Source organism: Dryobates pubescens, chromosome 28, assembly GCF_014839835.1.
Source record: "Dryobates pubescens isolate bDryPub1 chromosome 28, bDryPub1.pri, whole genome shotgun sequence".
NCBI lineage: Eukaryota > Metazoa > Chordata > Aves > Piciformes > Picidae > Dryobates > Dryobates pubescens.
This window is the reverse complement of record NC_071639.1, coordinates 13,956,272-14,024,330: the sequence shown is the minus strand read 5'-3', so window position 1 is coordinate 14,024,330 and position 68,059 is coordinate 13,956,272. Positions and strand designations below refer to the sequence as shown.

The window sequence follows — 68,059 nt, the reverse complement described above, 5'->3', positions numbered from 1 at the left end:
CAGCAGCATTTTGGTCAGCATCATCTGAAACACAAACCAACTACTGAACACACAGAGCAAAGCCAAACCCTCCTGAGTAAATGCTGCACTCCAGTGGCACCCCTGGGGCTGCACATCTGTGGGTGGCTCTCATTATTTCCAGCCACTTCCTCATTGCCCCCTGACAGGAAGCTGCGGTGGCAGATCCCAGGTGGGTGCATGGAGCCACTCAAGGATCCCAGGGATCTGCCAAGGGATCTCCAAGTACAGACTGGTAATGATCCCTGCAGAGCCTCAGTCACTGCATTCTTGCACTGTTCTGCTCCACATGAGTTACATAACCCAGACCTTTGTCTGCAGGAGACAGGGACCTGCACCTCTAACCCTGCTCCACTGCTGTACTTCTGCTGCCAGGAGCGGGCAGAGACAAAGGGCTTCAGCTTGCTGTGCTCCAGCAACAGGAGCAGGCAGAAATGCTCAGTGAGAGCTGCATTAGTAATACCATTTGATACTCCTTTTCTTCTTCTGTCATTTCTGGTTCACTCTGCTCCTCTTGAGGAGCTGGGGATGGACTCCTGCTGATTTTCCCAAGGCTTACAGCTTCTGTGTTTTCAGCATCTTCATCCTCCTCATCACTGTCCTGCAAGAACAGCATCAAACACCTCAGGAGACACTCAGGTGTGCATCTCCTGACAGTCACCTTGATTTACTTCACACTAAAATCTGTGTTGCAGTTATCACCAAGCTGCCTTCCTTTCCTCCCCTCCAGGTCCCTCTCCACCCACAGCAGATACGCACAGCTGTCAGACCAGTGCCAGGCAGCTACTCACAACTGCACCCAGATGAGGCAACACAAGGCCTCCTAAATGGGCTCAGTTAGCAAATGCAGCTGTCTGGATTTGTTCAGCTGCTGATTCAGAATTCAGACTTTCAAAGAGCCCTTCCCAGAACACAGGAAGAAGAGTCCAATTTCCTCGTTCGCTCTTGGCTGCTGCAGATCACATCAGACACTTTTACCTCTCAGACATGAACCACTTCAAAACAGCAGGGAAATATCACCACAGCAGCAGCTCCCTTTGACTTGGAGCAGCAGGCACAGAAAGACAACCAGGAATGCAGAGCCTCCTTTGGAAGGGAGCAAGCAGCTGCTGCCCTTCAGGAGCCACAAGCCTGAGGAGGGAGCAAGTCCTCCGACTTACAAATTTGCTTTTCTGAGGCAGCCGTGGGCCATCCCCTTCCTCAGCCTCCTCACTCTCCTTCTTCTCCTTCTTGGACAGCTGGGAACGCTGCTGCTCCATCCTCTCCTTTTCCAGCTTCTTCTGCTTCTCCCTCTCCATCTTTTCCAGCCCCTCACGGATCCAGGCAGGCAGAGTCCTGCGCTTCACAGCATCTACAGCAGCAAGGTTTGCACTCTGGTAAGATGAACAGAAACCCAACCAACCACCTTCCCCCTTCCCACCACGCCCCTCCAAGGAAAAAGGAAGGACAAAGCCACCCAAGAAGAGAGAATGAAACCCTCCCCCCCAAGCCAACCAAGCCACACACCTGCCTGTGGCCTGAACACCACTTGCAAAAGCTTTCCCTTTCCCTTCTATTTTACTTCACTTTCAATTAGAACCTTGCAACTGTTTTCAGAGATTCACAGAATGGGTTGGGTTGGAAGGGACCTTCAGGATCATGCAGTTCCAAACTCCCTGCCACGGGCAGGGACACCTCCCACCAGCCCAGGTTGCTCCAGGCCTCATCCAGCCTGGGCTGGAACGCCTCCGGGGAGGGGGCATCCACAACCCCTTCCAGTGCCTCCCCACCCTCACTGTACAGAATTCCTTTCTACTGTCTAGTACCCAGCTGCTGTCACAAGGCAGCTGCTGTGTGTGCTCATCAAGGGGTGGCTGCCATGTACCAATCTGTGGCGGCTCCTGCTTCACGGGCATCGCGATGGGGGAGCGCTGGCGGTCTCTGAACGAGGGCCTTTCCCTTCGATTCTGAGGAGGTGCAGGAGGTGCTGGTGGCCCTGGTGGCCCTGGTGGTCCTGGCTGCCAATAAGGTGGATGAAATCCACCTTGAGGTGGACCAAAAGCAGCCCCATGCTGAAAGAGTAATGCAGTTTGTTTTCCTTCAGAGGGAACAGTACAGAGCACGTGCACGAGCTGGCCTGCGGACTCCATGCAAGCAGAACCCAGCGCTCCCAGGCTACTCTCCCAAGCTCTCTGGGGCCCCCAAGAAACAAGGCTTCCTTCCATGTCTGCTAAGTGCACTGAGACTTAAGCAGGGGTACTAACAAAGCTGAAAGGCTTTGACCAGCCTCCTTCCACGCTGTGCTAACCATCAAGCCCTTCAACCATCATCCACCTCCAGCAGTTCCTTGTGAGCTGATCACCAGAGCATGCAGGGAAATGAAGGGGACACAAGATGAAGGTCTGCAACTCCACCTAGCTCAGCAGCCTTTCCTTGCAACTACAACTTGAGGGCAAAATGGAAGAGCTGAAGATTGTATTACAAAAGCATTCTGCACTGTGCACCTCCCAGCAATCATTTGTGGGGGGTCATGAGCAGGGCTCACTAAAATGTCTGCAGGGTCAGTACAGAGCCTGGATTCTGAGCAAGCTGTAGGCAACCCAAAGTCACAGCTCCTGAGGCATACAGGAGAGGGCCCTGGGGTCAGCATTTGCTGCCCACAAATGCCTAATGGAATTGTTCAGGGAGAGAGTGTTTGGGAAGAACCAGCAGCAAACATTTTGTGTTGTATTCTACTGACCAGTGGTGGAAGAGCTCTCCCACCCCAGGCTCAGGCCAAGCAGCCCTCTGTTATCCAGGGCCCAACAAACCTTCTGCAGCACTTCAGAGAAATGAATGTCAGGAGCTGGTCCCACCAGAGCAAACAAGGGACTGGTGTGTTTGAAAACATTGGTTCACTTCCTAACAACAGTGCTGAGTAACAGAGAGCAGCAGGGCAGAGGATGGAGACATCTCACAGGTTCATTCATGGAATGGGTTGGGTTGGAAGGGACCTCAAAGCTCATCCAGTTCCAAGCCCCCGCCCTGGGCAGGGACACCTCCCACCAGCCCAGGCTGCTCAAGGCCTCATCCAGCCTGGCCCTGAACACCTCCAGGTAGGGGACATCCACAGCCTCCCTGGGCAACCTGTGCCAGTGTCTCACCACTCTCACTGCCAAGAGTTCCTTACTCATCTCCCATCTGAATCTGCCCTCTTCCAGCTCCAAGCCACTGTCCCTTGCTCTTGACTGCCTCTCCTCCTATCTCTGCCCTGGGCTGTGTTTCTGAGCAGGAGGAGGGGAGTCAACAGGTAGTTTGCCATTGTATCAAGAGCTCTGAAAGAACACTGAGAACAGGGGAAAGATCCCAACCTTCCTTGTGTTTGAAGATCTGTGCAATGCCCCCTGCTATGACCAGTGCTGAAAGCAGCCCCAGGTTCAGCATGCTGTGTCACCCCACACCAGAATGAAGCAGAGCTGGGCTGTGGGCTGCTCGGCAATACCGTTGTTTATTGAGTCACAGCAGAGAGAGATGGAAAGGATCCAGGGATCATCCAGTCTATCTCCCTGCAAGCACAGGGCTGTTCCCTAGGGTCCAGTGCCCACTGCTGTTAAGAAGGGATTTCTGAACTTTGGTGGCTTTCCTCCTCCTCTTCCTTCCCAAACCCCAGGCTACAGGAGGGTACTTTAGCTACCGGCACGCGGGCAGCCGGCTCAGCGCCGCAGGCAGCAGCCACTTCTCACCGCTAGCATGGCCAAACCCCCACCCCTTCGGCCTCAGAGCTGAGCCCTCTGCACGTCTCTTCTGTAAAGCAGCTGGTGACAATGCACTTTAGCAGCCAACAGACTCTGGAGATGTTTGCAGGACTGGAGAATGAGATGACTGCAGAGGAACACCTCCACGGAAGGGACTCTGCCCGTCTACAAGGGGAAAGCAACAAATATGTTTCACCTGGTAGTCAAACTGGTTCACTGGCCCCATTGCAAAGTTATCTGGAGGTCCCCCAAAGTTGTGATTGTTCTGGTTAAATATATGCCTGTTGTCAGGAGCAAACTCCCCACTGTCCTGACTGTTGCTGTCTTCCGACGGAGGAACGCCTTCCATCTGCCCCGGGGTGGGAGCCATCCACTGCTGCTCGGGAGGCGGGTGGGGGGGTTGGTGAGGCACTCCCCATTCTGTTCAGGAGTCAGAAGACAATTCAGCACCAAGTTAGTACCATGCCTGCAGGTCTCCAGCCACTCACTGCTCTTCTCTGTCCCAAAGCTCCTCAAAGCAACACAAAGCTATGGGGAAGCGTGGAAGGGTTTGGCTCAGGATCATCCAGTTCCAAACTCCCTACCATGAGCAAGCACACCTCCCACCAGCCCAGGCTGCTCAAGGCCTCATCCAACCTGGCCCCCTGCAGGGAGGGGGCATCCACAACCTCCCTGGGCAGCCTGCTCCAGTGTCAGCTTCCCACTTTGTCCACAACACCCAGGGCCAGAGGCAGCCTTGCACAGGTGTGCACTGCCAAGCAGGCCCCTGCAGACGAGGGGGCTGCGTGATCAGACCTCTGTGGCTGAGGAACACCTGAGCGGCCAGCAGCAGCTGGGACAGGTCAGCAGCTGATGCTGCTGGTGGGGGCCCTGCTGCTGCAGACCTGGGGGGCAGGGCACATTCACCTCCAACAATCCCTGCCAGAAGTGCCACTTCATCACGTGAGGAAGACAAGGAAGGAACGAAGGGGAGGGAACAAACCTGGCTGCCACATTCTGTTGAAGTTGGGATCCCCCTGAAAATTATTATGGTTGTTTGGCCCAGACTCTATTCCTGACATATCCTGTCCATTTGGCATCATTCCTGGTTGTTCCACTACACTCTGCTGCCCTGAGGCTTCTCGCTGAGCAATCCATGCCTGAGCCAAGGCAGCCCAGTCAATCTGGCCTACAAGAAACAGAGGAGATTCCAGATGTGAGCAGCCCAGCTCTGCCAGGCTGCAGCTGCTGCTCAGCTACATGTCCCACTGCCCCCCAGAGGGGGCACCTGTGCCTTCAGCAAGCACCACCAGCACCTTTGCAGCTGACTCTGTGCAGGGGAACAAGCAAGTGCCAGGCCAGAGCCTTGCTGAAGTGGAGCTGCTCTCAGCTGCCCCTCAGCACTGGCTGGGTGCAGCAAGCTACTGCTTTCACAAGGGGACTCATCTGCCTGACAAAGCTATCTACCCTCACATTCTGAATTCATGAGGTGTAAGAAGCTGGCCAGAGAGCTGCACTGAGCAGTGCCCCCTCTGCAGCAGCCCTGCTTTCTGGATGCTCTCCTGTGGCACAGCTCTCTGCCACTCTTTACCTCTACCCCCATTCCTACCAGTTCAGTACACAAGCTGCCCCTGAGCTGAAGGCACCAGTGTGCCTGCTGCTCACTGGCAAGTCAGGAAGCCTCTCTGGAGAAGTGACAGGAATTGAAGGGACAGAAAGCAGTGCACAGCCAGGTTGCCTATCAGTGCCTGAGCATTGAACACGTGCCTCCATCCTCCTCAGCCACTCCTGTGTTTCTCTTCACACTTTCAGCTCATGTCCCCTGCCTTTCAACACCTGCTGTGCTCTGTTGTTTAAAATGTTGGGGTGGTTTTCAGTGGGGGAAGGAAAATCCAGAGATCACAGACTCCTAGAATGGCTCAGGTTGGAAGGGACCTCTGAAACCATCTGCTCCAACCTCCTGCCACAGGCAGGGTGCCTCTCAACTTGGCTGCTCAGGGCCTCATCCAGCCTGGCCTTGAGCACCCCCAGGCAGGAGGCAGCCACAGCCTCCCTGGGCAGCCTGTGCCAGAGGCTCAGCAGCCTCACGCTGAAGAACTTCTTCCTCAGCTCCACTCTAACCCTGCTCAGCTTCAAACCATTCTCCCTTGCCCTGTCTCCAGACCCCCTCAGGAGAAGCCTCTCTGCAGCCTTCCTGCAGGATCCCTTCAGGTCCTGGCAGGCAGCTCTGAGGTCCCCCTGGAGCCTTCTCCTCTGCAGGCTGCACAGCCCCAGCTCCCTCAGCCTGTGCTCCCAGCAGAGCTGCTCCAGCCCTGGGAGCATCACTGCTGCAACCTAAGCCAAGGACCACACTCCTCTTCAGGGAGTGTTCCTGCCCACACAGCTGAACAAGGGCACTGACCAAAAAGCAGGTTTGCTCAGCTCAACCATCCAGCTTGGCTGAAGGACAGCCAGGGACAGAGAGCCTCTCGCTGCTGGCCTGTGCCACTCCAACCTGGTGATCCAGGGCAGCCCAGCTGCTTGCCTCTGCTCTGCACAGTAAGCACTAGCTGCCTCAAACCTCAAGCTTTCCTGGCTTTGCTAGCTGTTCAGAAGAGCATCACAAAGGCATTCTCTTGAGAGCAGCTACAGGAAGGCAACCATCAGCCATGCTGTGTGACAACGACTCAGGACTTCAAATGACAACAGATTAGGAAACAGCAAAGAAAGAGGAAACCACAAAGCTTTCTGTGTACTTACTTGGGTCTTGCTGGTGCTGAAATGACTGCATCCACTGCTGTTGGTTCAAAGGCCATTGCTGCCAAGGTTGTCCACCTTGATCCCACATCTTTTAAGTCTTTATATAGTCTATATTTCAACTAAAAATAACAGTTGTATGTTTAAATAGATGCCCATGAAACAGCACACAACTGAAACTTACATAAGTGCAGCTACAGTTAAGCCTTGCCAAGCAAGCTGAAGCAATGCTGGCTTAATACTGTTAAGCTGGTGGAAATGGTTCATCCTTTAGAGTCACATCTGAGTATTACTGCAAGATGTCAGAGGCCTCTCTAGGTTTGCAAAGAAATGGAGCCCAGAAGGATGTTCAGGGAGAGGTATGAGCAGTTTGTAAGGCAAGGACCCAAGAAATGCAGTTGGAAGTAAAGCAAAACACAAAAGGCATTACTCCAGTGAGAGCCTTGCCTGGCTCCTGGGGCAGATGTGTGTCTGGGGAGCTAAGTGTCATGCAAGGTGGTTAGGGGAGAGAGAGGCAAGGGGCCAGATGGTGAAACACACTGTTAAGGCTTGCACTGGAGAGCTGCACAGCTACCAGAGGGTGTCCAGATGCATTTGCTGCACTGTAAAGGTTCACCAGCACTTTAGTCTGAGAAAGCAGCCCCCCAGCCATCACTGCACAACTGCACCTCTGAAACAGGGAGCCTCACCACCAGTGCCAGGGGGGCTGGGGGCCCTGTACCCTGCAGCCTGGCACCCAAGAGGAAATGTGATGCCATGGCAGCTCCCCAGCCTGCTCCCAGGGAGCCCCAGGACCAGCTTTTCCAAGGCCTTGAGGAGGCACCAGAGTGGGTAAGGCTGCACTGAGTGGGACTCCCTCTGTCCTGCCCAGGCTGTTGCCAACTCTTGCCCAGGCTCTCTGTCTGTGCTCACACCATCCACCACCCCATGCTGCACAAACATCACCCATGGGGGCACACTCACGACTCCAAGGCATGCCCTGAGGTCACAGGAGCAGCACACAAGCTCCACTTGTGGCTCACAGCCAAGTCAGACACAGAGCAGATGAGCACAGCCTGTTTGCTTCAGAGGAGCCCAGCTCCAAGCAGCCACTTGGGTGGCCAGCAGCAACCACAGCATAGTCTGGGCTGGAAGGCACCTCCAAAGCTCATCCAGCCCAGCCCCCTGCACTCAGCAGGGGCATGCTCCCCTAGAGCAGCCTGCTCACAGCCTCATCCAGCCTCACCTTGAGGCATGGGGCCTCAGCTCCCTCCCTGGGCAACCTGCTGCAGTGTCCCAGCAGCCTCCTGGTGCAGAACTTGCTCCTCACATCCAATCTCAACCTGCTCTGCTCTCATTTCAAACCACTGGCCCTGGTCCTGTCCCTGCAGGCCTTTGCAACCAGTCCCTCTGCAGCCTTCTTGCAGCCCCTTTGTGGCTCAAGTCACCAGTGTGCAGAGCAGGCTGAGAAGCACAAAGGTTCAGCACGGGCCCCCTCTGCTTGCAAAGGACAATGCAGAGAGATGCTGGTGGGCTAAGGCTCTGTCCCTTAGCTCTTCCACCCTCCAGCTGGACCTTGCCTTTCTGCCTCCTCTCTCCAGCCAGCACAAACAAAAGAACATTCAGTGGTGCTTCCAGAGCTGCTCCCTGCTGCCAGAGCACAGCACAGGAACCTGGATCCATTCAGGAGTCTGTTTACAGTGAAGAGACAGAAGCTAATTCAGGGCTCTCTGCTCTACAGAGGAGCACCACGCCGGGGGGGGCAGCCTGGCAGCCCCCAGCTCAGAGCAGGCACATGAGAAGCTCCTGTGATGGCTCAGCTCTGCTGGGGCTGCACAGCAGCACCACAGAACCAGGGTCCCCAGCTGGTCACCTTTTGGCAGGAGCTCAGCACAACACAAACAGCAAAGGTACACCAGCTCCTGCTGCTCACAGAACGCTTTCCTCTCACACTGCTGCAGGCAGTGATCCACACCACAGCTCCAGAAGGGTCTGAGGAGCACCACAGGCTCTGTGGGCAGCTTCCCTGGCCTCTGAGGGCTGAGGCTCTGCAGACAGGCCCGAGGGGAAATGGAGATGCTCCTTGAAATCAAGAGCCTGCTCCCCTGTGCAGGCAGCTTGCCCTAAGGCAAGACCTTCTGCTTTCCCTCAAGGCAGCTGATGCTGCAGGCACTGAGGGATTATGGCACAGCTCCATGATGAGGTTTGTGGAAGCCTTCAGCTGCAGACAGGGCAAACCCAACCACACATCCACACCCTGGAGCACAGCAGCTGGCAGAAGACAGAACTGAGCCCAGTGCCACCAACAGCTCAAGCTGAACAGCACTGCCTGAGAGCTGCTCCTCCTTCCCCCCACTAAGCTACTGCTTCACCTGGGCCAGCACAGCACACACAGAGGTGAGGCTGGAAGGACTGGTGGGTAAGCACTCCAGGGGCAGTTCAGGGCTCTCCCCAGGAATTACAGAGTCCAAAGTCAGTGAAGGACACCAAGTGCAGAAACTGCAGGGGATCTTATCTGTGTGCCCCACACCAACTGAGCACTCCTGAGCCCATGCCACTGGAACACAGAATGCTTCCCTCTTACACTCTGGCCCCTGCATCAGCCTCACTGCCCTCCTCTGGCCCTGCTCCAGCCCCTCAGGGTCCTTCTGGAGTGAGGAGCCCAAAAGTGAGCCCAGCACTCCAGGTGTGGCCTCCCCAGTGCTGAGGACAGGGACACAATCCCTGCCCTGCTCCTGCTGCCCACAGCACTGCTGCTCCAGGCCAGGCTGCTGGTGGCCTCCTGGGCCACCTGGGCACACACTGGCTCATGGCCAGGCCCTGTTCTGCTGGCCAGTTTGCAGCCACTTTTCCCCAGGCCTGGAGCATTCATGGGGCATGTCCCCAGGCCAGCACCTGGCCTTCACCCACCAATCCCCTCCTCCCTGGGCATGAGCATCACAGGCAAACAGAGTTACCCCTCCAGGCAGGGGGATCAGCTGGGGATCAAAGGGAGCACACCCACCAAGCATTCTCTGCTGCCAAAGGCAGGCTTGGGACATCATGGACCTCAGACCTGGAAAGAAGGGAGATGGCCACTCCTGTGCCCCTGGCACACCCTGCACCTAACTCACACCCAAGCACAGGCAGGACTCCTTTCTACCACCACAGGTTATGTGGCAAGGGGAACTCTGCTGGATTTGTAGAGTCTTCAGCCTTGCAAGCCCCAGAGTGGAGAAGCCACTTCCAGAGCAGGGTTTGTGTGTCCCATGTGACAAGGCAGGGAGTCAGGTAAGGCCACAATGGCAGGGGTGACACAGGCTTGCTGCTGCCCCAGGCAAACTGAACACCAGCAGCTGGTTTCCTGGGTTGTCACTGGGTTGTCAGGGCTGCTGGTGACTTGTCCTGGGTCCAAGCTGAGGCTCCCAGCTCCCTGGGTGCCCCACAGCATCTGCCACCTCTGCAAGAGGCACCACCTGGCAGTGGCTGCAGAGTTCCAGAGCAAGGACTCCTCCCCAAGACACAGCTGCTCAGCTGGGCAGCACTCTGCCCTGTCAGCCTGCCCTGACCACTGCCTGCTGGCAGACATGCCTCATGCTTTGGAGGCTGCCATTCCTCATCCTTAAAAGGTGGCTGACCCTGTGCCTCCTGACAAGCCCTCTGCAGCACCCCCCTGCTCTCTGCATCCCACATCCTTCCCTAGGCACTGTTCACAGACAAGCTGCTACAGGTCTGACTGCCAGAGGTGAAATGGGCACCAACCACTGTGGCTGAGCACTGTCCTGTGCTTCAGAAACCTGAGGAATCCCAGCTGAGGCAGCACACCATGGAACCATCCACAGGCCTGAGCTGGAAGGGGCCCTCAATAGCATCCCTGTCACAGGCTGGGCCACCTTGCAGCAGATCAGGTTGCTCAAGGCCCCATCCAGCCTGGCCTGCAACGCTTCTATTGATGGGCCATCCACAACTCCCCTGGGCAGCCCATCCCAGCAGCAGCTCACCACCTTCATCACAAAAACATTTCCTATGTCCACTTAAACCTCCCCTCCTCCAGTTCTAACCCACCACCCCTTGCCCTGTCACAGCAGGCCCTACCAGCAAGCCTGTCCCCACCCTGCTCACCAGCCCCTTTGTGCACTGGAAGGCCACCAGAAGGTCTCTCTGAAGCATCCTCCGGGCTGCACACTCCCACCTCTCTCAGCCTGTCCTCACAGGAGAGGTCCTCCAACCCTCTGACCGTGCCTGTGGCCCCACCCTTGGCCACACAGCCTGGCACCCGGCTTCAGCTCGGCCCCGAGCCCCGGGGGCCCCTGCCGGCGCCCCGAGGAGCCGTGTGTGCAGAGAGGGCTGCAGCCCCGTGCCCTGCCCAGGGACAGGCTTCGGAAGGCGCTGGCTCTGCCAAGCTGCCGCAGCAGGCTCGGGTCTCTCAGCACCGCTGCTGCATGTGACCAGATCGTTCATCTCGGGTCTCTGGAGCCCTCCAGCGGAACGAGCGAAGGCACTCGTGGGAACAGCCCCGAAACCCATTAAGCAGCACAAATGTTCCACGCAGACCTTCTCCTCCGCGGGAGGCAGGCTGCTGGCACCGCCAGCTGCCCAGCCCCGGGGCAGGCGCTGCTCCCTCGCTCGGTAACCGCCTAACCGAGGCCAGGCGCGGCCCCGCGCGCCGAACGAGCACCGGGCAGGGCTCCTGCGGCCTCCCCCCGCGGGGCTGCTTACGTGCGCTCCTCCCGGGCCTCTCGCGGCCGACCCGCGGCTCCCACGGCGGCTTCACCCCCGGGAGAGGCGGCGCCGGGGCGGCCCCGGCACATGCGCACTGCCAGGTAACGGGACCCGGCCCCGCCGGCCACCGGGGACCCCGCGGAGGGGCGGCGGCGCATGCGCGCTGGGCGGGACGGGGTCCCGAGGGCTCCCCGGCGCCGGCCGCCCCTCGGCCCCCCGCGCCCCCGCCGCGCATGCGCAACGGCCCGCCCGGCCGGCGGGGGAGGGCCGCGAGCTCGAATCGTCCCTTCTGGTCCAGGCCGGCGGTTCCCGCGGGCGGCAGCGCGGCGCGGCCGGCTTCTCGGGCCAGGCGAGGAGCTGCCGCCCTCAGCAGCCCGGCGCCCTCCAACGCCTCTCGGCTCGGCTGGGGGAGGAGCGAAGGGGAAGATCGGGTCAGCTCGACACCCGCCGGCCCCCCGGGAGCGCTGGCGAGCGCAGCTTGCCCCGCTACTTACACGCTCCCCCGCCTCCCGCCGCAGGCGTTGCCGCTACCAGCGCTCCGCGGCCGCTTTCTCCCCTCTTTCGCTCCTCGTCTTCACGAACAAGACAATATGGCGCCCACTGGCGCTCCCCCGGAAGTAGAACTCGTCACAGCGCTGACCCTTGCCAGGAACACGCGACCGCCTCTCGCCGCCATCTTTGGTAAGGGCGAGCGGGCGCTTCCTCCTTCCCTCCCCCGACGGGAAGCGGCCGGGCGCACGCAGTGCCGCGCTGCCGCCATCTTGATTGTGGGCAGCCACAGGGTGGCTGCTGCTGCTGGCCGCCTCCATGGCAGCCGCGGCGGGGCCGGAGTCGGGGCCGCGCCTCTGCCAGCCGCCGGGAGGGAGAACGGCCCGGGCTTGGCGCGCAGCCCCGTGTCGCCGGCGAGGCCCCACCGGCAGGCTGAGGCACACGTCACTCTGTCAGGCCTGAGGCCTCCTGCGCCCGGGGCGCGGGGCCGGAGCGCTGCGGGGCCGGAGCGCTGCGGGGCAGGCGGCGTTCACCTTCCTGCCTGCGGGCGTTAGCGTGAGGAGACCACCCCAGCTCCGCAGGGAGTGCTAGGCAGGGAGCAGGGAGCAGGGAGCGGGGCTCTGCTCTGGAGACTCTGCCTGAAGAAGGCTGTGAAGCGGCGCGGAGAGGCGGCTGCCTGGGCAGTGCTGCATGGCAATGGAGCAACCGGAGGAGCCGCACAGCTGCAGGCTGCGGGGCTGCTCGGTAAGGCAGCGCCCGGTGCCTGTCTGCAGCAGTGCTGGAGCAGGACAGCTCCTTTAAGCACTTTGTATTCAGAGTATCCAAATGAACTTTCAAGCTCTCATGAGCGTTACCACGAAGCTATCTCTGTGTTTAAATGCATGCAGAGAACCCCAAACCATCCTCTTGTAGCTGGGGTTGATTCTGTAGGCAAGGATTGGGTGGTTGCATTGCTGCTTGTGATCAGAGGCTTCATGAGCTAGCACATCCCTCGCTGCCCAGCCTGCCTTCAGTCCAGGGCTAAGACATCCATCACCTCTTGGAGGAGCAGCAGCAGTACCCCCGTGGGCCAACAGAACGAGTTCCACTTTCATCAGTCCCCAGGAGACTGAAGCCTTGGCGAGCTCCTGCTCTGCTGCATGCCCTGATTTCCCTGCAAGCTTTGTGGGTGCCACTTGTGCTGCACCTTGCTGTGGTCAGGACCTCTCCTTTTCTGTGGCACACCTGGTCAGTGTCTGCTTTAAGGTGGATGAAATACACACTCCAGCTCTGCTCTCCTACCAGGACTGTGCCACAGAAGTGAACTGTAGTTGGTGCTTGCTGTGGCTTGCCCAGTAGTACTTTTGACCAGCTAGACAAAATGAGGAGCAGGCTGTGTCTAGGTGGATGAAGGGTATGGGGAGATAAGGAGGTTAACACATTTGAACCAGCTCTAGTCTAAACATGATTGTTTCCTCTTTCTTATTGTAGACTAAGGATTTGTTTGGTTGCAATGCAGATGGATTCTCTGTTTTACTCCTTTTGGGTAGAATGAGACAATCTTAGTCTGTGGAGTGGAAAAAAAATCCTTGCCTTGGCCTAATTTTGACCTAAAGAGAGGAGTTTCCCTTTGGAACATAGAAACTCCTGTGCCACCAGGGGCTCACTGTGCTGAGAGTGTCAAATAGCCCCCAGGGGTCTGAACAAATTGACTGCAGCTGCATCTCTTGTGCAGAAGAGTGAATGCAGGTGGGATGAAGCTTTGAAGCAGAACTAGAGACTAGGAAAGTGGTGCAGGTAGGTATGGGAACAGCTGATAGCAACAGGGACAGCACCAACCTCCCTCTCCCTGAGTGGAAAGAGACAGGCAGGAAGAAGTGGTCTGTCCCCTACCCAAAAGCAAATTGGACAGGATGGGATTGTGACAGGAGTGATCTGTATTTAAGGAACTGCTCACTCAATAAATTAGTCACCACACAGCTTGAAATGAGTCAGCAGATTCTGATCTTCAGCTCTATCTGTGGTGTTCTCTGGGAGGGAGAGGAGAAATTACCCAAAGAAGCAGCAGCTCCAAAGAGGGCCCAGAAACAGCTTCTGCCACGGGGCCAGCTGCAGTCCTCCAGTGAGGCCAGAGAGCCAAAGCCATCATTTACTGCCCAGCTCACACACAGTGCAAAAATAATGTCTAGTTTATTACTCCTGCGAGAAAAGTCTTCAGGAACAGAGACAAATTCATGGAACAGCACTCCCCCACCACACACGAGCTTGGATCTGTACCCTGGCAGCAGGGGGGAGCTAAAAATGTCCTAAATACAGGAGAAGGATTTGCAGCTGGCTTTCCCAGCAGCTCCACTGACACTGCACGTTGCTGGAGGCGTGGTGTGCACAGCACCTGCCCAGGGCAGGCTCTGCACACCAGGGGCTACGTCTAGGAGACCAGGAGCAGACTGCTGCCGAGGCTGGGGAGGCAGCTCAGGACTCTGGCTCTGCAGAGCTGCGATTTCCCAACCTGTTCCCAGCCCCAGCACTTCACCCACAGGCAGCTGGTGGTACTCCAGTCTGGTGGCATTCTGCATCCCACTGACCACACCTGGGAGCAGCAGGACTTGGCAGGTTCTTGTTTGCAGAGACCTCAGCAGCTAACACCCAGGGCTGGGAAGGGTCTGGCCTGGGTCACAGCAATGCTTTCTGGGGTTCTGGACAGCAGCAAATCCAGGCACTTAACACTATCAGTATTTTAACTCAGCAGAGCCATGGGTCTAAGCTTCTCTTCATGAAGATCAGACCCCAGCTTCACACAGACCTCGGGAGGCTAGGGCAGCATCTGGCATTCTAACAGCAGTGGGGTTTAACAAAGCCAGGACTGGGACATGTTTGGCAAAGTGCATACTGCAAGAGAACCATTCAGGAACTTCTAATAGCTTGACTGAACTTCAGAGTCCACACAGGAGAAATTCTTGACAAGATGAAGGCACAATATTTACAGGTACTCTTAGCACTGCAGCTTTAGATGAGATCAGCTAGCCACTAGCATCTGCTCAGGTGCACTGCTGGGAACTAGAGCAACAACCTTTCATAGAAAAGGAGATATGCCTGGGCAGCCAGAACTCTGGCCTCTGGCACCATCTGAACGTGGGCATCGCTAACATACACCCACTGCCCTCCTGAGGCTCCCATGGCTTCTTTGAAACCTGCAAGGCAAAAGCAGAAGGAAGTTGGTTGCTGCCTGAAGTGTCACCATCCGAGCACACACAGTGGGGATCCCCACACCAAGAGCAGCTGCTCACCCACAAGAACAGCTCCTCACTCAGGTGCACTCCAGGGTGTCTAGACTGACACTTCCAGGCCAAAAGGTACTGCAAGAGAAGCTGCTGGGAGACACCACTGACAAATGTGTGCTGCCATCACTCCCGAAGGCCAAAGACTGCAAGCACAGCTGGCTGAGTTCTAGCAGTGAGTTATGCCAGCACACAGACAGTCCTGACAGGGAACAAAAATCCTCTTTCAGAAGCTGATCAGTGCAAGATTAAACCCACAAAAAGATCTGCTCTGCTCTAACAATCACTGCAAGGGCAGCAGGAGACTGAGGGAGGCTTCCCTCTCCCTTTCCAAGAGAATACCAGAAGTTGTCCTTCTGGGAACTGAGCTTCAAATGCAGAGGGACACCGCAGAGGGCAGTGCTGGGCTCCCACTGCCCCCACCAAAGCACACTCCCTTTCTTTCCCTTACTCTGACAGCTCAGCATTCTGGCCTCCACACATCACTAACAGAGTCCAGCCCAGCACCTTCCTTCACTCTGCTTACCCAAAGCACAGGGAGGAGAACAGGCTGCTGAGCTCCAAGCAGCACCAGAAACCCTCCAGCAAACCTCCTGTCCCCCACAAAGAAGTTTCCTGCTGTTCCCACGGGAGCAGGGTATTCCAGGTGGAAGCATGGAAAGATGTCCCTGCCTAAGGTATGTGCAGTGCTCCCACAGACACAAAATGCCACTGAAGTGGTCCTGAATTTGGCTCGTAGGACACCTTAAAATGCCCAAAGGTGACATTTGACCAGGCACAGGGATTCACCTGGAGAGACAATTTGGAGCAGGAAAGAGAGGAGAGGTTTCCATCAATTCTGCCTAACTGCACCAGAACCCCACTGCTCACTCAGCTCTGGGTGGGGTTAGTAGAGAAGCAGGGCATGTGCTGGGTGTAACAGGGCACAAAAGAGAATTCATTTATGTGGCCCTAAAAGCAGCAGAGTATCCTGAGCTGACACAATCAGTTGCTCTAAATCCCCTCAGGGGGAAGCAGCTGGAGCCAGTGGCTGCTTTTAGTTCTGCTGGCAGGGCAAGGGAGCTGTGTTTGGACATACCCAGAACGTTCCTAGTGGCATTCATCTGCTCCAGTAGCTTCTTGGAGGGGGTCCTGACTTTGACATAGGCTGTGTAGTGACCACCCCTCATGGACCCACTGTGCTCCACGATTCCATAGAGGCTGTACAGCACTCTGGCTCCATCTGCAACGTTCTGCACACACACAACAGACACTCATCAGTTCCCAGCCCATGGACACAGCTCTGCAACTTGTGTCTTCTTAGACTCAGAGAATCCTTTCCAGTGAAACCCCTTTCAGCTCATCCAACCCAGCCATCACCTAACTACCAGGGCTGGGGCTAAACCCTGTCTCTCAGCATCACATCTCTGCATCTTCTGAGTGCCTCCAGGGATGGGCATTCAACCACCTCCCCCCTGGGCAGCCTGTGCCAGCCCCTTCAGGTTGGAGTGAGGTGGGGGTTGGTCTCTTCTCCCAAGTAACAAGTGACAGGAGGAGAAGAAATGGCCTCAAGTTGCTCCAGGGGAGGTTAGGGTTGGACATTGGAAGAAACTTCTTCCCTGAAAGGGTTCTCACAGCCTGGCACAGGCTGCACAGGAAGTGGCTGAATCCCCATCCCTGGAGGTGTTCCCAAGAGGCAGAGCTGTGGTGCTGAGGGCCATGGCTTAGCCCCAGCCCTGGCAGAGGCAGAGACTGGTTGGGCTGGGTGCTCTGAAAGGGCTTTGCCAAGCCAAACAATTCTGGGATTCTGTGGTCCAGTTTAAGTTCTGCTCAGGACAGCTGTTGAAACACAACAGAAAGCAAGCTGTGGAGTGGGTACCTTGCAGGATGCAGCACAGAAGGGTGCCAGGTCTAAGATGAGAGGGAAATCCACGTGCCTGTTCACCTTCCGCAGGCTCAGCCCAGCCTGGAAAAGCCAAACACCGAGCTGTAAATGAACACTCCCAGGAAGCCTGTCCAAGCTGAGCTCTGCTGTTCTGCTCCTGAGATCAGCACAGCAAGGTGAGACTGTGACTGCTGCAAGCACTGTGTCACATTTTCCACCCATGCCTGAGGGCCACAGGAGAGGTTCCCCTGGCTCCTCTCAGGAGCCAAACGCACCCCGAAGCTGCCAAAGGCCCCCGAGTGTGGTCCCAGAACCACAAGCACGCTTCCAGCAGTTGTTCCACCAGCTGTCCATGGAGAGCAGCAAATCCCAGGATGCACAGTGACCCTTCAAGGACTGCCTGCTCAGCAGAGCAAGGGAGAAGGCTTTGGGCCTTTTACCTGGTGGAATCTTTTCAGGTGGAGAATCAGGACAGCAGGAACGGAGGAGATCAGCAGCTGCTTCCGGGCGTTTGTGTAGACCCCTTCCAGCTTCCTTTCTGCAGGAGTGAGCAGAACCCTTGGTCAGGTGCAGTAAGCTGCCCCCACCACACAGCACACACTGGGGGGAGTTTCTAACCTGACAGAAGAGAGAGGTGCTGCAGTGACCTGGTAAGAATCCCATCTGATTTGGCGAGCCTAGCAGGCCAGGGGAGCTCTGTGCAGCAACAGGAGAGTCTTTTCTCACTCCCTGCACTCCAGCACTGCCCTGAGTATGTGAGCTGCCTGAGCTGCACAGGGAAGCATTTCTTTCAAAGCTAGGATGGCAGTGAACAGGGAAGGCTGACATGGCATGATGCACCCCTTCCTTTGCTAGCCATCTTTGAAGCATTGCTCTGGGATACAATCAAGGAAAGCTGCCAGCCCCCTTCGGAGCTCCAGCTCCCACTACGTCCTAATGAAACGCAGCCCTGCTGCCTCTGCAGGGCAAGGCTTGCAGTCCCTACAAGCAAGTCCTGCTTGGGGAGACGTTTTCCGTGCAGCCACAAGAGGGAGGCCCAGACTGGAGCCCAGGCAGACACCAGCCCTTTACCTGTGGAGTTGGTCTTCCTCTGGTACTTCTGTTTCCTGTCCGTGCAGCTCTCACACAGCAGTTTGTTGTTGCCCATTAGGAGCTCTACGGAGGTGAACTGGTAAAGGCAGGACTGCACAGAACATTCCTTGGAGCTGGTTATGTAGCTTTGGGACAGTGTCTGGAAAGCGTTCTGGGGGCTCTGGGGCAGGGAGGATTTGTCCACTGCGAGGAGGGCGGTGTGGGGCAGCCCCAGCGCGGGGTCCCCACGGCTCGCTTTCTTCTCTTCGCTCACGGCACCGCAGAAGCCGAGCTTGGCCATGGCACTGGCAATCACCTCCTCGCCGCTGGCCGCCGCTTTGCCGTGCGCCATTGTCATGCTGATGCGGCTGATCTGCAGAGCAGAGGAGCTGCAGGCTGGGCTGGAGGCCGCTTGCTTCAGAGCGGTTTCGCTCTCCGAGGCTTCGCTGTCGGCGTCGAAGCTGCTCTCGGAGCGGCTGGCTTCCTTCTCGCTGCCCTCAGTCTGGCTGCCCACGGCGCACTCGGCGCTCGAGTCCTTGGAGCGCGGCGCGCCGGGGCCGCCCTCCGGCTCCAGCCTCTTGCCCTTCTCCTGCATGATGCCAGGCCCTCTCTCCCCCTCCTTGGCAGCGGCTCTCCGGGCCAGCCGTCTCTCCTGGTTCAGCTGGTTCTGGAAGCGAGGGCGGCAGTGACAGAGGGAGGGGCGGGAGCCAGAGCTGCCACCTACACAGCCGGGGGGACCTGACAGGTTCAGAGCTAATCATCCCTCGCACAATGGTAGGGGTTGGAAGGCACCTCTGGAGACCACTGGGTCCAACCCCCTGCCAGAGCAGGATGACCCAGGGCAGCTCACACAGGAACACATCCAGAAGGGTCTGGAAAGTCTCCAGAGGAGACTCCACAAGCTCTCTGTGCAGCTCCAGGGCTCCAGCACCCTCACCACAAAGAAGTTTCTCCTTATGCTCAGGTGGAACTGCTGCCCCTTGTCCTGTCACTGCCTGGCCCCTTCCCCTTGACACCCTCCCTTCAGATACTTGTAGGCCTTGATCAGATCCCTTCTCAGCCTTTCCTCACCAGATGTTCCAGGCCCATCCAACATCTGCATGCTGAATGTCAAGAGCCTTTTGTGTGCTTGACTTCAAGCCCTGCACCTTGCCTTCCCTCTGCCTGCCTCCAGAGAGCCCTGCCCTTTCCTGCTCTCCCACCTCAGACACCTTTAAGCCAGCTGATTTCCTTGAGATCTTTTTAAAGCCATTTAGGATTAGAAACCTACACCCCAGCAGCTAAGAGCATTATCCTGGGGTCAGATCAATACTTGGCCCAGCTAACTGTGGGCACTGTGTGACAGCTGCAGTGGCATCCACTTAATCAAGCTTGAGCCTCTAAAAGCTTCTCAAGTTGAGGCTCATCCCCTGGCCTCTCATCAGAGCCCTTAGCTGGTGAGCAGCTCAAGAAGAGAATTCCCCTCCCTGGTTCCAGATGACTCACTGGTCACACTTCACATCACCTCCACATTTTAAAGCAAGCCTGTGTCAGCCACATGTCTAAAGCCCCCCAGGGAGAGAACTGCCACCCCTGCTGCCCCAGGAGGGTCAGCACTGAGAGGACTGGCTGGTGGGAGTCTTTCTTACCTTATCCTTTGTTCCAGCCTGCTTCTTGCCCATTTTGGGCTGGTTGTTGAGTGCAGTGAGAGAAGCACAGCTATACTGAGCAACATCTGCCTCCTGCGCACTTTTACCTTTGCCTGTCCTTCCCAAAGGCACAGGCTTTGCAACCTAAGGAATCAGAGAGAAAAATCAGGGCAGGGCAGGTGCCTGTGTGAGCTCCTCTGCAGCCTAGCTGGGGTTTCACTTTGGAAAACAAGACCCTACCTAACCCCAAGCAGCTGCCCCTCAGCTGGGGTTTAAGGTTCCTTTGTGCTTTGTTCATCATAAACACACTGCCAACATCTTTGAAGGGTCAGCTGAGAGCCACAAGAAGTAGGAATGGTGCAAAGTTCTGGCACAGAATCAGGTTACCTCCTCTAGAGCTCTACAAGCATGCTGGTGGCAGTGCTGTCTCCAGGCTTAAGGACAGAGATGACCAGGCTCAGAGAATTGTTTTGGTTGGGAAAGCCCTTCAAGATCATCCAATCCAACTCTTCTCTAGCTCTGCCAAGGCTGGGGCTAAGCCATGGCCCTCAGCACCACAGCTCTGCCTCTCTGAAGCACCTCCAGGGGTGGGGATTCAGTGCACAACTGCTAACAGCCAACAGGTCCCACAGGGGAGCCAGGGAGCAGAGGCCCAGCTCCACCAACTGCCCCTAAAGCTTCCACTGCCACAGGCATCTGCACTCCATGCAGCAATGAAGATGAAGCCCTAATGAACACAGCTGGTGTCTGCAGAAGGGCTGAGGTTATGCAGGGTTAAATATGACACTGCATATTCTCCCTTAAATACACACAGACACAGGCAGGGTGGGGGAAGGGCAGCTCCCAGCCTACCCCCAGCTCTCCAGTGAAAGGCCCAAGTCCCACAAAGCCAAAGGTTATTCCTTCAGCTCCCCTGCAGCTCATCACAGAATGGTGGAGGTTGGAAGGGACCTCTGGAGATCATCCAGTCCCAGGGCAGGGGCACCCAGAGAAGGCCACACAGGAACACATCCAGGTGGGTCTGGAACACTTCCAGAGATGGAGAATCCAACAGGTGCAGCCTCCACCCCTGGAGACATTCCACACCCTGGGCAGCCTGTTCCAGTGCTCCACCACCCCTGAGCTGAAGGAATTGCTCTTGTGATGTTCAGTTCTGTGCCTGCTCCCCCCTGTCCTGTTGCTGGGCACCACTGAGATAGGACTGGTGCCCTCCTCCTCTGAAATGCCACCACCACCAGCACAGCACCTGCCCAAAGCCTCTCCACTTGTACACTGTCTCATCCCACAGGTGCATCTCAGCCCAAGGCACTCAGCTTCTCCAGATGCCAGAATCTAACCTTCTTGCCCTTCCACTGAGAGTTCAGAGCCATCCTTGTCAGAGGACACACCAAACCCACCACTGAGTGCAGCCCACCTCAGCTCTCCACACCCTCTGAGTGCCAGTGGCCACTGGTGCCAGGCTGGACTCCTCTCCAGCTGTTTGCTCTTCCCACACTGTGTCTACAGCTGAAGCAAACCACAGCAGTGCAGCATTCAGGGGCAGGGACACATTGCCAGGCCTGAAACCCAAGCTGTGCCCATCCACATCAACACCTCCACCAAGCTCTGGGAGAACAATCCTCTGGAAGCAAGAGTGAGTGGCCACAGGTTCTGTTTCTTACCCTCTCCTCTATTATAGGCAGTGAAAGATCAATGAAAGGTTCTTTTACTGTTGAAATCTTGAAGAAAAAGAGAAAATGCAGATTAAATGGGAAGAACATTACCCAGGTGTAGCACACAACTCCCTCTTTAACACCAGTTACCAGGAACTAGACAAGAAGCTAATTAGGTACAAGCAGGCTGTATCACACCACAATGAAGAACTTCCAGCTACTGTGGGGCTTGGGCCTCTTCCTACTGGATTTTAAGTTAGCTCTGGTTCTCTTCCTAACACTGCACAGAAGTTCAGCAATGAGACACAAAGGCCAAGGCACAGACTGCACCTCCAGGCACTGTGGGGCTCCATTTCTCTGAGCTCCAGACAGGTTTTCAAGGGCCTTCTAGATGGTTCAGCTCTGCAGAAAGCTCACTGAGCCTGGACACTTCTGCAGGAGGTGTCTGACCTCCTGCCCTGCTCAGCAGCAGGGGCTGGGGACTGCCAGGGAGGTGGCAGGCCCTGACCTGCTGCTCTCAGAAAAGACTGTCAGGCTTGCTGGCTGGAGCCAAAAGCTGTCTGAGAGGCTGGCACCCAGAGCAGACAGCAGCCACTGCTAAATGGATCCAGCTGCTGGGGGGAAGAGGACTGGGAAGAACCAAACAGCTTTCCTCTCTGTACCCACCCTGGCCTCTGCCTTCCCAAAGCCAAATAAGATCTCAGGTGAAGCTGGAAATATCTGGCAAACCACAGAATGGCTTGGGCTGGAAGGGACACCTGTGTCCCACCTTGTACCTGCTGGTCCTGTCACTGGGCCCCACTGAACAGAGCCTGGCACCTTCATGCTGACACCTACCCCTGATACTGACAGGCACTGATCAGATCCCCTCTCAGCCTTCTGCAGACTGAACAGCCCCAGGGCTCTCAGTTTTTCTGCTCAGGAGAGATGTTCCAGTCCCTTCATCATCCTCACAGCTCTCTGTTGGCCTCTCTCCAGTAGATCCCTGCCCCTCTCCTCCCTTCTGCTGTGCCTGTGACCCTCTCTCCTGCCTGGGACACTGACAGGGACTGTAGGCTTCTTTTTACCTGTCATGTGAGGGACTCAGCAAGATCTAGGGTCCAGTAAAGCAAGAACTGGGATAAAAACTACTGTAAGTGAGTGCCTGAGGAGAGCTGTCCACACAGGGCTGCCTCTAAAGGGTCAGCCTGCACCAGCAAACACCAGCCCAAAGCCTCTCTGCCCATGCAGGCAAAGCACAGCCCGTGTGAAACTCCTTCTGAGGGCTACAGCCAGCAAATTCCTGAGTCCTGTGCAGGCAGAGACACAAAAACCCAGCAAGAATCAGTGAGACACACAGAATACAGACAACCTCTCTTCTGGGTGGGGTGAGAGTTCTTCATTGCTAGCAGCACCACAGTGAGGTGTCATCTGCACATCACAGACAGGGGTCGTTACCTGGTCCTGCAGGACTGGCCTTACTTAGTCAGACTCATTTACTTATCTCTATAACATGAAATATAATGTTTTAAGGCAAACACAGAATGTCACATTCAGTTAGACAAGTCATGCAAATCACAGCTTCTGTTTCATTCCTTCCTCTTCCAGAGTTAAAGGTTCTAAGGGAAGCATTGATGATGAGATGTCAGTCAGATTAATCATGGAAGGACTCTGCTGCTCATTAGCTTATTGTGTTAATTACATACTCCCAGATCAAAAGGCCACTTCAGCATTTCCCCACTCCTACTCATCCAAAGGATGTCAGTCCCAATTGTCAGGTATGGACTCATGGAATGGGCTGGGCTGGAAGTGGCCTCCAAAGCTCATCCAGTCCAACCCCCTGCACTCAGCAGGGACATCTCCACTGGATCAGGTTGCTCAGAGCCTTGGCCAGCCTCACCTTGAATAGTTCCAGGGATGGGGCCTCAGCTACCTCCCTGGGCAACCTGCTCCAGTGTTCCACCACCCCCATGGCCAAGAAAATACACCCCAGCAAATACACATTCCAGAAGAGCAGGCAGGAGGATTCATGGTTGCAGGCAGGTGTTTCCCAGCATCCAAGCCAATTGGTGTCACAGGGATGAGGGCAGAATTTGGCACCTCCAGCCTTAATCTGATGTCAAATCAAGCTCAGTGCTTGAATCCTTTTGGAATTGACAGGTTGGGGAGGAGAATGCTTTAAGGAAGGGATAAATCACTTGAGAGGAGAAACTTGCAATCAAGTTTTGGTGGTTGGTTTGGTTTTTAACAAACAAAGGAGCAAGTATAAAATTGAGAGCCCAATTTTATACTTTGAAGACAAGGTGATCAACCCAGGAGTGATCTATTCCACAGCAAACCAGAATACCTACATGTTCACATTCCTCACACATGACAGTGCTAGTCAATTCACCAACAAAGATCCTATCTATGAAGTTCATCTTCACACCCTCTCTTCCATATGCTGAAAAAACATTTGCCTTTTTTAAATGGGAAAGAGAACACAACCCCTGGCACACCAAAAGCACAACAAACTGCCCCAGGTGCATTAGGAAAAGCAACAGTTCCAAAGCACAACACAGTGACCTCCCATGCTGCAGCACCTCCACATCTGCACACTTCAGCCAGAGGCTTCCCTTTGAGCCTTCCCTTCCCCACCTACTCTGACAGAAGAATGGTCACAGAATCCTAGAGTGGCTCAGGTTGGAAGGGACCCTAAGGATCATCTACTCCAACCCCCCTGCCACAGACAGGGACACCTCCCATGAGCCCAGGCTGCTCGAGGCCTCATCCGGCCTGGCCTTGCACCTCCTGGGAGGGGGCAGCCGCAGCCTCCCTGGGCTACCAGACAGGTTGTCACTGCCTTGGGATGGCTTTGCAAACCAGAGAATGCTAAGGAATGAAGAAGGAACTCCACAAAAATGAGGGGGAAAGGCTGTTCCAATCCATCTGTATCACAGAATCACAGAATGGGAGGGGTTGGAAGGGACCTCTGGAAACCACCCAGCCCAACCCCCCTCCCACGGCAGGGGCACCTAGAGAAGGTCACACAGGAACACATCCAGGTGGGTTTGGAATGTCTCCAGAGAGGGAGACTCCACAAGCTCTCTGGGCAGCCTGCTCCAGGGCTCCTCCACCCTTCAAGTGCAGAAGCTCCTCCTCATGTTCAGCTGGAACTTGTGCTGTCCAGCTGCGTGCCTGTTACCCCTCCTGTCGCTGGGGGCCTTAACTGCTGCAGATCTGGGAAGGGAAACTTCCAAAGCAGCTTAACTATGACCAGGATTTGAAATTAAAACTCACTGCCTGGAATGAGAGCTTCAGCAGAAACACAGAGCCACAGAAACAACTTCAGCACTGATGTGGAACACAGCGTCCTGACCCAGCTCCCCTGGCTCTGTAACCACGGAGTGCCTGCAGCATCACCGGTGGGATCATCTCCCATGGCAAGCAGTGGAGTCCCCTCCCTTGGGTGCTTTGAAGCCTCAGCCTGACAGGGTGCTGGGCCCCTCCACTATCACCTGGAAAGGTTGGAGCAGATGATCCTTGGGGTCCTTTCCAGCCTGGCACTCTGGGATTCTGTGATCAGTCAGCTGACAGAAATCAGTTTCACTCCTCTGAGCCAGGCAGTAACTGCGGCTCTGTGACACACCCCAGGGTGCAGCAGGCTGCTTTAGAAGACACAATTCCATTCCATCTCTCCTGAAAGGAGGCATTTTCAGTGCAGTGGAAGCCTCTCCCCGGCAGAGCAAGCTGCAGGCTCTGAGCCGAGCAGGCTCCGAGCTCTCCAGGCGGCGGACCCCGCACTAGGTGGCACTAGAGCTGCACTGCCGTCCCCGCCCCGCCGCTGCTCTGGGCACTAGGCAGGGCTGCAGAGAATGGGACTCAAACCCGGGTGCCCTGGCAAAAGCTTTCACTACAGACTTGCGTACCTTTGACTTTCCTTCTGGTTTCTTCATCAGCTGTCTTAGTAGTGGGATTATTGAATGCCTTTAAGATACCCGTTTGAATACGCTGCAAGTGAAGGAGAAAGAGAGGGGCAGTCAGCGAGGCTCTCCAGGCAAGCACCTACAGCTCTCACTGCGGGGCAGGCTGCAGCCCAGCCCCCTGAAACAGGCTGCTGCTCTTGGCACTCAGCGAGTGTCACAACTGCAGGAGCTCAACCTCAGCAGGTAACCAGCCCTCAGAAAGGGAGTTGCTCAGGGGTCACCAAGCTGAGGTTTCCAGGGAACAAATACTGTCCATTCCTCCTGCTTCTGGGGGGAAACTGCTGAAGAATGGACTGATGGACCTGGCACTGCTGAAAGCAGCTCGGTGTCTTTTAACACCCTGACTGCAATGCCTTTGGGCAGTGGTTTTATTACTCCTCTTTGTTTTCCAATGCTGCACATTGCAGCAATGCTTCCTTGGAAAGAAGAACCACAAAGATGCAAACTGCTGCAGTGGCCCTGGGTGGGATGTGCTGTGTGCCTCAGACACAGAATCACAGAACTCTTTGGGCTGGAAGAGACCTCCAAGCTCATCCAGTCCAACCTTCAACCCAATCCCACCATGGCCACTAAACCATAGCCCCAGGTGCCACAGCCACGCATTTCCTGAGCAGCCCAGGGCTGGGGACTCCACCACCTCCCCGGGCAGCCTGTGCCAGTCCCTGACCACTCCTGCAGCAAGGGCATTTTCCTCATCTCCAACCTAACCTTCCCCTGGCATTTCCTCTCCTTCTATCACCTGAGACTAGGCAGCAGATACAGGTCATGGGCTGGTACAAGCAGCAGCTCAGCCCAGCCTCCCACAAACCTTCTGCAGGTACCTCAAGCCCTGCATCCCAGTGAGAAAAGCACAAACGGCTCTCAGCTGCAGGCACCAACAGACATTTCCAGCGCGTTTGGTGACAGACAGCGCTGGGGGTTGGTTTCCAGTTCAGGCAGCCATCAGACCAAGTCACCCTCCTACCTTCGGAGTGTGTGACCTGGCTTGTGAATTAACTCCAGCCGCCCCCAGCTCAGCTTTGTTCATCTTGAAGCCAGCAATACACTAAAAGGACTAATCAATAGGTAATTCATGAAGTCGAGCACCCTAAATGGGTTCAGGGCCATAAGCAAGCCCTTTGTCGGCATTAGCGCGTTGAACCATTTATTTGGGTCACAGAAAGACACAGCCCTTGAATGGGCAGGGGCCGGGGACAATGGCAGCAGACACTAATCAATTAGCAGCAGGGTTCTGCCACTTCAGGCCCCGGTGTGAAACCATCTCAGCCCACATTGCTGCAAACACAGACAGCGTGTCATCTTTCCAGGCCTAGCGCTAAGCCCTTCATCCAAAGCCCACTGCCGTGTGCGGCTGCTGCCCAGGCTTTGAGGCGTGGAGAGGCCAAGCTCAGCTGCTGGGGACGGGACACAAGGGCCCAGGGCAGAGGCGAGCGGCTCAGCTGGCTTTGCACTACCGCCACCTTGTGCAGGCTGTGGGCTTCCCGTCAGGGTTTGTCAAGAGGCACAGAGACATCACCTTGGTCTCTTCAATCCTCATGGCATCCAACAGGTAGTGCAGAAGCTCCTGGCTGTCCTGCTGCTGGAAGCCCTTAAATCGAGGAGCCCTAGGAGAGAAGTGGTAAGGAATTAAGTTTACATCGGGAGGTTCTTCATGAGACCAAGTCCCCATCAGGCTCTTGCTGGATACCAGGGCAGCAAGCCCTGCTGGCCCTGATGTGGCTTTAGGAAGCCCTGGTGTGGCTGCCATCACACCAACAAGGGCACGCTGCATCTGGGTCATGTTTTGCCCCTGCTGGGGATGGCTTTGCCAGGAGAGACTCATCCACACCAGCAGCACCTTCCTGAGACTGCAGCAGTGCTTCTGCACCACCAAGCATCCCCAGTGACTGCTGTTGCTATCTCACCCTTCCCTTCCACCTCCCTCTTCTGCTGCTGAGCTGTCCAAGGCAGGACAAACAGCAGGACAAAGGCTCCAGAGCCAAGGCTATTCTTTCAGGGTCTGTTCAGAGCAGCAGCATCTGCATGACCCTCCCAAGCCATGAGTGGATGAACATCTGTTTCAGACCACACTGCCACCCACAGCAGTGATGGTGCAGCCAGCTGCACTGGGCTAACACTGCCTCAGCCTCCCAGTGGCACAGCATGGGTTGGGTTGGAAGGGGCCTTCAAGATCATCCAGTTCCAATGCCCTGCCATGGCCAGGGACACCTCCCACTAGAGCAGGCTGCTCAAGGCCCCACCCAGCCTGGCCCTGAGCTCCTATTCCCATCTCTCTGCCCACAGAAACTCCAACCTCCTGGCCAAACCACACCTGTCTTGCCAGGCACCTTGCTCTTCTGATCTTTAACTATCCTTCTGATCCTTTCATTTCTCTCAGAGCAGTTCACCTGCAATGGGATTTCCAGGGGTGGGGATCTGCATCTGCAGCACCAAACGGCACCCAGCTCCCCTGGGGCTCCTGAAGCTTGGCTCCTTTCCCACTCACAGACTGAAGCTGCTCAGGTTTGCCTTGCAGAAATCAGAGGCAATCAGAAAATGCTTCAGACATGCAATGTGCCTGCAAGAGCAGAACTTACAGCTGGGCAAGCTGTCAAGGTGCCAAGTTAGGGCACAGCAGCCCTGGGCTACAGGCAGGGCAGCAGCACAAGGATCCCAGCTCTCAGCTACTGGCTGCAGGCACTTGGGGATGTAACTGGAGAAGGAGCTAAGGTGAGGAGGCATCAAAGGTCAGTGCCTAAAATTAAGCAGAATCCATCTGGGCCTGCACATGCAAAACCACCTGCTGGCACTGCCAGCACTGCACACTGCTACTGCACAGCTACAGCCCTGGGCCCTGCTACTGCACAGCTGCAGCCCTGGGGGAAGCCAGAAAGAAAGGCAAACCTTCACTGCAACCTTCCTGTGCTTATAAATCCCAGGATCCCAGGATGTTAGGGGTTGAAGGGACCTCTGGAGACCTTCCAGTCCGACCCCCTGCCAGAGCAGGAGCACAGAACCCAGCACGGGGCACACAGGAACACATCCAACCAGCGTCAGGGGAGGGGAATGAAAGGGAGTTCATCCCTGCTGACAGCCAGAAAGCTGACAAGTAAAAGCTGTGTGCTCTCCTCTCCTTGAACCAGGGCTTGGAGCAAGCTCCAGGCAGGAGTGGGGCCGCGGGGCCGGTTGGTCCTGCTGACCGCTCACAGCTGTGCTGCCATATGGGAGCCGGCGCCGGCGCCAGGCAACCTGTTGTACAGTGTCACAGGGTGATGGAGAGCAGGTTGGACCCCTGCTCATGGCCAGCAGTGGGGAAGGACAACTGTGACATCTTAGCTACCTCTCCTGACTCATCTGCAGAGCAGCAGCATGGCTCCCAAGGTGCTTCAAGAAGGCTTCAGGACGCCGTGCTCTCGCAGCGTGTCCATCGCAAAGGCCACAGCTAATGGCCCTGGCAGGAGCAGCAAACCAGAGCCCTGAGCAGGGAGGTGCTTCACTCTTGTCAGAGTGCTGGGGGCTGGAAGGGACCTCTGGGGATCACTGAGCCAAGGCAGGGTCACCTAGAGAAGGTCACACCAGAAACACATCCAGGAGGGTTTGGAATGCCTCCAGCAATGGAGACTGCAGCAGGTGGTGGAGTCTGGGCAGCCTGCTCCAGGGCTCTGTCACCCTTAAACTAAAGAGGTTCCTCCTCATGTTTAGATGGAGCTTCTCCTGTGCAAGTTTGTGCCTGTTACCCTTGTCCTGCCACTGGGCACTACTGACAGGAGCCTGACCCCATCCTCCTGCCACCCACCCAGCCGTGCCTGTGCTGCCTCCAGGGCATGGGCACACCACACGGCTCTCCTTTGGCCATGCTGGATGGGTTTGTTCAGCTTCTCCTGGCTCACCTTCCTCCAGCAGAGAGAATGAGGCACCATCACCTCCTTGTGATGCACCTGAGCAAAGGCACTTGCTGGAAGCAGCTCTGAATGGCCACCAGGGCTGCCATGCCACAAGAGAGTGAGCAGCAGAGGGGAAACAGCTTCTGTGCCCCAGGGATGGAGCTGGCTGTCTGGGGAAAGCTCTTCCCAGCAGCTGGTGGCCAAGGGCAGGTCTCTGTGCATGAGGTCTTGCATCCCCACCAAGAATGTGTTCTCTCTCTATGGCATCTGATTCTTCTTTCTTCCTTTAAGTCCTGCCAAGGCTTCCAGCAGTGCTCTGTGCCAGCAGGTTCCACAGCTTAGCTCCACAGAAGGTTACCAACCCCCCTGCTTGTTAACCCCTGGCTCTAAGTCTGCTGCTTTTTGGTTCCACAGCCCACTCCCTGTCCTGCTGCTCTCCCTGCTTTGGATGCAGCCCAGCACATGGCTGCCTTCTGGGCTGAGGCCTCAGCATTTCCTCTTGGAAGGTGTCAACTGTGGACTGCTCCAAGCACTGTTCAGGTCTCCCTTCAAAACTCATTGGCAGTCCCAGCTGCCCAGGACCTCTGCCAGTCCCACCTCTGCCTTTCTGCACCTGAGAAGGAAGGGGGATGCTGCCTGGGGAGGGAAGCCCTATGGATGCTTGGTTACCACCAGCACCATTTGGGGCAAGTGTTTGCTCCTTTTAATGCAGCAGTGGAAGAAAGAAAGAAAGAAGAACACTCTGCAGCTACTTTCTGGCCTCACAACATCAACTTGCCACACAAATCTAAGCCTTCTTCCCCCCCCAAAATTATTCAGTCATAACAAATGCAGGCACTAAAATGGATGTCCTCCTAACACAGCAGCACTGCAGCAGTCAGGAAGTCTCCAGATAAGTCAGAAGTCTGCAGTGCTGATATTCAGCACAGTGGAAAAGCAACAGAAGGGCCCCGTAGCTATGCTGCCAATCTGGCCTCCCACAGCATCTGACAGCTGCAGCACTAACACAATTAACAGTGGATGAGTTAGTACCAGACGCTAAACAGTTGCTGGAGAAAGGCTCATCCCCTCCTCTCCCTCCTCTCCCCTCTCCCAGCCTGGCTGCCCCACCACTTGACAGAGTGAGCAGCGGGGAGCAGGGCTCTGCTCTGTGCTATTGCAGCCAGAAAGGCACCGCAGGCATCCGCCGGGCACAGGGCAACGAGCTCCGGGCTGTGCTCTCCCCAGGCTCTTCGAGAGGCAGCTGGCAGCTGAAAGAGGTGTCCCAGTTCCCTGGGACCTCCTTCCTCCTTGCCTTTGAATTCCTTCCTTCCTCACTCCTGAATTTCTTCTTCTTCCCTTCCCTTCCCTTCCCTCTTTTCCTTCCTTTCTTCCCTTCCCTCCTTCCCCTTCCTTCCTGCTTTGGAGGTCCCTTCCAAGCCAACCCATTCCATGATTCTGTGATTCTCTTACTGTATACAACTGCAGCAAAAGTCCTGCTGCAGAGGGGGTTGGACCAGATGACTTTTGGAGGTCCCTTCCAACCCAGACCATTCTATGACTCTAAATTCCCAGGCACTAACATTTCCAGGTGTGAGATCCAGCTCCACTCCCCCCCAGTTCCTCTGCCTCTGCAGCTTCTTTTGCTTGCAAAGTCAACTTTGAACTATCTGCATCAACTTTTCCCAGGCCCTTCCACAGGTGTTTGCCAAAGCCAGGCTGCCTGCAGCATAATTGAAGGCACCTACAGAGCACCACTGTAAACATTTTCCACCCCAGGAAGCAGGAGCTCCTTCAGGCCTTGTCAGCTCCCTGCAATCTGGAGCCATATGCACTGCAGTGCTTGCTTCAAGTCCTTGCTAGACCCTTCTGAATTCTGAACTGCTGCCAAGGTCAGACATCAGAGCAGAGTTTGCCCAGTGCAAAGCTTACTCCTTCTTTTCTTTCACTCCAAACAGAGTGCTAGAATGGCTTGGGTTGGAAGGGTCATCCAGAGCACCTCCAAGGCTCATCCAGTCCAGCCCCCTGCACTCAGCAGGGGCATCCTCCACTAGAGGCTCACAGCCTCGTCCAGCATCACCTCGAGTAGCTCCAGGGACGGGACCTCAGCTCCCTCCCTGGGCAACCTGCTGCAGTGCTCCAGCAGCCTCCTGGTGCAGAACTTGCTCCTCACATCCAATCTCAACCTGCTCTGCTCTCCTTTCAAACCATTGCCCTTTGTCCCATCACTTCAGGTCTCTGTGGTTATGGACAGGGCCACAGACCTCATGAAGAGCAGGCACAGCCCTGGAGAGCAGCAGAAGAGGTCCCTGCAGCTTTACAACATGAAGGAGACATTTGCTGGACTGCCCTGTAACGACCTCCTGGCACCTCAGGAGGGACAACAGAGATGGTACAGCAGGAAACCTCCCACTGGAAATGAAGAAGAACCCAGTAGCCAATACCTACTTTTGGCAAAGCTGGCTGAAGAGCACCTTGGGAGAAAGAGGACCTTTGCCAGCCTCCCTCATGCTGTGAAGGAACAAGAACATTGCCGAAGTCAATGGTCCCGGGCCGGAGAGGTTGACCACCAAAGGATCCTTCAAAGCAAAGGCAAATTGCACATCAGATTCCCAAGTGAATGCCACATGAGGGTTATTTCAAGACAGGACATTTGTGACTCTCAGGACCTTGGAGAGTTTGGGTTGGTTTCCCTAAGGTGCTGGTGTCACCACCTAGCTGAATCAGCTGAAGAGAGAGCTGATGATGTGAGAGCTGAAACCCCAACAGCTTCTCTGACTTGTGAGCTGCACACCAAAATCCCTCCCCCCCCCAGCCACAGCAGCACTCCCTGCTCCTCCAGCAGCCAGGCACCAGCAGTGCTGGACAGCAGGGACTCCTGCACACCCTCAGGCCCACCACAGCACAGACTGCAACTCACACAGCCCCTCCTGCTGTCACATTTGTCCCTGCCACTGAGTCCTGGGACTGGCAGGAGATGAGCAGCAGCAAGATGCACTCCTGCAGCACCTCCACACTCTCAGCAGCTCTGCCTAAGCCCCTGCAGGGTTCATCCATGACCAGAGTGCTTCCCACTAGCTGGCCTGGCTCTCACAGTATCTCAGCAGCACCTCCTAGAGCCAAACATTTCCTGCATCATACAACCATGCTGAAGGTAGGCAAGGGGAAACCAAACTAAGCCAGGTCAGGTGGTGTTTGCTACTTCAGTGTCACAAAATGTGGAAGGAGGAGGCTGTTCCTTCTCCCTCTCCTCCAAGGCTGAGTGAGTTCAAAGCTATCATAGCCAAGGGAAAGGCAAAAGAAGAGGAGAGTGTCTGCAACTCCCCAGCCTCCAGCACCTGCCCACACCTCCCCAGCTTTGGCTCCTCCCTGCACACTCACCAGCTGGGAGTCTGAAGTGTGGCAGATCTTTAACTTGGTTCCTTTCTCCCTCATCTCATACATCAGCTCGTTCAGCACGTGAGTCTGTGCCAAGTTCTTCAAAAGAAAGGAAGAAACCCAAGAGCCATGAGCTGAGCTCCCAGCTAGACACTTGCTTTACTTACAGATTCAGAGGCACTCAGTCACACAGGATGGAAGGGACCCCGAGGCTCATCTGGTCACACACAGCCAAGGGTTAATGAGGCCAGCAGGAAAAGCAAGCAGCACCTCTCTAAGAGCCAGGATCGGTTTCTGTGAAGCCAAACTCTTCTCCTATTATTTTAATGCCACACTGAGGACATCACTGCCTGAGCACAGGCTGAGGGAGCTGGGGGTGCTCAGCCTGGAGAGGAGAAGGCTCCAGGGGGACCTTAGAGCTGCCTGCCAGGACCTGAAGGGATCCTGCAGGAAGGCTGCAGAGAGACTTTTCCTGAGAGTGTCTGGAGACAGGACAAGGGAGAATGGGTTGAAGCTGAGGGAGAGCAGGGGTAGACTGGAGCTGAGGAAATTCTTCAGGAGGAGGGTAGTGAGACTCCGGCACAGGCTGCTAAGGGAGGCTGCCTCCTGCCTCTGCCTCCTGCCTGGGGGTGTTCAAGGCCAGGCTGGATGAGAGGTGTCCTAGCCCATGGCAGGAGGTTGGAGCAGATGAGCTCTGAGGTCCCTTCCAACCCAGGCCATTCTAGGACTCTGTGACTGTAGAGGGCTCAAATGGTCCCACAGCACTCTGCAGACCCCTGGTGTGCACAGAGTACCACTTCTCACACCCACCAGCTGCTGAGCACCGCTGACGACTGCCAGTGCTGGGCACAAATCAAAGCCCACGCTGGAGCAGGGCCCCCACACGCAGGCAGTGTGCACAGCACCTGGCACAGCACCTGGCCCACTGCTGTGGAGCATGCTGCTGGGCCAGGAATTCTGCTTGCTACCGATGGGAAGCACTGCTTGGATAGCGAGGAGCCCGAGAGAGGCCTGCAGACAGCAGAGTGAGGGCCAGGAGGAGCCAGCAGCCTTGCTGAAGCCTGCACTTTGCAGTCTGTGAAGAGCAGGCTGCAAGAGCTTCCCATCTTACCTGCATGACAGCATTAAAGAAGCAGGTGTTCCCTAAATTGTTGATTCCCTTCACAGGAACTGAGGCCCCACTGCCAGAGCTTTTTCCTTTCAGAATCTCACTTGGGTCACTGCTTTCCTCCCGCAGCCGGATGAGTTTGGAGGAGCCTGCAATGAAACCACAACATCACCCACCCACCCATCACCCATCCACCCATTACCCACCCATCACCCACCCACCCATCACCCATCCACCCATCACCCATCCACCCATTACCCACCCACCCACCCATCACCCATCCACCCACCCACCCATCACCCATCCACCCACCCATCACCCATCCACCCATTCACCCATTACCCATTCACCCATAGCAGTTCTCAATAATTAAGCCAGAACATTAATGGTGTCCCCAGCAGAAGGAGGACACAGAGCTGCTGGAGAGAGTCCAGAGGAGGCCACAAAGATGCTCCCAGGGCTGGAGCAGCTCTGCTGTGAGCACAGGCTGAGGGAGCTGGGGCTGTGCAGCCTGCAGAGGAGAAGGCTCCAGGGGGACCTCAGAGCTGCCTCCAGGACCTGAAGGGATCCTGCAGGAAGGCTGCAGAGAGGCTTCTCCTGAGGGGGTCTAGAGACAGGACAAGGGGGAATGGTTTGGAGCTGAGGCAGAGCAGGGTTAGACTGGAGCTGAGGAAGAAGTTCTTCAGTAGCAGGGTGCTGAGACTCTGGCACAGGCTGCCCAGGGAGGCTGTGGATGTGTGGGTGTTCAAAGCCTGTGGAACTGCTCCCATGAGCCAAACACACACACTGCTAAATGTTTGAATTTCAGGTAACAAGGATCTGGTACAACTGCCCTGGAATGTGCTCCCAGCACGGCCTCCCCTCAGTCCCCTCCTTGCCTTAGCGTTCAAACAGATGAGGGGCAGCAAAGTTAGGCAGTCATTAACTTGTAGCCTAGAGGGAATGGGAAGACTTGAGATCAGCATATTTAGGCTCCAATTCTACTAGCAAGTTTGATATTGTCATGGCTGCAGGACTAACTATGAGCATTAGTGACATCTGCAGTCTCTTAAGTATTGATTAACAATGCACGTCAATGCTAACGAGTTATGGACTTAATAGATGCCAGGAACTGGGATGCTGCAATCTCGGTCTTGACATCTGAATCCATGGATTTGTCCTAATGAGTTTCACATTGCAGTCTCATTAAAGTGTTCCTGAGCAGTAACTAACAGCCCTGTTTACATTAATGAAATGCTCATGCCAAAGGTTCCTCTCTCTGCACTCCTGGGCCAAAGAGAATAAACCCATCCCCTCCTGCACCAGGCAGCGAGCCCCTGACACACCCTGCAGTGCCACCCAGGCACACTTACCTCCCCAGCTCGTAGCTCACTTTGTCAAAAGCCAGCCAGAGAGGCTCTGCTGTTCAAAAGGCACTCTCAGTGTTCCTGGCTATCCTGCTCACACAGCTTCAGAGCTGTTCAGAGCCCTCTGCTTTCCGCTGGGGTGGAAAATGAAGGCAGTGCAAGGGCAAAGCAGGAGACCAAATCCTCCTTGGGAAAGCAAAGTGAATGCAGCAAAGCTGCTCAGCCCCACAGTCAAGGGCTGCCTGCAGCAGCACCTTCCCACTGACATGCTTACAGCCTTGGAGCCCTGGCCCAGCCAGCACAGCTCCCAGAGAACTGGAGCAGCAGAATAGGAGCTCCAAGTGTCTGCAGCCCAGAGGTGCAGAAGTTTAACATTAGAGGAGACTCGTTCCCCTCAGGAAAGCAAGCCACATAGAACCCCACAATGCCAGGCTGCAGGGGACCCCCAGGATCATCTGCTCCACCCTTTCTAGGTGATAGTGGAGGTGAAGTGAGCTGGCCCAGCTCCCTGGCAAGCTGAGGCTTCAAACTGCCCAAGGCTCCAAGCCTCTTATTCACCAGAAGGCTAACATGACATTGCTGCAAGTGAATCTGTGGGGGACTCCTCTGCTTCCCTGGGGAGATGGTTCCAAGGCCTGCCTGTGCTCGTGGTGAGCAGGAGAGGAGCTCCTATCATTGATGTCTTCCCAAGTGCCACCCAGAGTAGTGCTGGGGAGCAGAGATGGTTGAAAGCAGGGGAGGGGGCAGGAGGGGGAAGGCCAAGCTGTGTAAATAATTTGTGTCTGAGTGTAGCACAGTTGTTGCATTTCTCCATCGGCATTCCCAAACATCTGGGACAGCATCTCAGAGTAAACAATGTTCACAAGGCCATCTGGACAAAACTGCAGGCAAAAAGCAAAGCAGAAGCATATGGAAAAGCAGATTTTTCTCTTCCCTTCAGCAGTGCAGGATGACAAATGTCAAGCCCGGATCTGCCCACGCTTCACTGTGCTAGGCTCTGCAGCACCACCTGGCTCTCCTTGCACAGCCACCAAATATGGGCAGCGCTGCGGCGGCAGACCCTGCCTGCAGGGCAAGCTGCCGAGAGCCGCTCCCTGCCGGGGAACGGCAGCTCCGCACAAGTACTGCCGGTCCATTCGCGCAGCCTCACCTCCAGAGCAGGGAAAACACAGCCGAGGCACCCAGCTCTGCTGCAGGAGCAGGGTGGACACAATTACACAGCACACTGAGTGAGGGCCAGCTCCCTGATGGCCTCAAAGCTGGGTACCTAGTGTGGGGATGAGGGAAAGCAAAGCAGGGAGAGGCCTGCGTGGTGCTGCTGCAGGTTAGGATCCCCCTTGCAACCAGGTGCTGATTTGTGCCTCTGCATCTTTTACCAGGGCATGTTGCTGGGGGTGGGTTTTGTACCTGTGAGGAAAGCCTGGCCAGAGAAGTGCTGCTTTGCCCTGCCAAGCCTCCCCTGCTGCCTCACTTGTCCCAGCCAGCTATTTCAAGAGCATATGCAGAGCCAGAGGAGGGACAGCAGTCTTCCATTTAAATCTGCTCAGTGTCCCCAGCTCAGTGATAACTGACAGACAGGCCTGAAGCTGAATGCTTAGCTGACATGTGAAGAGTTGGTCAGTCTTAATGGAAGATGCTGGTAATGAGTGTGATAGCTGAGCCTCCTGCAGACTGGGGCTGCAGGCTCCTTCTGCAAGATCACCCCAAGGCTGGGAGCATCTCATTAACCAAAAGGCTAATGTGGAATTTGTTGAAGTGAATTTGCACTCAACTGTTCCCTGCACTCTTACCAAGTCAACCTTGCATCCCTGTAAGGTCTGAACAGCTGTGCTTCTGGAGAGGAAAAGTGACTTTGAAGGCAGCAGGAACACAACAAGATCAGAAGGATGCCAGCAAAATGGCAGCAGCAGGACTGGATCAAAATGGCTGTCAGCTGCTGCTGCCCACGAGGGCCTCCAGCCCCTGGGGAAGCAGGGGGGAAGTGCTCTAAGCCCCACACGCAGCAAGATGTTACAAAGGACCCTGTCAGCACTCCTGAGCACAAGGTGGGTGAGAAGCACAACAATCATTACCTTGAGAGACTGGTTTCTACATCTTGCAGAGGTTGGACACGGGGACCCTCCCCAGGCACTCTGGAGAGCGTGTCCCAACGTGACCGGTTTGGGGCTCACCTCTCCTCCAGACCCCTTCTGCAGGTCTGCCATCAGGGCTCCCTTTCCTACCCAGTCACACAGGGACTCTCACCACAGCCTCCTTCTCCCAGGCCTGAGTGCATGTGGCTGCAGAGACGCCTGAGCAGAGCACTCTGCCAAGAGCCGCTGGAGCTGTCCAACTCACCTGCTCCTAGGCACCAGGTCAGTGCCTGCCTCTGGTCCCTATCACATCGTGCCTGCAGCTCTCAAACTGCTGCCTTTGTGCACAGGCACAGCCTTCATGCTCATCAAAGCTTCCCACCACCACCCTGCTCTCCTCCATGCCACCAAACCCCTTCCCACCCAGAGGCACAGGAAAGAGAGCAGCCAGAGACTGCTCCCCTGCCACAGCTCTTGCCTGCAGTGCATCCTTTCCTTGCCATTCTTTTCTGGATTTCTTCTTCCTCCCTACTTCTGCTCACCTCTAGCCTTGCCTCTCCAGCAATCAGGAGGCAGAGAATACAGCTGTCTCCCCCAGCTGCACAGCCCCAGCTCAGGGCTACGTGCCTGAGACTCCTAAGGCCATAGTTCAGCCCATGAATCAGAGGCAGTCACTGGGGCAGGTGCACAAACCCACATTCACTTGCAGAGGGGGCTCAGCAAACTCCCCACAGGTCCTTCTCACTTTGTCTCTGCAGTAGTTCAGGGACCTGCAGCCCTCCAGTATTGCTGCTGAGGGTGCAGATGGTGTGCAAGCAGAAGGGTAGATGCCAGCCAGGGCAGTGAGCACTCTTGCTCAGCCTTTCAGTGCAACTGGGTTTGGTTTCTAAATTAAAGAGAAGGGTTCCAGGTCTCTGCTCCTGCACTGAGGTCAGGCCTTGCCTATTGAGCACAGCTCTGGCACTGCAGCTGAAGGGCCTCACAGTCCAAGCAAGGTTAATGGGCTGCCTTTCTCTCACCAAGTTCTCCTCATGCTGCTAAATTGCCTGCCACTCCTTTTTCATTTAAAAGCAATGAATTTCCCCCTGCACTGCACCACAGTGAGAATCCAGCCCTCAGCACAGCAGCCTGCTTCTCTTCTGCACTGCTCACTAGCTGAGGCTTCACAAAAGCCAATTCCTCTTGCAGGGGTTTTTCCAGTCCCACCAAACCAAAGATCACAAACTGCCATTGCACTTCCCTGCTTCTGCTGGGATGCTGTCAACTGAAACATGCCTGCACAGTGAGAAAGGGCAAGCTCCTCAGGCCCCAGTCTGGGTGCTCAATGCTCAGGTGGCTTCTGCTGCTCCTCACAAGGAATTAAGAACATGGGCAGGAGGGGAAAAAACATGGATAAAAAAACCTGATAAAAACCCCTGGATAAAAATGATGGAATGGCTACAAAAGTTGATGGCAGTGATCCAGAGGGCTGGAGCACCTCTGCTACAAGCACAGGCTGAGGGAGCTGGAGGTGTTCAGCCTGGAGAGGAGAAGGCTCCAGGCAGACCTTAGAACAGCCTTGCAGAAGCTGAAGGGGCTACAAGAAGCCTGCAGAGGGGCTGTCTGCAAAGGCCTGCAGGGGCAAGACTTCTATCCATGACAGATACCTCCATTGCAGTCATGGATCAAAAGGATCCATGTTTTAGTCTTTGTTTCACATCCCTTATATCCAATTCTGTACCCCAATTGGCTATTTTTAAACATTTCACATCACTTCTCTCCAATCCCATAGCAGAATTATCTCTTTTTAGCCTTTGGTTTACATCCCTCACATCCACTCAAACACAAACACTCAAACAGAGACCAATCTGGGCAGCTGAACTCAGCAGCAAAACCTCATGCCTCTGCTTGACCTTCCCAGCCATAAACCTCACTCCAAAACTGAAGAGTGAGTATTCTTCCTCCCCATTCTGCTGCCACACAAACCAATCTCATTGACTGCTCTATAAAACAAACAAATTCAGCCTGCAAGCTTCTGTCTCTAATTTGGCTTTTGTGAGGGGAAAAGGCAGCTAATATTCACAGCTCAGGCTGCAAAGCCCTTTCTTTTCTGCAGCAAATGAGCAGACAGGCAGCCTGCAATGTCTCAGCATGGTTTCTGTGTACTACACGTGCATTCTGCCCATGTGAAGCTCACAAGTGAGCCCCACAGACAATGCTGCACCTGCCTGGCTGTGGAAATCATCCTGGCCTGCTAACCTTTGGCACAAAACACCTTTCTGGGTGGTACACCCCAGAAAGCAGTCTGGCTTTATTCTTCCATCTTGTGCCCAACATGACCCCTTAACCACACAGACTGCTCTGCAAAAGAGGAGAAAAGGCAAACCAAAACAGCAGCACCACCAAAAAAGCCAAGCAGGCATTGCTGGGTCCAGGAAGCCCCAGGATCAGCTGTGAGACTCACCCAGCTGCAAGCGTTCTTCTGGGAACCCAGCCCTGGGATTTATCTCAATCGCTTAATGTAATTACAGAAGTCAGTCATGTAGCAGTAATGTAATTTGCACATTTTTACAGCTGAAGTGAGGCTGACTCTGTGGCAGAGGCTGAGCTGGAAAGCAGGGGTCCTGCTGCCACGCTATTCCACCACATTAGCACCAAATGACAAGCGGTTGCCTTTTGTTTGCTTTCCGAGGGGCATCCGTCGGGAAAGCCACAGAAGCCTCCCTGGCAGGGTGCAGCTGAGCACTTCAGCTTGAAATGCCTCCTGCACCTTGGAGAACAGCACCACAAACCCTAGCAGCCCTCATCTGCCACTCACAGCCTTCCTCATCCTGCCTTCCTGCAGAAATTCCTACCCTGGGCTAGTTAGTGTTAGCAGTGCCCCACTCCGGCCACACCAATCCGGCCAGGGCATGGACTGTGCTCACAGCGCCACAGCCTGAGGGGACAGCAAGGCCTTCACCTGGGCTGGGAGAGAAAAGCACTGGGGAGAAAGGGTTGATTGATGAAGAGCAAAAGGGTTGATGAAAAAAAAAAGGTTTGATGACCAAAAATGGCTTATTGATGAATGAAAATAGCTTAGATTGATGGAATAAAACTTAGATTGACCAAAAAAACTTCGATAAAGTTTTGATTGCTGAAAGCAAGCTTAGACTGATGAAAAAAAGGGCTCTGGTGAAAGAAAGGACTGATTTTGAAGTGAGAAATCTGAATTGCTGCCAGTTTCACACTATTTGTTTCTCCTGAGTTGTTTTTCATGCATTCAGTTGATGGCTTTTAACGGCTGAATACACAAAACAATGTTCAAGAGCTAAGCACTGAAAGGCTGGCACTGAGAGTAGCACTGTAACAGGAGGTCAATTCCTACACCCCCAAAGAGCCAGCAGATGACTGATCAGCAGCAGGATTCATTGCAACTGCTGCTGTTTTTTCACTGCTACCCCTTCATGTCCAGGACCACAGCATGAATCACACTTTGCCTCCAGTTGTACTCCTAAAGGCAGCCTAAAGGAAAGGAAAGGTGGTGGGTTGGACCTGATCTTTGAGGTCTCTTCCAGCCTTGGTGGTTCTGTGAAAGGCACAAAAGCCCTTAGTTCAGTTACATTTCTTTAGGGCAAGCACCAAGTGCACCAGCTCAGACACTGGGCAGAGGGCAGGGAAGGCCTTGCTGTTCCTTTTATCACAGTGCAGCAAGGATGCCAGCCCTTCCTGGGAAAACCCTGCAACTCCTTTATCAACACACAGCTGCTTCTCAGCCTCTTCCAGCCAGCAGCCTGGCCCAAAGCAAAGCCTGCCAGCCAAGCTGCTCTTGATCTCTTTTCCTTGCCCCTTCAAAAGGTCCGCTCCTAGGTCCACTTGTTTGCAGTTCCAGTGACACCAGGTAAATATTTGCATGAAATAGACCTGGGTTTGAAGAGAGCATCAAAAGGAAAGGCAAGCACAGCTGTCTGCTACCACAGATGGTGAGAAGGTACAGCAGGCTCCTACCGTGAGAACACAGCCACAGAATCATCCAGCCCAATCCCCTGCACTCAGCAGGGGCATCCTCCCCTAGAGCAGCTTGCTCATAGCCTCGTCCAGCCTCACCTTGAGTATCTCCAGGCATGGGGCCTCAACCACCTCCCTGGGCAACCTGCTGCAGTGTCCCAGCAGCCTCCTGGTGCAGAACTTGCTCCTCACATCCAATCTCAACCTGCTCTGCTCTCATTTCAAACCATTGTCCCTGGTCCTGTCCCTGCAGGCCTTTGGGAACAGTCCCTCTGCAGCCTTCTTGCAGCCCCTTCAGGTCCTAGAAGGCTGCTCCAAGGTCTCCCTGGAGCCTCCTCTAAAGAATTTCAGCTTATCCTAAAGAATTGCCTACTACTTTCTGTTAACAGAAAGGAACATTCCATCAAAGAAACCCCAGCTGCCTAAGTTACCAGAAAGCACTGCACCCAACTGCAGAGCCCCAGCAAACTCACTCACATATCACTAACTGTGGGAAACAAACTCCAAAGCTTTCTGCTGCACTCATGGCTGTGGCATCTGGTTGAAGGTAACAACTTCTCTTAAAAACAGACAAACCAACCCCAACAAACCCAACCCAATCTGTCAGTCTGTCCTCCAGTGCCCCAGACTTTATCCTAAATGTACTTACACTGCAGGAATTGTGCAGCTGCAAACTGCACTGCCCTCACAGCACAGACCATGTGCATTTCAAACAGATGTTTAATGACTCAAGATCTGAAATGTTCCTTTTCAGAGAGAGTGAATGAGAGAGAGCTTCCAACCCCAACAAATCACCTGTGTAAACTTACTTGGTTCAGCCCTGGAGCCATGTTTCTGCAGAAAATCAACTATCTGAGCCAAAACCTTCTTGTTGCAGTGTGTTGAGAGCTCTTCATCACATTCATAACACCTAAACAAAAGAAGAAATTCACTGGAACTCAGGCTGCACCTCCCTGCTCTAACAAACTTCTCAGGCAACCTCACACACATTACTTAAGCTCTAGGGTTTGATCTTTTATGCTAAAAAGAGGAATCAAATTGGATTCTTTCATCTCTTAACTGCACTTCTGTAGGGCAGTCCCTATTCCCCATGACAGTTAGGAGTTAGATAATCTCAGCTTACAGGCCTGCAAAGGATCTTGGAGAAGCAAAAAGCACGAACTGTGACCAGCCAGCTCTCTACAGCACACAGGCTCAAACTTCTGTCTTGGTACTGAGTCACAGATTGCTTTGCCTTGGAAGAGACCCTCAAAGGTATCTTGGCCAACCCTCTGCACTCAGCAGGGACACCTCCAACTAGAGCAGGCTGCTCAGGGCCACAGCAAGTTTGGCCTTGGAGACATCCCATCCCCAGGCAATCAGTTCCAGTGTCTCACCACCCTCATGGTGCAGCACTTCCTCCTGATGTCCAACCTAAACCTGCCCTGCCCCAGTTTCAAACCATTGTCTCTCATCCTATCACCCCAGCCCCTTCTGAACAGTCCCTCCCCAGCCCTCCTGTAGTCCCTTTCAGATATTGAAATGCAGCCCCAAGGTCTGCCTGGAGCCTTCTCTTCCCTAGGCTGAACAAACCCAATTCTTTCAGCCTCTCTTTGCTCTCCAGCCCTCTGATCATCTTGGTGGCCCTTCTCTGGCCTCACTCCAGCAGATCCATGACCCTCTTGTGTTTGGGGCCCCCAGAGCTGGACACAGCACTGTAGGTAAGTCCTAAGGACAAAACTAACTTGCTCTCCAGAAAGCTGCCTTTCCTGTAGAGAAAGTGTTCATTTTTTCTGCCAGAATCCCTCTTTATCAGGAGAAGACCCTGCTTTAAGTTACATATGGAGACCCCCACGCCCCTGGACTCCCCCCCTCACCAGATGATCCAGGTGCTGAGGTTGATAACGATGCAGTGGGGCTCTGTGCGTGCTGTTTGGAAGTGCTTCAGAGAATGCTGGCCCTCGGAGCTCTTACTGCAGCCCTGGAGACACAAACACCAACACAGTAAAGGACAAAAAGCAGGAGAAGGCTGGACTGTTAGTGAGGAATGATGCCAAACAGACAAGGATCCACATCAGACATAGCCTTTAGGAAATCAGGGCTGATGCACATCTGTACATTGCCAGGGAGTCACAGACCCACAGAATGCTAGAGGTTGGAAGGGACCCCTGGAGATCAGCGAGTCCAACCCCACTGCCCCAGCAGGGTCACCCAGGGCAGGTCACACAGCAACACATCCAGGTGGGTTTTGAAAGTCTCCACAGGAGACTCCACAACCTTTCTGGACAGCCTGCTCCAGGGTTCCAGTACCCTCACACCACAGAAGTTTCTCCTCATGTTGAGGTGGAACCTTCTGGGTTTCAGCTTGTACCTGTTGCTCTTGTCCAATTACTAGGCACCAGCAGAAAGACCCTGGCCCCTTCCCCTTGACACCCTCCTCTGATACTGACAGACATTGATCAGATCCCCTCTCAGCCTTCTCTTCTCCAGACTGAACAGCCCCAGGGCTCCCAGCCCTCCTCCACAGCAGAGATGTTCAAGCCTTACCTGAGAGCCACATTTGAGACAGAGCCAGACGTCGGCCGGCGCCAGGGGCTCTCCGTCGCTCATCCTCCTCTCCTTCAGACACTCTGCACATATTGACCACACACTCTGAGCCACTGCCCTCTTCACATGGTGCACATCCACTGCCTGGCTGACATGCTGGCAGGTTAAGCCTGGAGAGGAGAGCAGACTGCCTTTCAGCCATGAAAAAGCACAGCTCTGAAAGGGAGCACTGCTGGAAACCCACAGCCTCCAACCAATTCAGCAGCAGGGGAAAAACAACAAAACCCCAGCAGAGAGTGGAAAGAGGAAAACTCAGCCAGCTGCTCCCCACAGACTGAATTTTATGAAGGATGTGTTTCAGTCTTTCTATAATGAAAATCCTTTTCAAAGCCAAGAAGTGCTACCTCTTAAAAGCAGATCAACTGCTTGGTACAGAAGCACGAGGGCTGCTTCTGTACAGAATGATTTCCCTGGGCTTTCAGGGACCTTGTCAACAATAAATGCTAAATGAAGCTATTTTTGCATGCAGCAACGCAGGCAGTTGGCCTCCTTTTCCATCCATAAGGAAGGATTTCACCCCCAAGGATCTCTCATGCCCACACATCCCTGCAGCTGCCCATCCTGAACATGAATATTGATCAATCACCACTCTTCTGTGGCACAAATTCCACTACAGTATCACAGAATAATCCAAGGCTGAAGGAACCTCTGGAGGCCACCTTGTCCAAGCCCTCATTCAAAGCAGGGCCACCTACCGGTTCAGAACTAGCTGCTGTGGCCTTGTCCAGATGACTACTGACTACCTTCAAGGACAGAGGTCTTACCAACTCACCAGAAAATCAGGTTTGTGTCTGATGATCCTCAGGGTGAGAACAGAATACCTCTCCTCACAGGCAGCCCAGTGTTCCAAACAAACTCGCCTCCACCCTCTCTGCCCTGAGCTCAGCTGGAAGCTCCCTGCTCAGCCAAGGAGCCTCCTGCCACATGTGCTTGACCTTCCCTACACAGGAAAGTGCCATTCCCCTGCTCAGAAGAGGCTGCTGTTGAAGATAACCAAGTGTGCAGCCCTTCAGGGCAGTGACACAGTGCAGGAAGCAGTCATGTCAGGAGCCCTTGGCCGGGGACAGCTCTGTCATCAGTGCCAACAAGAGAAACCTCCCACAGTACTGAGCATTTGTGGGCTTCATCAGCCAACATGGAGGCTACCAGCCCCCAACCCCAGGGCCAGACACCCTCTGATGGATGTACCTGAAATATCATCTGAGGAGTCCTCATCCTGTGGCCTGTTGGGCCTTTTGCTTCTCTTTGGTTTCTCAGGGGTGGCTCTCGATGGATCTTTCACCCGCATCTGTTACTCGCTGGGAAAGGGAAGCAGAGGTTGGTTTAGTGCCTGAACACATCACCACTTGTGACACTGCTGCTTACCAGAGCATCCACCAAACAGCAAGGCCAACACAGCTGCCCATAGAAACCTCATCATTGTCCCCTACATTCTGTAAAGAGTCAGCAGCAAAGCCAGCAGAAATGTCCTCCCTGAAGGAACAGAGCTGTGTTTAGATTACTCAGCGCTGACACAAACCATCTCCCAGTTCACTCCAGCAGAACAAGTTTTATCTCCTTGGACAGATTATGTAAGTCTGGCCAAACCACAGATTTCACCCAAATGAAAGTCATGTTCACATCAGTGCATTTGGAGAGCTTGGGTAGCTTTGTGGAAGGACACCCATGGGTCTGAGCAGCCGAAACACAAGCAGGTCTTCACCACCTGCGACGTCCCGTGGCCCACAGGCCGGGGAATTTGATGTGGATCAGGGCACACACAACCCACCACTGATCCCACTTAGTGTCCTCACCACCTGTGGAACAGACACTGCCAGCTGGACCCACAAGGACTGGACAGTGGCATACCTAGCCCTACATAACCAAGAAGGCAGTAGAAATGAAGCCTGGCAGAAGCCGGCGCTCACACCGCAGCGCTGGGAGCCCACCGAGCAACCCAGAGGCTGCGCAGCCCTGCTGCAGGCAGAGCAGGCAAACCAAAAGAGAGCTCAGCCCATTAGGCACATCAGCTGCCATGAGCACACACACAGACAATGGTCACTGACCTGTGAGCTCTTGGAAGAGCCACAGCCCATCGAGGACCTGGCCAGCTGGGGGTTGGGTCTGATTCTGAAAGGCCTCTAAGTGGGATGAAAGGGCAGGAGCAGCGAGCTGCTTGGCACACATCTACGACACAAGCAGCAGAGTGTGGCTGTGAGGCAGCCTCAGGCCCAGCTCTCTCACCACTGGCAGCCCAACTTCTAAGTTAAAATGATAGCATTTTATGTTGTTGTGACCGTTTGAGGCTGTGCCTTTAAGGAAGGGGCACACTGGCTAAATGTTTATAAAACATTTTGGTATTCTAAACGAATTTCATTGGTAGGGTTGTGGGAGGTAAAGTCTTAGACCCAGGGGAGCTGGGACTTTCCTTCAGTTTTCCCTTATCCGCTCTCCCTTATGGCTGCACTGCTTCTGGGCTTCTGGCCAACTAACAGATAAGAGATACTAACTCCTTTTGTCCTGCCCTGCTAACCACCCTTTGTCTCTTTTTCTACCTCTTTGGGGGAGAAGGGAGGTAGGGGGGGTGAAGGGGGCACAGGGGAAGCCCCCTCTGTTGGGGGTCTGGTTTCTGATCGTGTTTATTTGCTGTGTATTCCTGTATACATTGCAAAATCCCTGCATTTGTGGTGTTACCTATCATCTGCTTCCTATATATGCTTGTAAATATAGCCTGCTTTCCCCGACTGGCCTAGCCGTGGTTTCTTTCTCAGTGGGGGAGGGAAAGCGGAGCCTCTCCTTTCCACCCACTACAGTTGTTGATGAAAAACCAACAACCCTGCATCAGCCTGAAAAGGCACAGCACACACTGCAGTCAAGGAAAAAGCAGCACTCTCATGGAACTGTCCAGCTGTCAACAGCTGCCTAGCACCTAAGCAAGGGGCTGAGGAACAGCACAGATGTGCAGATTAAGTCCAAAGGCCAAGATCCCAGAATGCCAGGCTGGAGGGGACCCCAAGGGCCATCTGCTCCAACCTTTCCAGGTGATAGTGGAGTTGAAATGAGCTGGCCCAGCTCCCTGGCAAGCTGAGGCTTCAAACTGCCCAATGCAGGAGACTCCACTGCTTCCCCTGGGAGATGATTCCAGTGTCCAGCTGTGCTCATGGGGAAACATTTCCTTCTGGAGCCCAATGGGAATCTCCCCAGCAGTAACTTGTCCCCATCCCCTCTTGTCCTTGCCATGGGACTCCTGGTACAGAGGGAGTCTCCATCCTCCTGATAGCCACCCTTGATGTCCTGGTCCATAGTGATGAGGTCTCCCCTAAGCCTTCTCTCCTCAAGGCTGAGCAAACTCAGCTCTCTCAGGCTTTCCTTACATGGCAGGGCTGCCAGTCCTTTGATGATTCTTCTGGCCCTTCTCTAGACACAGATGCTCCCCAGGACACCTGTGAAGGGTCTTTCTGAGCTCCCACAAGGCACTCAGAGTACAGAAAGTGCCTTGTGTGGGTCTGCAACACCAGATCCTCTGCTGAATTGCTGCACATTTAGATGTAAGCTGCAAGTTGATCTATTTTGGACATCTGTTCCCAGCATTACCTGTGGCATTTTGGCCTGCTGGCTGCCAGATCAGATGTCACCCCATCAGAGCAGGAACCACATCCATCACAGCTAGTGACCGGGCAGCGGCACCCATCAGCGGGCCAGGAGGCTCCGCGCTCTGACAGCCACCAAAACCTTCACAGCAAACAAGCCCCCGCTGCCTGCTAGAGCAGTAAAAGGACCAGAACTGCTGACTGGTAGTGGCAGCAACACTTCTTCCCCTGGAAAATGTCATCTGAAATTCTGCAAGTGTCATCTCCAAGACTTCCTAGCCCAAGGGCACATCACACATCCTGCGCCGTCACTGGAGCTCCAACGCCAGTCCTGACAGTATCTTACAGTCCTGGAAGGGTGAGACGCTGGTGGACTTCTTGCACACGGGGTGAGATGGAGCCTTCAGACCACGAGAGACAACTTCCCAAGCCACAGGAAAAATTCCAGAGCACTTCTCACTGTTACTGGTCCTTTTTCTCCAGCTGCCCACGCTGAGCATGGTCTGTCAGTGTCCACGTCTGCGCCCCGCACAAGCCCCCTCAGGGCCAAGGGTCGGACTCCACGAGCCCAGGGGTCCTTTCCAACACCACAATTCCATGATCCTGTGACTATTAACGAGTGATGGGGGACCACAAGTGAGAACTTTCTCTGGGAAAGGGCAGTCAAGTGTCAGAGCTGACAGGCTCTGCACTCAGGGGGTATGAATGTTGCCCTACCAGTGCCATCTCCATGGAAAATCCGAGGGTGTAACAGCTGAAACAGCTGAAGAACAAACCTGTGGACTCAGTCACCTTGGCAGGACTGCCACACAGACAAGAACGATGGGAAAAGTGGTCTGAGACATCACAAGAGAACATGAAGAACAATATGAGCAAAGGATGAACTGTGAAGTCCAAAGGCAAGAAGAAAGGAGCTGTGGGTGCAGCACAGTGGGTGGAAAGGCTGAAGCTCAAGTTAAGCTGAGACGCAGGCTGCAGCCCTGCCCAAAGGGCTGAGTCTGAGCAGATGAAGGCAGACGATGGCTGTACCCAGGCTCCCACCTGCTCTGGGAGTTAGCTAATTACTGGGGATAAAACAGATAAAACCATGAAGGGCTAAGGAAAAGCAGTCTGAGCTCTTTGAAAGTCAAGGCCTGCTGCTGAGAGCAAAAAGCTTCATCCCATTTTCTCCCTCCATGCCCCAGTTTGTTTCAATGACTCCTCTAAAGTGGAACAACTTGTCCTTGGATCTATGGCTGATGCTGCTGACAGCAGGACCCGTGAGACACGAGCTGCACTGCTGGGAAGCTCACAGAAACCAAACTACAGAGCATTAATTCTTCAATATTTCATGAAGAAATCTGACTAAATATTTACAGCTGTAGTAAACTGGGGAGCAGCTCCACAAAGGCAGCTCTGCTATCAGTCTGGCACTTGCTCATGTCACTGCTGTGCTTCCACGTAAAGCTAGGAGATGAGAGTGGATTTAAACACCACTCTGCCTTACGTGCTCATTTCATGGACTAAGAGAACACTTGCAGCTAGAAGTGATGGGCAACGAGAACACACTGCCACAGGTGGAATTATGCCACCTGCTTCCACACTCTTCATGTCTTCCTTCTTCTCTATCTGCGTTTAACATGCCTGAAATTGCACCAGGGGAGGTTTAGCTTGGAGATCAGGACAGTTTTTTGCTGCAGGAGTGGTCAGGCACAGGAACAGTCTTCCCAGGGAGGTGGTGGAGTCACCATCCTGGGAGGTGTTCAAGAAGTGTGTGGCCATGGCACTTGGGGGCATGGCTTAGTGCCCATGGTGTTGATGGTTGGACTTGATGATCTTAGAGGGCTTTTCCAACTCAAACAACTCCATGATTCTATGATCCTATGTTGTGTGAGCAGCAACGAGCAGACTGCAGTCCCAAAGGCCATCAAGAGCAGAAGACCACAGCAAGTTCTAACAAAACCCCAGCAACCAGAGAACTAAAACATCAGCTCAAATACAAGGTGCAGGCTTGCAGCTATGGGTCTAAAATACCACCAAGAGGACTGTCACCCCCACACCAGGCAGGTAGGGGTCTGAAGCCCAAGCTCCATGTGGCGGCTGGCTGGTGCAGCAACCACAGGCATGCTGCCTGCCGGGAGCCCTGGTGTGGGGAGCCCACCGCCTGCCTTCACGCACTCCCGCAGCCGTGGCAGCAGGCCGGCAGTGGCATCACCAGGCCAGCATATGCCAGGCTGTCAGAGCAGGGCAGGGTGAAGCACGCCAGCCTCACGACACAGAGCCACAAGCCCGTTTCGGAGCTGCAGCTCGCTTGCCGACTTGCCTAATGCGAAGTGAGCTGAGCTTATGCTCAAACCCGACCAAAGGCGATGCTACCGACTCTGCCTGATTTAACGGACCGAGAAACTTCCTGCAGGACACGGGGACGCTGCTGCTGCGTTCATGTCACGGCAGGGTTAACCTATTTTAGACCGACAGCGAACTGTCAGCACCAGCAGCCTGTCGCCGGCTACCCGTAACGAGCCCGGGCCAGCCCTCTTGGCCACCAGCTGGAACCGCAGCGGGAGCAGCACCGGGCAGCGCTGCACCGGCCAAGGCCACGGCGGAGCAGTGCCCGCCACGGCCGCCCCCGGCCCGGCCCCAGCGTCGCGCCCCCTCCTCGCATCCCGCCTGGCCGCACCTGCGCGGCGGCCCCCGGGACACGGCTCCGTAGGCCCCGCAGGCCCGGCGGCCGCCAGGGCCAGGCGGCCCGGCCCGGCCCGGCCCTCCGGGCTCCCCCCGGTCCCGCAGCGGAAGCGCTGCCGCGGTGCCGCCAGCCCCCTGCGCTGTGCCGGCGCGGTCCCCCCTCCCCGGCCCGGGGTCCCGCACTCACGGCGCGGCGGCAGGCAGGCGGCGGCGGCAGGAAGCGGCAGAGGAAGCTGGGCCGCAGCCAGGGCCGCGCTGCACCGCTCGGCTCCGCTCCGCCCGGCGCGGCCCGCCCCCGGCCTCGCCGCGTCGCTCTCCGCCCCAGCCCCGGCCTCAGCCCGGACAGCTCCCCGCGGGCCCCGGCCCGGCGGCAGAGGAGGTGCGGGCGAGGATGGGTAGCGTCGGTTCGAGGGCTAAATGCGTGTCCCGGATGGGAAGCGGGGTGGGGAAGCGGCGCTGCCCTCCGCTGCCGGTGGGGTGGGAGCGTACCGGGACCCGCTGAGAGGCGACCAGCGGCAGGGCTGGCTGCGGGGCACCTTGGAAACGGAAAGCAAAGGGAGGGAGGGAATGCAAAAGGAGGGAGGCGTGCTGGGGGTACCTGGCATGTGAATCTGGCAGGGTCGTGCTGAAATACCTGCAGATCCTGCGCTGGATTTGTGCGTGGAGGAGCAGAGGAACAGCCCTGCGTGTGCCAGCCTGGGGACCTGCAGAAGGGCCTGGGCTATGCCTAGATTGTCAAGGTGCCCACCGTGGCGGGGCCTGGAGTGAAATCAGGAGTCCAAGGTGCATAACCCACCTGAGGTTCAGGCAGAGCCAAGTGTCCAGCACACGAGCAAGGAGCTACTAAAAACTCTGGTTGAGATTATTGAAGTCAGCATGTGGCTAGACAGCCAAAGGGGCTTTATTTTGTCAGAAGGCAAATCTGAATTAAGGGCTGAGAGCTCACAGTTTTGATAGAAGATTATCTAGTGATAAGATGTAGAGAAAAAAAGGAGAAGGGGTGCAGCAAATCTCACCTTGGGATGGAGAACATGCAGTGGGGCTGTTGACAACAGACTGAAAGAAGGGTTAGAGGAGCATGTAGAAGTCACTGGACCAAGCAGAGATGAGATGTCAAGAAGAGTATTGTTGGAAAAAAATTTGGCAGGTGATGCAGGGCTTGGTGTAGGTAGGAGGAGTTCTTTGGGCATTTCATGGTGGTGACGACTGAGCACAAGCAGACTGCTCACACACTTCATGGTCCTTGTGGTGACCCCTGCAATAAAGGGAGAGCAACTGGCTGTTAGTTTACTACAAATGAAATATATAGTAAGTCATCCTTGCAAAGAGAATTTCTGGGAGCACTGTATTCTACTCATAGCTCCTTGAAGAAGGGAAATGCATGAAACTTCGACTCGTGCAGACGGAGCGCTTCGAAGAGACACTTTGCAAGTGCCTGTCAAGGAGGCCATATGGAGAGGCTGGCAGAAGGGCAGCTAGTGAACCAGTTAGATGTGCCAGCTTCAATTTGTCACACGCAGTACTGAGAAATACTCTCTTCTCCTTTTCATAAGTAAAACTCTCAGTAGTAAAGATTCAACAACATGCTGCTCAAAAGGCATGCTTTAAAGGGAAACAGTCCTGCCTTTAAAAACTGGAACCACTGCTGTGTAATGTATCGAGAGGAAGTGGCCTGAAATCCTGTCAAGGGAGGTTTAGCTGGATATCAGGAAAAATCTCTGTATTGAAAGCATGGTCAGGCTTTGGCACAGGCTGCCCAGGGAGGTGGTGGAGTCCCCATCCCTGGAGGTGCTCAGGAAACCTGTGGCCATGCCACCTGGGGCCATGGTTCGATGGCCATGGTGGTGTTGGGTTGATGGCTGGACTCGGTGACCTTGGAGGGCTTCTCCAACCCAAACCATTCTATAATGTACAAAGCCATGTAGTAAACATGGAGCACTGGTTTGAAACATGCCGAACAGAGGCTCCCTAATGTCTCCACTTCCAACAAGGCTTGGCCAGCAGTCCTTGGGGCTGGGAGCCAGCTTGCAAACCCAAAGTGTCTCAGACGGGATGTGTTTATTACCCTTGCAGCACACCGAGCAGGGATTTTGCTAATTGCTTTGAATGGATGTGGCATCAAAGTTCATCATCCCTGTTCATTCTCCCAGCCTTTGGTGCTTTAAGGCTCCTCAACAGCTTGGCTCAGCGGCAGCGTTCACCCTGCCCAGGCAGAGCAGCAGTTGCTGGCTGTAGCAGGACCGAAGGCAGCGGCTGCCAACCCCAGCTGCGCCCAGTGCCAGCAGGTGCCACACATGGCAGCGGGCAGCTCGCCTGAGGCTCCTCTGCCCGAGCCTCTCAGCTTTCTGGAGCTCTGGAAGGATCCAGGCACCCTTCAAGTGGGGGATGCCCTCGCTGGCCACTGGATCCCAGCGTGGTGGGGCTGGAAGGGACCTCTGACGTTCATCTCGTCCAAACCCCCTGGTAGCGCAGGGTCCCCCAGGCACTGCTGGGCTGCGAATTCCTAGCTGCGAGCGTGCGGGTATTTTACTGGTGTCACAGCATCAACTGTCAGCGACCAGAGGGAGGCTTTGAGGCCAGGCTGGATGTGGCTCTGAGCAACCTGACCTAGTGTGAGGTGTCCCTGTCCATGGCAGGGGGGTTGGAACTGGATGAGCCTTGAGGTCCCTTCCAACCCTGACAATCTATGATTCTGTGATTCTAAAATAAATAGAATTTTTGTGCGAACCTGGCTACCCTGCGGCGCTTTCCCCCTGCCCCGGCGGCGCTTCCCCCCTGCCCCGGCGGCGCTTTCCTCCCGCCCCGGCGGCGCTTCCCTCACGCCCTCAGCGGGCCCGCGCCCGAGCCCGCGCCCGAGCCCGCGCCCCGCCTCTGAGGAGAAGGCGGCGCGGGCCGGCGCCATCTTGGGGGCGGGCTGAGGATGGGCTCGCGGGGCTGGTGGCGGGCGGCGCGGGCGCTGCGAGCGGCCGGCGGCGCCCGGGGGCGGGCGGCGGCACCCGGTGAGGCGGGAGGAGAGGGGGCGGCGGGGCCAGGGCTGCCGGCGCCCGGTGAGGCGGGAGGAGAGCGGGCGGCGGGGCGAGGGCTGCCGGCGCCCGGTGAGGCGGGAGGAGAGCGGGCGGCGGGGCCAGGGCTGCCGGCGCCCGGTGAGGCGGGAGGAGAGCGGGCGGCGGGGCCAGGGCTGCCGGCGCCCGGTGAGGCGGGAGGAGAGCGGGCGGCGGGGCGAGGGCCGGCAGCCGGAGGCCGCGGGGAGCGCAGAGGGTGACGGGGGCAGCCGGGGGAGCGGGCCCGGCGCTGTGCTCAGGGGCTGCGCCTCTCTGTCAGGTGCCGCCAGCCGCAGCCTCTGCGCCGGAGGGGCTCCAGGCCTTTCCTACCAACAGCTGAAAGACTTGAAGAAGACCGAGGTGCTGCACATAGACGTGCGGGAGCGGTGGGAAGTCGAGAGGTACGGAAGGATCCCGGCGTCCATCAACATTCCGCGTAAGTGGTGCGGGGAGCTGCTGGCTGCGCCCCTTTGCCTCAGCCGAGAACCGTTGCAGTTGGGAAAGACCTTTCAGGGCATCCGGTTCAACCATTATCTAATTCCGCCAAGGCCGGGGCTAAGCCATGGCCCTCAGCACCACAGCTCTGCCTCTCCATTCAGCCCCCTCCCCGGGCAGCCTGTGCCAGGCTTGGAGACCCCTTTCAGTGAAGAGGTTTCCTTTAATGTCCAGCCTAAACCTCCCCTGGTGCTACTTGAGGCCATTTCCACTCTTCCAGCCCCCGCCTCACTCCAGCCTCCTTTCAGGGAGCTGTGGAGAGGAAGGTCTCCTCTCAGCCTCCTCTTGACCTTGATGGGCAAGCCTGTGGGCAAGTGGTAGTGCTGTGCTAAGTGGCAGTGCCGTGCTAGACAGCAGCTATATGTTGTGGGGCTAAACTTTTCCTCCAGGGGATCTGGAAGCCCTGCAGTGTGATCCTGTCTGTGCATGGACAACTACTGAGACCTTTTTGTCTGCATTTCCTAGTGGGTGAATTAGTGGAAGCTCTGCAAATGGACCCAACGGACTTCAAGGAGCAGTACAACCAAAAGATGCCATCCAAGTCAGACCCTGTGGTTTTCTCCTGTTTGGCAGGAACAAGAAGTAAACAAGCACTTGGTGTTGCCACATCCTTGGGGTTCAGCAGGTATGGGTGCTGTTGGCAGAACTGTCACACCTGTGCCAGAAGGTCCCTCGCTGGCTTGAGGGCTTGAGGATTGCAGATAGAGTTTAGCACTCTGGTTGTTTGCCCATGTCTGCACTGCTCATTCTAATCCAAACTCTGGAACTGCATTCTTGTCTCATAAACAGGTTGGTTTGGCAAGTGCAGACTACCCTCCATTATTACCTGCTCCTGCAGCCTCACTGAAGGAGCCAGTGCTGGTTTGCATGGCAAGGTTTTGTTTTCCAGGGTTAGGGTTTATGCAGGCTTGTGTCAAGAGCTGGAGAGTATGTAGGTTTGCAAGCAACTAAAGCTCAGTGTGCTGCATTTATTGGATGACATCTGAAGGGCTAGACATAGTGTGTACATCTCCCTTTTGTGAAGCAACAAAGAAGTGGCAGTCTGGTTCATGGATCCAGCTGCTGCTGCTTATGTTACCTCTAGCATTGTGACAAACCACACTGCATGGAAGCAGCACTGGAGTACAAGGATTCAGACTCATGGAATGGTTTGGGTTGGAAGGGACCTTCAAGATCATCTAGTTGCAACTCCCCTGCCATGGGGAGGGACACCTCCCACTAGCCTAGATCCATGCCAGTCTAGCTCACCAAAGAGTATTTGCTGGCAAAGTTTCTGTAGGTTTTATTTCTTTGGATTTTTTGCTCTGTGCTCTTAGATACCTTTTCTAAGAAGAGTCTTTCTTAACTGTATCTTCTGCCTGTTTTCAGAGCTCAGCAGTATGCTGGTGGCTTTGAAGACTGGGTAAAACATGAACCTCCAGAGACAAAATGAAGAGGAGTGCCCCAAGCTTTGCGCCATCAAGGCTTCAGGAGAGTTCATAGGCTTCAGCATCCACTCTGCCTGCATTCCACCTCTGGAATACAGCCCACTCCTGTCTCCTTGTGTAAGTGGACACCTAACTGCTTGGTGTAAAATACAGCTGAAGACTGTGACATGAACAGGAGGTGACATTTGATCCACCTCTACTCTCACCAGAAAACACAGCCTAAATCACGTGAAAAGAACCTAAGTACTTACTCTGTGCACTGAAATATTTGTATGCTGTAGTTTCTGGGTGTTTAAACCACAGGGCAGATAAAATTACCCTTCCCAAAACAACTCTGGTGGGTATTCTGTTTAGAGTAATTAAACTTCAGTTATTCTTAAGGGAGGTTGTGGCTGCCTTCTCCCTGGAGATGTTCAAGGCCAGACTGGATAAGGCCTTGAGCAACCCAGGCTTGGGGGAAGTGTCCCTGTCCAGGACAGGGAATTGGAACAAGATGATCTTGAAGGTCCCTTGCAACCCAACCGCTTCTGTGGACCTATGAATTCTAATCCTGTGCCCTAAGCACAGATGTAAGAAGTGAAAATAGAACCACCTGGTATTTTAGCTTAGGTCACATAGGTAATTTAGGGGTGAAGTCTGGAGAGCAGCAATAAAACTTCCAATTACTCCATCCAGAACTCCTCATTCCTAGTGGGAAATCGCTTGTTTGAAAACAGGAGCTTGAGCTTTGTCAGCAGATGGTGTGGGGTGAGTGAGGCAGTCCCTGTAGAGCTGAAGTACCTTTCCTGTTCAGGAACACACCCTGCTCAAGTTGCATTGATTTATTTCTACTCCCCAAGTCCACGTTACAAATAGCACATTTTAGACTTCAAGAAACAGAAGGAAAACAGCCCAATTCCACTTCATCAATCAAGTGTCTATAAAAGATATGGATCAAACGGCAACAAAAGTAGCAAAGACCAAACTGTTTGTATTTTGACTCACCAGAGTGTTTGGTTTTAGCAAAACAACCTGAAGTGAAATGTTTGTAGCCTAAGGGGCTCGACCCAAACACACCTCAGCTGCATTTCACTGACCAGCCAACTACACAGACATTTGGCAAACCCAGGGGGGATTCTTTGAACCAAGATGCATCACACAGCAAGAATTTCTCTGTGAAAGGGAGAAGAACAAGGTTGCTTGCAGCTTATTTTACCATTCAGGTTTTACACCTGGGCAAGCTGGCATGGAGATTGTGCAGAAATTAATTACAAAGTCATTTGAAAATCAAGAAAAATCAATGGAGGCCAATCCCTGGCTTCTTCAGTGGGAGGTCTGCCTGAGGAAGGAACATGGGATATGGCCTCCTCTCTGAAGGAATCTTACTTTCTCCAGCACATAGTTAAGGAATCCCAGGTCAGTTAGTCTAGAGTTGCTCCTAAACATCACAATGGAAATGAGCCAGCACGAAGCTTGATCCTCTTAAACAAAAACTCCCTAATGAACCACACAAATCCACAGCAGCACTGAGGGCAGGCCAGCAGTGGGCATTCTTTGCAAGCCATCAGAGCCAGGCTTTAATTGAGTGAAATTCCAGCTGTACCATACAGTGCATTTACTTGGGGGGAACCCAAAAGATGTTGGGGGTTTGGTAGTTCTAACACTTGAAATGTTGAAGGAACCTGCAGCCTCCCTATGCACACTGCACTGCCAAGCTGGGCTGCTCTGCTTCATGGCAAAGCCACCCAAGTCCAGCTAGTGTCTAAAGCAGTGTTTTCCTAACCCAGGAAAAGGAAGTGGATGTCTTCCCTGCAGCTTTCATGCAAGCTGTACCAGCGCTGCAGGCTCTCCCAGGCTTTGCTTCTGAAGGGCTGCTGTGTTACTTGTTACAGACTCTGCCTTTAAAAACCAAACAAACTCAAGAAACTTCACACACAGGGCACCACTTCCCTCCAGTCACAAACATCATGAAGACAACACAGTTGTTACTAGTTAACACTCAGGCCTCAGCTTACTGTTGCTTTAAAAAGAGTTCCATGGCAAGTGCCAATTTTCTCAAACCAAAAATGAGCTTTTTCTTGGGGGAGGGTGGGTTGGGGGTTTGAGTGGACAGAGTTCATTTTCTGCAGCTTGGTTTGAGGTTGGATTCCTTACACTGAAAAAAAAATTACAAATCTTAGCACATTTGCTCCAGCCTCAGAGAAAATGATGCAGGTTTGGAGAACAAGCTTTCCAAAGGCTTGAGACAAACAAGCTGCTGCTTCTTCAGGTTCTTTGTCCAAGGTGTCATTGAAAGCCTTCTGTCCGTGTCCTGAACACAGCGAGGAGCCCAGGGGGTCTGGAGGCAAAGTGGTCCATAAAGAAGTTCTTTGGAATGTCTTAAGATTGGCTGTAGCTAGAGTTCTGGCTACCATTTGGACCCTGTTCTCCTTCACTGTTGGCAGGAGAGAAGAAGCAAGAACAGGTCAGAAAAGAAGCAACTACAGCACAGTTTGGGCTAGCTGCATGCCAAATGACCGTGTCTGAAAGGAGGAAACGACTTCAACCAATACAGAAAGAGGTTAAAGGAAAACCCTTCTGAAGGAAAAGACTCCAACAAATAAATAGTTGGAGGAAAAGCTTTCTGAAGGAGGAGAGTTCAACACACAGAACAAATAGGTTAGAGGAAAAACCTTCCGAAGGCAAAGGCTTCAGCGCGTACCCAAACAGGTTCAGATGTTCTGCTCAGCCCCCTGGAAATGCTCTCAGCATGCACAAATGACTCCGATTCACCTGACTAACAATCTGAGCACACACCCAGGCAGCTGCCTGCTGAATCCCCTGCTGAAGTCAAGCTTTCCAAGGCTCAGATGCCATGGGGCTGTGCAGAGGGCTGTGCTGTGCAGGCTGCCAGCAGTGATGGTTAATCACAGTAATTAACCAGGACGTGCAGCAGGCCCAGTTCCAGCCGGTCTGGCTTGGCCGCGCCGCCTCGCGCTGCAGTTCCCTAAGCTGCACTGATCACATGAAGGCTCTGCACAGGACACTGCTCTGCTTCTCACTAGCTCCTGTGACAGGAAGGGCTGCACTGGAAGCCAGGCTGCACCTCCAGTCCCACTTCTCCCTGTGAAGCCAGCGGCCCGCCGTCGCCACGCTGAAGGCGTGTTGGGTACCGTACCTGTTTGGAGGTGGTTTTGGTTTAGGCATTTTACTGAGAATAGTAGCCATCTCCTTCCTCTCATCAAAGTTCTTCCACTGCTCATACAGCTTCAGAATCACCCTGATTATTTCTAAAATCTGTTGAGAAAGAGAGGCCTAAGGTCAGACAGAGCAGAGCTTTCCTCTTTGCCACCACCGCTTGACCTGTGTCATTAATCCAACACGCAGCACGACTGCCACGTTCTCAAAGAGCTGTCTCACAATCAACCATTTCTACAATGAGATGCTTTTAATTTCATTGGGGATGAAAGCCTGAACAGAATATTGTCCCTCCCATCCAACCCCTGCAAGCTAAGTAGCTTTCTATTTATTTATTGTAACTGGGAAGGCACAGACAGCTGACAGCAGGACTGCAGCCTGATCACTGATTGCCAGTACAGCAACTGAGGATCATGTTCTACACACATCAGAGCCACAGTGAAGGGACAAAAAGGCCTAAAAGCATAACACATCTGCCTGAATTCTTTCATTCAAAGAAAGAGCCAAGGGGTGTCTAAATACTTCTTAGCACATGATATTATTATCTTACATACTCCTATATAGCTACAGTAAGAGTTGCTGAACTTTAATGATTCAGAGAACAGGTTGGGTTGGAAGGGCCCTTCAAGACCATCTAGTTCCAACTCCCCCCTGCCATGGGCAGGGACACCCTCGTTCCTTCTGCTGAGCTCAGTGACTCATATTCCACTTCTGGAAGAGTCAGCATTCACTACCAGTTTGGACACTCTCCACCTACTGCACCTCCACTACTTTCATTTCCTCTCAAATTTCTATTGCAATGCTATGTTCTGTATAAAAAGCAGTTGATGTCTGGTTCAGAATATGTTTTAGCAGCCTCTAAATTAACAAAAGTAGGCTGCTTTCTCCTTTTTCCATACCTGAGTTTCAAGTGCTGGCACAATATATATCCCTGAAACCAAAGCTGTAGTTGGCTAAGAGGTCCATAGTGTCAATGTAAAAAGATAAGTCAAGCTTAGAGTAAATCACTGGCACAAGAACCAAGCCTTGGAAACGTTCAGACATGTTCAGTACCAAGCTCATGGTGACCTTAGCTGTCAAATATAGGTTGGTTCTCCCCTGCTGCCAATTTATGATCATTTACATGCATGACAGCATCACTCAGAGCTCCTGACACAGCACAGCATCCACACTGTGCTGGAATCTGAAGATGAATCCTGGAACACAAATGCAGTGCCAGGATATCATCAGTGGGCTGAAGGGCAGCACAGAGGGCAGTGGCAAGTCTCATCCATGATATGCTGTTGTATTCCAGACACTCAGCTTCCAGAGAGAAAATGATGTGCAGAGTGAGTGAGTGTGGTCAGGAGTATGAGTACCAGCTTGGCTTCCTGGCACTTCCATAGCAGGGTGCTGCCCCCACCAACCTGACAGTCTGCTGCCCCAAGAGAGCTCCCAGACTTCAGCAGTGCTTGACATGATCATGGAGTGCACTGGGCTGGAAGGGACCTCTAGAGCTCATCTAGGCCAACCCCCTGCAGTCAGCAGGGACATCCCCAACTAGATCAGGTTGCTCAGAGCCCCATCAAGCCTGACCTTGACTGTCTCCAGGCATGGGGCCTCCATCACCTCCCTGGGCAACCTCTTCCAGTATCTCACCACCTTCATAGTGAAGAACTTCCTCCTAATGTCCATCCTAAATCTACCCTGCTCTAGTTTCATACCACTGCCCCTTGTCCTAGTGCTGCATGCCCTTGTAGACAGTCCCCTCCCCAGCTTTCCTGTAGGCCCCCTTCAGGTACCAGCATGACCACTGAATGAGTAGCACAGCCATGGAGGACAGGAGCTGTAGAGCCATGACCTCACTGGTGGTCAGTCTGTAGGAGGTGGTGGCAAGCAAACACAAAGTACCTTTTCCATGTCAACAGACAGCTCAGCAAACCACTGCCTCGCATCCTTCTGCTGGACAACACAGGCCACGTGTAGGCAAGCTGCAAAGAGGAGGTGACACAGGTGCTGAACAAAGATCCACTGCTGTACAGTCAGAAACAGTCTGGGCTTTATAGACACTGCACAGCCCAGCAGAGAAAACTGGGGATTAAAGAGCTGGGTTTTCTGCAAGAAGTTCCAAGCTGCCAGGCTGTGCTGGTCAGCACTGCATGGAACACAGACTGAAGCACCTTCTGAGGCCACTCCAAGCAATGCCTGGTGATGGGACAGCAGCACAACACACCCACTTAGATGTGACAGGAGACACTGCTGGTGTCACTTACCTAGAGCTATCATGAAAGGAGGGTACAGCAGACAAAGATCAGTCCTGTATGTGTCATTCACTATCCTCCTGTGCAAAGAAAGAGCCTGTGAGTGCCAGCCAGTTCACCTGCAGAACTGCTGCAGGGTTAGCAATATTCTGTCAGTTTCCCCCATGGCAGCAGCAGAGACAGCAGAGATCTCTGCCCCACTAATCTCTTAAAGCCTCTCTTTTTTCCCCTTGTAGTCACAGGAGAAGTCTCTTTGGAAGAGGCTTCTCTTGTCTCTCTGCAGGGGGTGTTGATGTATGCTATAAAACAGTTCCCCCTGCCTCACAAAGAAGCCAGGCCAAGCACAGCAGCAGTGGTTTTGCTGCTTTCTGGACTTCAGAATCAGTCCAGGAATGGGAGTTGTGCTAACACAGCAGCAACCCCCTGTGTACTGCTGCTGCCTCCTGTGACAAGGCACAGCAGAAAGCCAGCACAGGCAGAAGGAGCTGAGCCCTGCTCATGGGCACCACTCGCTCCTGGCAAGATCTGTCCTGCTAGAGCTAGTCTAAACATCACCATCAGACCCCTGCAAAGTCCAGCCAGTGCAGGGCTGAAGGCAGAAGGAGCTAAGTCAGGAGCATGCACCTGCAGAGGTTCACTGGGGCAGCCTCTGCACACAGACCTGGCTCAGCCTGCTTTGCTTAGCCCCCCTGAGGCCTGCTGAGCAGGGAGAGGAGGCCCTGCAGCCCAGCAAGCTCTCCATTACCATGCCAGAGGTAGCAGCATGTCTTCTTGGCCCATATCTTGCACGTACTGGAGCAAAGGTCTGTAGGGATGATAGACTATCAAACAGCAGTCCTGGGGAGAATGGCAACAGGATTCAAGTCAGGTTACAGTGCAGAATGTCTTGTCAGTTCCTGTTAGAAACATTTGGCTTACAAATCAATTGCTGAGGGCTTTTTAAGCAGCATTCTGACACCTAATCCTGCTCTAATGAGGGCAGTGCTCTCTCTAGAATACCATCACATTGCATGGTTGCCAGCCTGCCACTGGCCTTCCCCTAAGAGACAGGGAAAGCCACATCTGCAGCACAGTGAAACCTCATTTGCTTACAAACCCGTAATTCCCACTGGGAAACACAAAGCTCTGCCAGGGAACAGCCTGTCAGTAAATACCATCCATGGACAGCAGGCCAAAGGAATTGGCACTGGCTTGGAAAGCAAGGAAACAAGAAAGGCAACCAGGCAGGGGGGCAAGGCAAAGGCAGGGGGGCAAGGCACATCCTAGTCTCTGCATCAAGACTTAGTTCCCTTCCTCTCAGAAACAGAAGCAGTTCTGCAGACCCTGTGCTTTCCCCTTCCCAAGGGCTCTCTCTGAGAACATGGCTCTGCATCCCAGCACACCCCTCCCGCCCACACCACTCCTGCAACCTGCCCTCCTGAGAAGCTCAGTGCAAGGAGGAGAGCACAGCCTCCCTCAGCCCAGGTGACAGCACAGCAATGATGGCATTCTGCTAAGAATGTCAAGGGGAGCCCTGCAGGGACACTGCTCTGAGACTGGCAACAAAACAACCACCCAGAGACAGCATAATGCATACTTCATAGCACAAAATCCATCATCAGGACAAAGTGAACTGAGGTGACAGGAAAAACCAAAGCACCAAAAACCCCACCTACCATTAGCTCTAAGAGATAGAATTCACATTCTAGTATCTGCAAAGAAGTAAAATCCCAGTTAAACCACATTTCAGACAGCAGAAATCATTATCAAGCAGCCAGCTTCACACCATGAATGCACAGCACACCTCAGCAGTGCTGCAACGCTGCAACAGGCTGCCCAGGGAGGCAGTTGAGGCCCCATCCCTGCAGCTGTTCCACGTCAGGCTGGACAAGGCTGTGAGCAGGCTGCTCTAGTGGAGGATGTCCCTGCTGAGTGCAGGGGGCTGGACTGGATGAGCTTTGGAGGTCCCTTCCAACCCAACCCATTCTAGGACTCTGCATTTTCCCTAGGATGTGATTCAGGGTTTGACAGAATGAAGACTTCTTCTCCTTAAATACTTTGTAAACCCTTGGGAGGAGAGGGGATGGATTACATTTGGGGTTTTAAAGGAAGCAGCCCAAATCCCACTGGTGTACTACTGACTGCAATACCTAAAAAGCAGACCTGGTTCCCCCTGAGAACACCACAGAATTGGTCAAAACTGCTTTTCAAAGAGCTGCCAAAGCCCTCAGCACTGTGGCTTGCAAGCCACTGAATTTTAAGTAACAAATCAAGTTCTTTTGCAAAAGCCATTACATGGTACAGGCAAGACAACTGCTCCCTGTGAGCCAACTGTTCCAGTGTGCAGCTTGGAAGCATCCCAGGTGCAAGGGCTCTCTACCTTCCCTGGAGCAATGGCTTTGTAAACAAGAGCAGTCCAGAAAAGCTAAATCAATCTCTTTCATCACCATGCTGTATAAAAATCCCTAGCTCAGCCAGCCAGGGCTCTGCTCTCTGCAGCAGCCCTGTCAGCCCTCATTAACTCACACTTAGTACTTCTTAAAACAACTCTCCCAGTCCAAAACTAACTATGAGCAACTTCACACAGGAATATCAGAGTCCTAGAGTGGCCCAGGTTGGAAGGGACCTCACAGCTCATCTGCTCCAACCTCCTCCATGGGCAGGGACAGCTCTCAACCAGACTCAGCTGCTCAAGGCCTCATCCAACCTGGCCATGAACACCCCCAGGGGGAAGGCAGCCACAGCCTCCCTGGGCAGCCTGTGCCAGAGTCTCACCACCCTGGTACTGAAGAACTTCTTCCTCAGCTCCAGTCTAACCCTCCTCTGCTTCAGCTTCAACCATTCCCCCTTGGCCTGTCCCTAGTCTCCCTCAGGAAGTCTCTCTGCAGCCTTCCTGCAGGATCCCTTCAGGTACTGGCAGGCAGCTCTGAGGTCCCCCTGGAGTCTTCTCTTCTCCAAAGTGAACACCCCCAGCTCCCTCAGCCTGTGCTCATAGCAGAGGTTCTCCAGCCCTTGGATCATCTTTGTGGCCTCCTCTGGACTCTCTCCAGCAGCTCTGTGTCCTTCTCATGCTGGGGACACAGAGCTGGAGGCAGGATTGGAGATGTGGTCTCAGCAGAGCCAAGGGGCAGCATCCCCTCTCCTGCCCTGCTGCCCACACTGCTCTTGGTGCAGGCCAGCACCCAGCTGCCTGCTGGGCTGCATGAGAGCACTGCTGGCTGGTGGTGAGATATGAAGATATTCCTTGGTTAGAATTCAAAGGGCAGGATTCCTGCTCACAACTCATGAATGTCTTTGATCCAGGTGCACTCCAGACAGGTACTCACATGGTTCATCCTATAGGGGAACTCCTTGGGGAAGGCATATGAGAACCTAGTTTTCACTGCAAGAAAGAGAAACCAACATGCTAAAGGGGAAGGGATTCATGCTTTTAGTTCTTTCCCTTTCTGCATTAACTCATTTGGTCCCCACCTCCATGACATGCAGAGGACATCTCAGGGCTGGAAGCTCACACTGTTGGCTCCTGCCCAGCTTCTCCCCCACCAGCACCCCCAGGCCCTTTTCTGCAGGGCTGCTCTCAGCCTCAGCATCCCCCAGCCCAGGCTGGTATCCAGGGCTGCTCATTGCTTTATGGGATAAGGAAAATCACCAACACTTACATACAGAAGTAGCAGCAGAAATCAATCTTGTGTTTGAAACCACACCAAATTCCTGAGGGGAAAGAATGGGAAGTGAGGTGAGCCACCGGGAACACAACATCCTCACTGTCAGCAAAGTCAAGTGACAGCTTCTTCCTACACTGAGCTGCTTCATGCAGGATTTCTTACCCCCTCCCACCCTTTTCTCTCCTTCTTTGCCATTTTTCTTCCTAAAGGTGAGCAGGATAAACTCTCAGGTAGAGTCTTGCCCCTGATGAGTTTGTTGAGTTGTGAGGAACAGTAAGCATTTAGGAAAGGTCCTGAAGTCACAAAATCTCAGCTGGCTAACTCTGCACAGGTAAAACAGGAGGCTGTTGTTCCTGAACCCACTTGCTGGCTTCCATAACCCTTCCCAGCTCTGTTGCCATGAACGTGCTCTGCTGAGCCAGTCAGCCAGCTGCCAGGTCTGTTTGGTGCTCTTTCAGAGGAGTGCACAGCTGAGCCATGAATGCTGTAGCTGCCCTGTGAAGGTGCAGGAGCTTCAGCATAAGGCAGGCTGCACAGTGCTTGCTCTAAAACACAAGGCACTCCTCTCTACATCTCTACCTGTCCACTTGCTTCAAGGCTTCATTAACAGGCTGATAACTAACATACTCTCCAGTCCTCTGTCTTTCTCCTTTCCCTCACCTCTTCCAAGCACTGACAGGTAGCTCAGCATCTGCACAGACAGCAGCATCACAGCAGACACTGGTGTAGCAGGACAGCTTCTCCCACCCACTAGGTGTGTGAGCTCCTCCTGTACAACCCACCCATGCTGACCACAAATTGGCCAGGTAGGGTTTCTTTCCAACCTGGCCTTAAACACCCCCAAGGAGGAGGCAGCCACAGCCTCCCTGGGCAGCCTGTGCCAGAGTCTCACCACCCTCCTGCTGAAGAACAACTTCCTCAGCTCCAGTCTAACCCTGCTCTGCCTCAGCTTCAAACCATTCCCTTGTCCTGTCTCTAGACAGGAAAAGTCTCTGTGCAGCCTTCCTGCAGGATCCCTTCAGCTATTGGAAGGCAGCTAATGAGTCAGGTCCTAATGACAGCTTCTCAGTGTCATCAGCTACAACATACCTAACATTCAAGTTATGGAAGTGTGGGAAACTCTGAGCATGCCTCACTACATGAAAGGGGGAGGGGGAATTGGGAGAAAGGCAATTTCAAGTCCTGTTTTAGAGTCTGAGGAAACATAAATAAGGAAGAACCAGAGCAGCAAGGAGCCCCTGCCCAGGCTGAGGTGGATGGGCAGCACAGGGAAACAGCCAATTCCAATTTGCAGAGGCCCTCCAGGCTTACTAACTGAGACAAAACTGAAAGCTCAAACACCAAATAATGTGTTTGAGGGCCTTCTCCCTCTCCTCTTCCTAAAGGCTACAGAAATCTCTGCCAAAGAGAGAAGATTTCAACCCCCAAAGCCTGCAGAATGACAAAGGAATGTTAAAGGCCTCCAAGTTTTCTCTCTCTCCCTCTCTCTCTCATACATCACATCATTTGACAGGAAAAAATTGTAATGCTTCATACCTCTACTTTGGATGCCAAAAACACACAGGTAGGAGCCATTAATACTGGATCTATACTTTTTAGGGAATATCTGCAATGTTACAACAAAATGATAACAGGTTGTTTCACACAGGTACAACGATTCATCTAGCAAGAGCACCACTCTGCCTTTGGAGAGAAAGCAAAGCTTAAGTCAACTTCATTAGCAGGAAAGCTTTCAAACACCCTCCAGACAACAAAAAGTGGCACTGGTTTAAATACAGCATTTTAACAGGGCTACCAAAAAGAATGTGCCTGGCAAATGGTTTATTCTTCTACCATCAGAGTAAACAGTCCTACCTGGCATAGAATCTCTTGAAGTAGACTGTGGCAGTGGCAATAACTTGTTGTCTTAATTTAAGATGTTCACCTAAAGCCTGGATGACTTAGAAAAGAAAACAAAAACAAAACCATCAACAAAAGCTTTGAGTTGAGTTCTTACAACCATTTGATACCAAATAGCAATGGACCTCAAGACAGGACTAGGGCTGGGGATTCTCAGGAGCAGCAGCACAGGCTTCCCCCTCGGTGCTGCTGAGACATCTTGCTGCAAGCCTACAGACCTGCAGGGAAGAGGCATCCTGAAGCTTCTGGATACCTTCAGGAAGGCAAAGGTAACTTGGCTTCATTGTGTAGCACAAAGTGAGCATCACCTTAAAGAAGATGATCATTAGATAATTACAGATTTTAGACTGGATGTGAGGAACAAGTTCTGCACCAGGAGGCTGCTGGAACACTGCAACAGGTTGCCCAGGGAGGGAGCTGAGGCCTCATCCCCAGAGATATTCAAAGTCAGGCTCAACAAGGCTGTGAGCAGGCTGCTCTAGTGCAGGATGTCCCTGCTGACTGCAAGGGGTTGGACTGGATGAGCTTTGGAGGTCCCTCCCAACCCAACCCATTCCATGATAACACAAACCTCAGCAGGGGACAGCTTGGGTCTTGCAGTTCAGAGGCAGCCCAATGCAAACACAAGCCCCTGGCTGCTCAGTGCCACACAGACTGGATGTGTGTTTCAAACAACTAAAGCTGCCAACACAGACATGGTCACTGAAATTGGCAGAGGCAGCAGGTGTTAAAAAGATGACATATTTAGTCTAGGGAGAGGGGGTGGGAGACCAGAGGATGCAGTCAGCTGCTCCATCACCGTGGTCCTCTGCCAGTTGGCCAAGAAACAGCCCTGGTGTCATCTGTGCAGGTAGCTCTTGTTTGGCCTCCCAGGGAAGGAAAGGTGCCAGGGAAATCAGATGCATGAAGCTGGGATTAAGAGCAGAGGCTGGATAGAGAGAGTGGCACAGGGAAGCAGAAGGTTGGTACTTGTTGTTGTTCCCATAGTTCTTCATGGCCTTCATTCTGAGCAAGGCTGGCCTGTGTTAACAATCTCTTTCTTTTTCCCCCTCCCTCCCCAGAAATATCCAAAATCATGTGAAATGTGCTTAAATGCATGTTGAAAAGCTGGACAGCAAGATGGAGGCAGCAGCCACTGGGGGGGAAGCAAAGGGTTCTGTTAGCAGGCATTGCTGAGTTCTTAGGTCTCTACCTACCCACCCAAATGCACATCCCCTGGGAACAGCCAGGTGCCCCAGCTAGAATGAACAGCATCCAAAGCCACTCAAATGCCCAGGACACTTGGCTAGGCAGGGGCTGAACATAGAGGGGAGGAGAAAACCACACTCAGCAGCACTGACAACTGGCAAACCTTCCCCCCCTGATTTTCCTCTTACTTGCCACCTCTCATCTGTCCCTGCCCATGTCACATCACTCTTCCTGAGGAGAAGGATGCCAACTTGAGGGCACTTTGCCAGGGAGAGCAGGCCAAGGCAGGAAGGTGAAGCCTGGCATGCAGTATCTGGGCAAACACAACAATATTTCCCAGCAATCCTGGGAGGCTTGAAAGGATTTTCCCTTTGATTTGCCTGTGAGGCTATGAAGCTGTCCTGCTACTGGGGCAGCAGAAAAATTCAGACACTAAACTGAACAGAATTCTCCAAATATGTTTCTGACTCCCCTGGGACTTCCAGGAGCTGTTAGGCCATCTGCTGTCAGAGAGAAATCAAGTGTGGGTTAGGGCAAAAAATGGACAGGAGCCTGGAGAGACTTAATGAAATGGAAGCTTGGGAAAAGGTCCAACACTGGCAGTTCATGTGTGCAGTGTTTTAAAACAACCTCTTGCATTCTTTGTTCCTTTATGTGCACAAAAGGAGCTGTTTCACTTTGGGCTTTATTGACTAACAATCAGTTCCAATGCGAGTAGCCTGGGCACAGGCTGCCCTAAACCAGCCAGGGAACTCAGCTCAGGCACTTTTCAATCAAACCAGAAAGCAACATCACTGTCCTTCTCCCTGCTAGTCTGGGAGATGATCTTTTTCCTTCTCTTCATGATTAACATGCTGAGCAGCTGCTGCTGGCCACACCATCACTTGCTTAGCCGCTGCCCTTGCCTTCCAAAGAGGAGGCAGCAGCAAACTCTCTCTCTCCAGGCAGTGTTTTGGCTGCTTCAGGGAGCAATAATCATCCCCTGGGCTGAATGTGCCAAGCTGTGGCTGAGACTCATACCCAGGCAATGCAGGAGGGAAAGCAGAGAAGGAGCAGGGCGCAGAGGCAGGTGCTGATAGAACTCAACTCAAGGGCACATTTCACAGTTCCAACCAACAGCAGTGAAAAGGAGCACAGGAACACAGGGCCAGCAATACCAGCACCCTGGTCTCTCTGTTTTGTTTTGCTACCACACCTTGGTCTAACCTCAAGGAATTTCAGGAGCTGACTGAACAGGTAAATCCCTGCTGGCTTGATCTCCTGGTGCACCTAAGCAGCACCAGAGATGCACCAGAGCCACCAGGTCTGCAGAAGACACCAGGATTATGAAACAGCTAAGCTAAGAGAGAAGCTGGGCTAAGTATCTCTCACTGGTTCCATTCCAGCACTGACCTAAGGGTCTTCCAG

General features: G+C 54.1%; 4 protein-coding genes across 9 annotated transcripts in view; 1 reads left to right on the top strand and 3 right to left on the bottom strand.

Annotated features, from left to right (window-relative positions):
- The window catches only part of PNISR (PNN interacting serine and arginine rich protein), an 11,822-nt gene extending 5,090 nt beyond the window's left edge, over window positions 1-6,732 (bottom strand). The window contains exons 1-7 of the mRNA XM_009898113.2: window positions 6,450-6,732; window positions 4,714-4,899; window positions 3,928-4,151; window positions 1,883-2,069; window positions 1,179-1,369; window positions 482-619; window positions 1-24 (exon numbers count right to left, since the gene is read on the bottom strand). The exon at window positions 1-24 is cut by the window's left edge and continues 76 nt beyond it. Coding sequence (XP_009896415.2) covers window positions 1-24; window positions 482-619; window positions 1,179-1,369; window positions 1,883-2,069; window positions 3,928-4,151; window positions 4,714-4,899; window positions 6,450-6,537 — 1,038 coding nt within the window. The 5' untranslated portion in view covers window positions 6,538-6,732. The remainder of the gene's footprint in view (window positions 25-481; window positions 620-1,178; window positions 1,370-1,882; window positions 2,070-3,927; window positions 4,152-4,713; window positions 4,900-6,449) is intronic.
- Window positions 6,733-13,832: 7,100 nt separating this feature from the next.
- Window positions 13,833-50,595, bottom strand: USP45 (ubiquitin specific peptidase 45). Of its 5 annotated transcripts, none has more exons than XM_054174119.1 (18): window positions 50,579-50,595; window positions 44,518-44,627; window positions 43,270-43,439; window positions 42,600-42,703; window positions 41,553-41,653; window positions 33,363-33,508; window positions 32,255-32,350; window positions 31,322-31,452; window positions 26,548-26,635; window positions 24,975-25,056; window positions 23,418-23,509; window positions 21,097-21,153; window positions 19,436-19,579; window positions 17,808-18,474; window positions 17,177-17,274; window positions 16,731-16,817; window positions 15,951-16,104; window positions 13,833-14,785 (listed from the first exon to the last, which is right to left on the bottom strand). In XM_054174119.1, exons 2-18 carry the CDS (start codon window positions 44,615-44,617, stop codon window positions 14,652-14,654), a joined length of 2,451 nt encoding a protein of 816 aa, XP_054030094.1. In that variant the 5' UTR covers window positions 44,618-44,627; window positions 50,579-50,595; the 3' UTR covers window positions 13,833-14,651. The 5 variants fall into 5 exon arrangements, with proteins under 5 accessions (XP_054030094.1, XP_054030096.1, XP_054030095.1 ...); XM_054174121.1 differs by lacking the exon at window positions 50,579-50,595 and adding an exon at window positions 50,161-50,258; XM_054174120.1 differs by lacking the exon at window positions 50,579-50,595 and adding an exon at window positions 49,750-49,858.
- Window positions 50,596-52,477: 1,882 nt separating this feature from the next.
- Window positions 52,478-54,968, top strand: TSTD3 (thiosulfate sulfurtransferase like domain containing 3). Its single transcript, XM_054174126.1, has 4 exons — window positions 52,478-52,561; window positions 52,884-53,039; window positions 53,564-53,723; window positions 54,467-54,968. The coding sequence occupies exons 1-4, from the start codon at window positions 52,483-52,485 to the stop codon at window positions 54,528-54,530; spliced, it is 459 nt and encodes a 152-aa protein (XP_054030101.1). The 5' UTR covers window positions 52,478-52,482; the 3' UTR covers window positions 54,531-54,968.
- Window positions 54,969-56,576: 1,608 nt separating this feature from the next.
- Window positions 56,577-68,059, bottom strand: part of CCNC (cyclin C) — a 13,820-nt gene continuing 2,337 nt past the window's right edge. The window contains exons 3-12 of one of the 2 annotated variants that reach the window (XM_054174124.1): window positions 65,420-65,504; window positions 65,102-65,171; window positions 63,560-63,611; window positions 63,227-63,282; window positions 61,577-61,612; window positions 60,667-60,758; window positions 59,934-60,001; window positions 59,572-59,651; window positions 57,662-57,780; window positions 56,577-56,938 (exon numbers count right to left, since the gene is read on the bottom strand). In XM_054174124.1, coding sequence (XP_054030099.1) covers window positions 56,884-56,938; window positions 57,662-57,780; window positions 59,572-59,651; window positions 59,934-60,001; window positions 60,667-60,758; window positions 61,577-61,612; window positions 63,227-63,282; window positions 63,560-63,611; window positions 65,102-65,171; window positions 65,420-65,504 — 713 coding nt within the window. In that variant the 3' untranslated portion in view covers window positions 56,577-56,883. The remainder of the gene's footprint in view (window positions 56,939-57,661; window positions 57,781-59,571; window positions 59,652-59,933; window positions 60,002-60,666; window positions 60,759-61,576; window positions 61,613-63,226; window positions 63,283-63,559; window positions 63,612-65,101; window positions 65,172-65,419; window positions 65,505-68,059) is intronic. The other variant, XM_054174125.1, reaches the window with a different exon arrangement.

Bases quoted from the DNA above. Each gene is read 5' to 3' on its own strand.
- TSTD3 (XM_054174126.1), top strand. From the start codon at position 52,483: ATGGGCTCGCGGGGCTGGTGGCGGGCGGCGCGGGCGCTGCGAGCGGCC. The intron at 53,040-53,563 runs GTAAGTGGTGCG...TGCATTTCCTAG, and splicing joins GGCGTCCATCAACATTCCGC to TGGGTGAATTAGTGGAAGCT. The intron at 53,724-54,466 runs GTATGGGTGCTG...GCCTGTTTTCAG, and splicing joins ACATCCTTGGGGTTCAGCAG to AGCTCAGCAGTATGCTGGTG.
- USP45 (XM_054174119.1), bottom strand. From the start codon at position 44,617: ATGCGGGTGAAAGATCCATCGAGAGCCACCCCTGAGAAACCAAAGAGA. The intron at 41,654-42,599 runs GTGAGGGGGGGA...TCTTTTGTTTAG, and splicing joins CTCAGCACCTGGATCATCTG to GTGTTATGAATGTGATGAAG. The intron at 26,636-31,321 runs GTAGGTATTGGC...CTTCTCTCCTAG, and splicing joins TTCAGCCAGCTTTGCCAAAA to GGCTCCTCGATTTAAGGGCT.